Below are 60,948 nucleotides of genomic sequence, written 5' to 3' on the forward strand. Positions count from 1 at the left end.
AGTTAATAGTGAATGTGTTCCCTATTCTAAATATTTTTATACATTGTTATTATGTTAGATTTTCCACATGTAATTATACTCATGACTTATTAATTATGTTACAGCCCACAAACTCTTTTTTTAATTTTATTTAATCTCCAATCAAACAAACCTCAACCTATGTAAAATAAAGCCCAATTTTAGCAACCCAATTTGGAATATTTACCCAAGTAACCATTTTATAAATGCAATATTATATTTTATAATTTATATAAAAAATTATACAACAGATAATCATGTATTATATTAATTTTTATGACTATATTATTCTTTAATAAATATTTTTTTTAAAAACTAACTCTTAAATAAAAACATTTAAACAATGTAAATCTTGTAATACACATATTTTACATTAAGCACTCCATTTTTTACATATAATCATATTAATTTATATGTAATTAAATAATATTAATATAATTTTTCAACAATAGACTAATCATGCATCCTTCTTCTCTCTGGTTATACAATTTGGATATTTTTCAGATTTGTGTTAATAAATTATCAATTCATTTATTTTTGTATTTTTATCTCATGTTATTATTTACTTTTATTATTTATTTATTATATGGCCCCCAAACGTTATAAGATAACTGTTTCTGTTTTTATTCATTAATAATCTTTTTATGATCCTAATTAATAATTAAATATAGCCCCCAAACGTCCTCTCTCACTCTTTGTATTTTTATATTTTTCTTTATTAATTATTTAAGGGAGCGTTAAACTTTCTTAAATGGGGATGTAATATTTTGTCAGCCCCTTACAAAAAGTATTGTGATGGTAATTATGATATAATGATGTATCAGATGGTAATACCGTGGTACCTTTGGTAGAATTTAATATATAATAAATAAATTATATATTATTAATAAATTATGTATAATGTGTGAGTGTCATGGTAATAGGTTATTTTTTTCCATTTGAAGAGCCTGAAAACCCGTAGCGATTCTCATAATAACCAGCAGATGGAAATATTATTAAAGAAATAGTATTAGTACGTGTCCTGTTTTTGTCATGTGCTGCTTGCTGATTATCTAAAAGACCATATTTGTTTTACTGAATATATCTAGGCCCATTTCACTTTTTATATATTTTTTATATATCTGAATAAAAACGTGACTTTTCTAGCTTTCTATTTGCAACAAAATCCTCACAAGCTCAATAGCTTCTTAACTTCACCTCTTTCTTTTCTCCAGACTTCCACATGTCTGACCCTTTCTTTTCCCCTCACCTCCATAAATAACCCTAAATAACTTTGTAAAGCTTATGGAGAGGTGAAGAGTTACTCTTTAAACCGGAGCAATCAGATGATTGTTGACCAGAGCTGTAGTGTCTCATTGTAAGACGTGTACCTTCAAGGCTCTGAACATCTGAAACATTCTTTGGGGATCGTTTTATCTTGTGATGTTTATAGAGCAGAAGGCCAGAGGTCTGATGGTCTCAGGGTCAGTTACCAGACAGTGCTTAAGGGAAGACAACACTGAGCCTTTCATCAGCTTCAGATTTCACTATGGCTCATTATTACATCATAGATTACCTCAAAATAATGACTGCTGACCATAAAATATCTGAGGTTTAAGGGTTCACAGAGACACACACACACTTAGAGAAGGGGAAAATATGGCTTCATTAACGAAAACACAACACAGCAGATCAGATTATTAATGCCTATGACACAAACACACACACACAATCTTTTTTTCTTTTTAAATCCTACCCAAACAAACCTCAAACCTGAGGTCCTGTCAGAAATAGCAACCAAAACTGCCCAGTTTGGCAGATTTACCCAAATAACCATTTTGTAAAATACTGTATATACATTTTTAATACTACATTAATTCATTAATTAATATTTTTAGTATAAATATTCAAAAACAAATGTAATGTCTACATTACTACATCAAAATGTAATTCTTAAAAAGTCTTAAAAAACATTTAAAGAATCTAAATTATTTAACATTAAGCACTCAAATAATAAAATTATTACATTTTGATGTAGTAATGTAGTTTTAAAAATTAATAATGCATAATTATTATATATATATATAAAGGTATGTAACAAATAATCATGTATTATATTAATTTTTAATACTCCATTAATTCTTTAATATTTTGATATTAAATAATTATAGATATATTAATATTATGAATATTTAAAAAATATATAAATATAACTCTCAAGAACATTTAAAGAATCTAAAATATTTTACATTAAGCAATTATTACATTTTGAGAAATAATATTACTTTAATAATTTTAAATAAATAATTATCGTAATATTTTTTGTTAACTGTTTATTGTTTTTTTAATTATTATAGTAATATTACATTATATAGTAATATATGCAATTTTATAATACCAATAGAATTATTTGACAATATTTTTCAGCATTATCTTTATATCAATATCAATACCAAATTAACCATGATAAAACGACAAATACACATTTAAAAAATATGCATACAATAAAAAAAAAATTATTGTACAATATTTATTCACATTATATTCTTCATATAATCAATTTAAATAATTTCTTCCTCATTTCATCTGCTATTAATCAACAAACACATATTTGGTTGTCATGATGAAGACATTTATTACCATTTTCAAGCAGCACAAATAAGACCAAATGTCTGTTCTTACATTGAAAGCACTTCGCTATCAATGTTTATAAAGGACTTTCAGTTTATTTGGGATGAATTATGATAATCTGGGTATTGAATTATGAAAGTGCAATGACTTGAAGCAAAATCTAAATATGTAATCCATTCATACACTGATTTCCCTGAAGAGTATAAACATCCTGAATCTGTTCTGTCAGTTTGAGCCAGTGGAGTCTGTAATACCTGTATTAATATTATTATAAAACAATCCACCACAAGTGAAACATCTACTAGAAGTCAATGAAATATTAACAATATAACACTTAAAACCTAAATCATTCTCTCACTGTTTCTGATTTGGAAACATTCTCTCCGCAGGGTAACAGAGATATGTTTTTCATCATAGATAGAACGGTATAAAGAAACACAAGAGATAGAGAGAGATGGATCGAGTTTTTTTTCTCTGGAAGAAACAGGAAACCGAGATGCCATTTCCTGATATTCCCGTTCATGTCTGGCAGTCTGTGGCACAGTGATCCGACTTCAGCAGAGCTGGAAATATAAACATGTTGAACATGGTTTTGTTCTTTTCTCTTTCCCTTCATTTTGTTCCTTTCCGAAACCCGAAAGGGTTTTTATCTAGAAAACAAGTGAAAGATGATTTCCTGTTGTCGAAGACATGAAGATCTTTGAAGGTTTTGAAAAAATGAAACAAATTCTAAAAGCAAATTCCAAAACGTGCAACATGTGAGTGATATTTCAGATTTGATTTGAGGAAGTTAAAAGTTTAAAAGTCTTGTTTTTGTGCAGAACAGGTCTTGGATTGATACGTAAGGATCAGATCAGATCAGTGTGTGTGTGTGCGCTGAAGTGTGTTTAATCAGTGATTAGCAGCTGAATGTTCATGAATTGTTGCTCAGAGAGGTGAAGCAGAGAGAGCAAGAGCTCAGCTTTAACCCTTTCTCTGTCCCTCTGTCCTCTGACCTCTGCTCTCTTTCATCTGTCCTCCTCTCTTCTGCTGTGGAATCTCAAGATTGTCTCGTCAGGTCATTCATCCTCCACCAGTCAAGCTCTAGTGTTAAAAAACACGAAATGAACACTAAACACTTCATTATGCACACTATTACTGACTACACAAAACAACTGCATTCTTCACTTTACAAAGTCATAGAAATCACAAAATTTGCAACACACTTCACATTAGTAAAAAATACACTAAAAAATACTGTAATAAACAATACTGTCGCACACTTGCCCTAATGTAAACCACTTTACCCATATGGCATAAAATATGATAATATAATAGTAGTTTCTATCTTTTCTTTTTTTTTTTTTTGCAAGCACAAATATAAGTCAATTCAAGTTCAAGTTGAGCTTTATTGTCATTCCGCTACATGTAGGGACATACAGTGGAACGAAATGTCGTGTCTCGCAGGACCACGGTGCTACATAAATACAGACGTCCATGTTTCAGCAGGTAGGGGTTTGCATGGGGTTTCAGAGGGGGGCGGGGTGATTTGAGTTCAGGGCTCTCACAGCCTGGGGGAAAAAGCTGTTGAGCAGTCTGGCGAAGGGGGCTCTGATGCTCCGGTACCGTCTTCCTGATGGTAGGAGCTGGAAGAGACTGTGGGAGGGATGGGTGGAGTCCTTCACGATGCTGTTGGCTTTGCTGGAGCATCGTGTAAGGAAAATGTCCAGGATGGAGGGGAGAGGGGCACCGATGATCTTTGCAGCTGTGTACACTGTCCACTGGAGGGTCTTGCGGTCAGCAGCACTGCAGTTCCCGTACCAGACAGTGATGCAGCTGGTCAGCACACTCTCAATGGTGCCTCTGTAGAATGTGGTGAGGATGGGTGGAGGGAGACTTGCTCTTTTCAGCCGGCGGAGAAAGTGTAGGCGCTGTTGTGCCTTTTTGGAGAGTGACATGGTGTTGGTGGTCCAGGTGAGATCCTCTGTGATGTGTGCTGCTGACTCTCTCCACAGTCGAGCTGTCGATGGTCAGTGGGGGGTGGTCAACGGAGTTTCTTCTGAAGTCCATCACAACCTCCTTTGTCTTCTCCCGTTCATTATGTCATTTGGTTCAAGTGTCAAGTCAAGTCACCTTTATTTATATAGCGCTTTTAACAATGTAAATTGTGTCAAAGCAACTTCACAATATCAAAAAAGGAAAATAGTGTGTCAATAATGTAAAATGAAAAGATTAAAATAAAGATTTTCAGTTAAAGGCATTTCATTATTGAATTCAGTGATGTCATCATCCAGCTCAATTCAGTTTAAATAGTGTCTTTGCAATCAAGTCGACGATATTACTGGAAATGAAGTGTCCCCAACTAAGCAAGCCAAAGGCGACAGCGGCAAGGAACCAAAACTCCATCGGTGACAGAACGGAGAAAAAAAACGTGGGAGAAATCAGTCTCAGTCGGGGGGCCAGTTCTCCTCTGGCCAAACGAACCAGCAGTTCAATTCCAACTCATCTCGGTGTCCTGGTCTCCACTGACCTTCAGGGCTGTAGAGGTCGTCTCTGGGTGCTGATCCACCATCTGATCTGGATACGGACTGGATCTGGTGACTGCAGTGACCATCTGGGCTGGATACGGACCGGATCGGGTGGCTACAACAGTCATGGGCTATCCCCATGACTGAGGATATGTCCCCGGGGCTCATCCAGGTGTCCGGCCTCCACCGATGATCAGGGCCACATACATCATCTCCCGGCGCCGATCCACCATCTGATCCGGACACGGACTGAGAAACAGAATAGAAACAAACAAATATTAGCGTAGATGCCATTCTTCTTTTGATGAAATGAGCACATCATGTGTTATGGGGGTGTTCCCGGTTCCGGTTGATCTAATTAATGAAGCCTAACAATCCTTTAACGGATTTGAATAATAGAAGAGTATCAGTGTGTTATGTGTAAGCCAGGTTAAAGAAATGTGTCTTTAATCTAGATTTAAACTGACCGAGTGTGTCTGCCTCCCGAACAGTATTAGGTAGATTGTTCCAGAGTTTGGGTGCTAAACAGGAAAAGGATCTGCTGCCCGCAGTCGATTTTGATATTCTAGGTATTATCAAACGGCCAGAGTTTTGAGAACGCAGCAGACGTGGAAGACTATAATGTGATAAGAGCTCGCTCAAGTACTGAGGAGCTAAGCCATTCAGGGCTTTATAAGTAATTAACAAGATTTTAAAATCTATACAATGTTTGATGGGGAGCCAATGCAGTGTTGACAGAACCGGGCTAATATGGTCGTACTTCCTGGTTCTAGTAAGGACTCTAGCTGCTGCATTTTGGACCAACTGTAATTTGTTCATCAAGCGTGCAGAACAACCACCCAATAAAGCATTACAATAGTTTAACCTTGAGGTCATAAACGCATGAATTAGTATTTCTGCATTTGACGTTGAGAGCATAGGTCGCAATTTAGATATGTTTTTGAGATGGAAAAAACGCAGTTTTACAGATGCTAGAAACATGGCTTTCAAATGGGGGAAGTCGTGGCCTAATGGTTAGAGAGTCGGACTCGTAATCCAAAGGTTGCGGGTTCGAGTCTCGGGCCGGCAGGGATTGTAGGTGGGGGGAGTGAATGTCCAGCGCCCTCTCCACCCTCAATACCACGACTGAGGTGCCCTTGAGCAAGGCACCGAACCCCCAACTGCTCCCGGGTGCCGCAGCATAAATGGCTGCCCACTGCTCCGGGTGTGTGTTCACGATGTGTGTGTGTTCACTGCTGTGTGTGTGCACGTTGGATGGGTTAAATGCAGAGCACGAATTCCGAGTATGGGTCACCATACTTGGCAGTATGTCACTTCACTTCACTCAAATGAAAAATTGCTATCAAACAGCACACCTAGGTTCCTAACTGATGAAGAAGAATTGACAGACCAGCTGTCAAGTGTTATAGTGTTCTAGGTTAGGTCTGATAATTAACACCTCTGCTTTTTCAGAATTTAGCAGTAAGAAGTTACTCGTCATCCAGTTTTTTATATCGACTATGAATTCTGTTAGTTTCTCAATTTGGTGTGTTTCACTGGGCCGTGAAGAAATATAGAGTATCATCAGCATAACAGTGAAAGCTAACACCATGTCTCCTGATAATATCTCCCAAGGGTAACATGTAAAGCGTGAAAAGTAACGGCCCTAGTACTGAGCCTTGAGGTATTCCATACTGCACTTGTAATCGATATGATACCTCTTCATTCACTGCTACGAACTGATGGCGTTCAGATAAGTACGATTTGAACCATGCTAATGCACTTCCACTAATGCCAACAAAGTGTTCTAGTCTATTTAAAAGAATGTTGTGGTCGATAGTGTCGAACACAGCGCTAAGATCCAGTAGAACTAATAAAGAGATACAACCACGATCAGATGATAGAAGCAGGTCATTTGTAACTCTAATGAGAGCAGTCTCAGTACTATGATACAGTCTAAATCCTGACTGGAATTCCTCACAAATACTATTTTTCTCTAAGAAGGAATATAATTGTGAGGATACTACCTTTTCTAGTACCTTTGACGGAAAAGGGAGATTTGAGATTGGTCTGTAACTAACTAAATCTTTGGAGTCAAGTTGTGGTTTTTTAATGAGAGGCTTAATAACAGCCAATTTGAAGGTTTTGAGGACATATCCTAATGACAGTGATGAATTAATAATAGCCAAAAGAGGATCTATGACTTCTGGAAGCAGCTCTTTTAGTAGTTTAGATGGAATAGGGTCTAACATACATGTTGTTGGTTTAGATGAATTAACAGATTTATACAATTCTTCCTCTCCTATAGTAGAGAATGAGTGGAATTGTTCCTCAGGGGATCTATAGTGCAGATCTATCTGATGCGATATTGTAGATAACGGCTGCATGGTTACAATTTTATCTCTGATAGAATCGATCTTGGAAGTAAAGTAGTTCATAAAGTCATTACTGCTGTGCTTTTGGGAAATGCCAACACCTGTTGATGCTTTATTTTTCGTTTTCGTTTAACATTATTTTTAGTGATCTCCGACTGGCGAAGTCGAACATTATTAGCGCCGACGTGGATAACAATCTTACTGAATTTACGTTTAGCATTAGCCAGCACGTTTAAATTTGCCAAGATGTCAGGCGCTCTGACTCCCGGTAAACATTGGACTATGGTGGCTGGTGTCTCTATTTTCCCGTTCCGTACAATACAATCGCCAATAACTAGAGCACTTTCATCAGGTTTCTCAGTGGGTGCGTCACTGAGTGGGGAGAACCTGTTTGATGTTCTGATCGGAACGGAAGAGTGGTGACCAGAAGACCCGCGACTAGGCCGCCTCACAGTCACCCAGTTGCCCTGCTGCACGGGCTCAACCGGAAAAATGTACAGGACTCCCTGAGCTAATCACATCCAAAGCAGTATCTACAGCCCTCACATTCTTACTGTCCTCAAGTTTGGATGTGTGTCTCTAATTCTGAAACCTTCTCTGTCAGCCTAACTATTTCCCTGCATTTATCACATGTGAATCCCTCATTGCCAACAGAGAGAGATAAACTATACATGTGACATGAAGTGCAAACAACAATAGCAGGAGAAGTCATTACTCACCGTGACTGATGAATGATACCAACTTAACTTACCACTTACCACTGTTGTTTGATGAACTCGTGAAAAACGGAGTGAGAGACAAGTGAAAACGGAGCGAGAAAAAAGAAAACAATAATAGGCGCGAACAGAAACGCGAATGGAACCACGAGTAACAAGCTAACCAGCTGATGCGCTGCTAGGTGTGTCTAGTCATTAGTCCCTTCATTGTCTGTGTATTTAAGGTCTGGTCCATTCAGTTAATGGCTGCATCCAAAAACTGAAAAATGCTGCCTTCAGAGGATGCATTTCGAGGTAGGAAGACATCAAGGCACATCCGAATCCAAAGTTAGCTTCACTTCCTGTCTCAAGAGATACCTTCATCTGATCGATTTTTGAAGGCAGCATAGATGTATCCTTCGCTGCCCTTGATATCCCACAATCCTCTGCGTTCCATTCCGTGACGGTTGAGCTAAAAAATAAAGATTGCGCCTGAAAGATACGTTTGGTGGTTAGTTTGTGTGTAAATGTATATTTCTGATTAACTTTTTGCACTTTTGATGTTATTTCTAGCGAGAAATTAGCATTATAGTAGTTAAATATTTGTTTAGATATCAACAAAACTCATTCTATTTTGTTGTAGATCATTAAACCATTACGCTGCCTCAGAAGCCCGTCCGAAATCAGTTTCGTGAGGTGCCTTCGTGCAAAAACGCTGTCTGCAAAGTCATTGCCTCGTAAGGCAGCGAGGCAGCAAGTCAGCTGCATAAGTTTTCAGATGCAGCCAGTGTTTGTCGGTTCTTAACGTCATACCTTGTGTTCTGTGTCGCCTACGCTCCCTGTGTTCCCCGTTGGATATTAAAGACTCTCGTTGTGTGAAATCTCCTCATCTCCTCGTTCAGTGTTCCTTGTGAATCGTGACAGTATGTTGCAATTTTCTTCCAATAAGGGGAGTAATTAATTTATCTATATAGGTATTTATAGATCATCATATTTATTTAAACACCTAAATTCTAAAAAAAAGAAAAAAGGAAATAAGATAGATAATAGGATAATAATGGATTCACACAGGTTTAAACTTTTTGCATTAAGGAATTAAGATGCTAATCTTTTGATTGCTCCTTGGGGAACAAGATTTTCCTTTGGACTTATCCGCTGCACCTGTCCTCCCTCTCTCACACACACACACACACACACACACACACACACTCGCAGACAGTGATTTATTGGGGGTCGAGTGCTGTGTTTGTAAACAGACTGTGGGTCATGTAACCTCAGAGAGCCTGACTTCTTATCTACACCACACACACACACATGCAGAAGGAGCTAGAGAAACTCAAATGTTTTACCATCTCAAAGTGGAAGAATATTATTAATTCACAACAGAGAAACACATGAATGAGTGTGTCCTTAAGATAAATGAAGCACAGGCGGTCGGAAGTAGACATTCGCTACAGATAAACGTACACCTGTTACACACATGCACAGAAACACACCGACTGTCAAACAACATCATGAAGATCTGCCCTGAAAAAGCAGAGAAACAAAAGGCTAGACAAAATTACTTTTTTAAAAATTGAATTTGAAAAGACCAAAACGTATCCGACTGATTAGAAACAGTGCCTCTCAATTGATTCAGGACACAGATTTGTAGTTCATTTTACAAAAATCAAACATTTAAATCAAATATTGAACGAGACTTTAAGATGGGCTCTTCTGACCAACTGCAACCACATCCAGGGTTCAATTTAAAGGCTGGTCAGCTGACCCGGGGCCAAGGAGAGAGTTTCAGGTCACATGCAACAATTGGATTTCTGTGATGTTCTGAATGTGTTGTTTTGTATATTCTGCTCACTTTGGTTGATTAAAAAAAGTAAGGCCAAAAACAGGTACTATTATCTAGCTGGCTAACAGAGATCTTGTAGAAATTGTGAGAATGAATTGTGATAGAAATGTCTTGAATGTATGCTAGGACACCGGCAAAGAATATAAGTATCGCTTTTTATTTTTATTTTATTTATTTATTTATTTCCCTTTCTATGTTTACTATTGAAATGTTGTTGTATGCATTTGTCAATTTTATTTAATTTCTGTATTTTCTTAAATGGGTGTGTATAGAGTATTTACAGAGTGTTAACTTTTAGTTTTAGTTACTTTTTCTTATTTGTAAGTCGCTTTGGATAAAAGTGTCTGCTAAATGACTAAAAGTAAAGTAAAGTAAAGTAAATATGCATATAATGCCATAAGCTTGTTATTTATTTTATAAATAAAGGTGACTTTGTTTGTTTTTTTGTAAGTATTATTTTATAAAATATAAATATTGTAAAATAATTATATTAATATAGTAATGTAAAATAAATATAATCCAGATCCATTGTTTGTTTTACATTTTGCACTCTTCTCTAGTATCTCTGCGCACAGGAATAATAAATGTGTCTTCAATGGGTTGAAAATGACATTAAAAAAAACAGTAATGTTTTATGTCATAATTGCACTATTTATTATCTTCTTTTAATATAATGCAAACACAATGAAAATGATTTATTAATTAAAAAATTTAATACAATTTAATTATATATATATATGTGTGTGTGTGTGTGTGTGTGTATATACATACATACATACATATATATATATATACACTCATCGGCCACTTTATTAGGTACACCTGTTCAATTGCTTGGTAACACAAATGGCTAATCAGCCAATCACATGACAGCAACTCAATGCATTTAGGCATCTAGATGTGATGAAGACGACTTGCTGAAGTTCAAACCGAGCATCAGAATGGGGAAGAAAGGGGATTTAAGTGACTTTGAATGTGGAATGGTTGTTGGTGCCAGACGGACTGGTCTGAGTATTTCAAAAACTGCTGATCTACTGGGATTTACACACACAACCATCTCTAGGGTTTACAGAGAATGGTCCGAAAAAGAAAAAATATCCAGTGAGCGGCAGTTTTGTGGACGAAAATGCCAGAGAATGGCCAGACTGGTTAGAGATGATAGAAAGGCAACAGTAACTCAACTAACCACTCGTTACAACCAAGATATGCAGAAAACCATCTCTGAATGCACAACACGTCGAACCCTGAAGCAGATGGGCTACAGCAGCAGAAGACCACACCGGGTGCCGCTCCTGTCAGCTAAGAACAGGAAACAGAGGCTACAATTCACACAGGCTCACCAAAATTGGACAATAGAAGATTGGAAAAACGTTGCCTGGTCTGATGAGTCTCAATTTCTGCTGCGACATTCAGATGGTAGGGTCAGAATTTGGCGTAAAGAACATGAAAGCATGGATCCATCCTGCCTTGTCTCAACGGTTCAGGCTGGTGGTGGTGGTGTAATGGTGTGGGGGATATTTTCTTGGCACACTTTGGGCCCCTTAGTACCAATTGAGCATCGTTTAAATGCCACAGCCTACCTGAGTATTGTTGCTGACCATGTATGACTACAGTGTGCCCATCTTCTGATGGCTACTTCCAGCAGGATAATGCACCATGTAGCAAAGCTCAAATCATCTCCGACTGGTTTCTTGAACATGACAAAGAGTTCACTTTACTCAAATGGCCTCCACAGTCACCAGATCTCAATCCAATAGAGCACCTTTGGGATGTGGTGGAACGGGAGATTCGCATCATGGATGTGCAGCCGACAAATCTGCAGCAACTGTGTGATGCTATCATGTCAATATGGACCAAAATCTCTGAGGAATGTTTCCAACACCTTGTTGAATCTATGCCACGAAGAATTCTGGCAGTTCTGAAGGCAAAAGGAGGTTCAAACCGGTACTAGTATATATATATATATATATAGTGGGAAGTCGTGGCCTAATGGTTAGAGAGTTGGACTTGTAATCCAAAGGTTGCGGGTTCGAGTCTCGGGCCGGCAGGGATTGTAGGTGGGGGAGTGAATGTCCAGCGCTCTCTCCACCCTCAATACCACGACTGAGGTGAGACCCTTGAGCAAGGCACCGAACCCCCAACTGCTCCCCGGGCGCCGCAGCATAAATGGCTGCCCAGTGCTCTGGGTGTGTGTTCACGGTGTGTGTGTGTTCACTGCTGTGTATGTGCACGTTGGATGGGTTAAATTGGATGGCACGAATTCCGAGTATGGGTCACCATACTTGGCAGTATGTCACTTCACTTATATACATATTCATAATTATCTGTAAAAGCATTGCAAATGCTGACATGCAACCATTCAGGGCTGATGGGACAATTTTGAAATGATTACAGGAAGGTATCACACTTCCGCTGACAACATCCATTGTTGCCATGGAAAAATAAAATCCATCCGCAAACAAAGTCACCCATAAAACACATCCCAGAATGCAGCGGGGAAATTATGTACTGTGGACAGGATGTAGCGAGGATGTGAGTAAGTGCAGAGAAACTCCCGAGGATAGCCAGAGGAAACTTTAGGGAGTGGGAGAGAAATGCCAACCAATAACTAACATCATCAACAGCCACCAGCTAAATTTACACCTCAGCAGGAAGTGACCTCATGGCCTACATCCTGTCCCGTCTCGCGGCTCTCTTACCCCGGACAGGAAAGAACCACCCAGCGCACATGACCTTTAAGTGACCTTTACGTTCTCTCTCGGTAGACGTCGTGCTCATCCAGGCCTCGTGAGCGCAAGATCTCAGGGTCAGGAGTGTGTGTGTGATTAGTTTTACATCCTGAGGGCCATCAGACAGGATTTCACAGCCCTGTAACTCTTAAGAGTCTCTCTTTCTCGTGATCTCTCTTCTCTGTTGCCTCTTTTCAAAACGATCCGTATGAAAGTCCATGTAGATATTGAATGACAGGCTGATATTAAAAACCTCACTCACAGTTACGTGATTTTGACCCTGCAGGCTTAAAAGCAGAAGATGGATGTGACAACGTGTATAAAGAAACTCCATAAAGCAGCAACAGGAATCTACAGGGTCAGACAGAAAGAATAACGCAACTTTGATGCATTTATATTAATATTGCATTCTGCTAAACATTAAAACACTGATCGTTCCGGTCTAGATCTTTGCTAAGCTGAAGTCACAGGTCAGAGTTTACTAAACTTTAACTTTGTAACGCAATAGAAGATGAAAGTGCATATGAATGGAAAAATCTTCCAGCACAAGTATTGTGCTTGAATTTTGCTTAATAAAATAATGTTTTGATGAAAAGTGTTTCCTTAATGTTTGTATTAATATTACATATTTGTTTAATATTAACAATAATAATGAGTTGTGTAATATACAAATAATATTTATTTGAATAATAATAATTTTCAATAATAATAATTTTTATTATTAACATTTGTAAAATATGTATTAATATGGGTAATATTTTGAATTAATTTTATATAAAATGCATCAATATTTTTTTAAAAAAGCAACGTATTTACACTCAAAGTCAAGCTACAGAGAAACAGAGAATATGGGTATAATGATGCAAAATATAAAATATAAAAATATCTATATAAAAATAAACATAGAATATACTATACACACACACACACACATTTTACATTATATGTATAAAAATTTATTAGTAAAAATTAGTGTAACATACAAATATATTTTAATATTTATTTGTATAATAAATTACAATAAAAAAAAGAAATAATGATATATATAAAATGTACACTATATATATATATATATATATATATATATATGTGTATATTTATTTATTTATTTACTTATTTCTGTTTTGAAGGATATTCATATTTATTTTATATATATAATCTTTACATTTATGGTAGCCTACATATAAAAGTTATATAAATTGAATCTTTCAAAATAAATTCTTTCACAGTACAACATAATAACATAAGTAGATAAATCACTCCACAGTTATTAAAGAGTCACTATATACAGTATGTATATCATGCAGGTGATTTTAAGATGACTAACATTAGTTAAATATTTTCTCAGCCAAACATGATTAGCTAATAAAGCCCATGGATCAGGTTCAGAGGCAGCGAGAGAGTGTGCATCTGTGGGAATATGTCTGTTTTAAGGTCTTTGCCATCTGGGTTCACATGCTGAGAGCAGGAACAAAAGGCCAAGAGAAGGAAGTTACAACCAGAGGCGACCCAAAATAACGAGTGAAAAGAAAAACAGCAGGAGGGAGAGAAAGACAAATAAATAAATCACAGGTGGAGCTGAGACTAGACGCTACGACATACACCTGACAACACAGAGTCACAGAACAACACCAGCACACACTCCTGTAAGTCCAGATCTGTTTCTGTGCTACTGTTAACACAGAGTAAATCAACTCACTCCCACACAAACACAAGCACGCTGGACGGGAACAGAGGTCATTCAACGCACATGTGGCATGTGGGGTGGATGTGATCGTGTACAGCAGCCCCAAAATGATTTGGACATTTAAAGGAGTAGTTCTACCAAAAATTAAAATGTGCTGAAAATTTACTCATCTTCAGGCCATCCAAGATGCAGATGAGTTTGTTTCTTCGTCAGATTTGGAGAAATGTAGCATTACATCACTTGCTCACCAATGGATCCTCTGCAGTCAATGGGTGCTGTCAGAATGGAACTCAGAAATAGTCCAAACAGCTGATAAAAACACCACAATAATCCACAAATAATTCACACCACTCTAGTCCATCAATTAACATCGTGTGAAGAGAAAATCTGCATGTTTGTAAGAAACAAATCCACCATTTAGACGTTTTAGCTTCAAATGAGTCTTCTATCCATAATATTGCTTTCTCCAGTAAAAAAAAATAATAATCTTGTCTGAATCAGGAGAGAAATATGCACAGATCAAACATTGTTTTGAAGCAAAAACAGTCCAAAACAGTTCTAAGATTGATGTGAGAGGACAACAGGGGATGGATGTTTTCACTGGAGTAAACATTATTATGGATTATGGACTCATATTTTGGCCAGAAGTGACAGTTTAACCGATTTGTTTCTTAGAAACATGCAGATTTTCACTTCACAAGATATTAATTGATGGACTAGAGTGGATTATTGTGATGTTTTTATCAGCTGTTTGGACTCTCGTTCTGACGGCACCCATTCACTGCAGAGGATCCACTGATGAGCAAGTGATGTAATGCTACATTTCTCCAAATCTGATGAAGAATCAAATTCATCTACATCTTGGATAGTTTGAGGGTGAGTAAAGTTTCAATGTTTTTGAGGCCAGTGGATGTTTATGCAGTTTAACAGATTACAGTCTCTTTGTGCAATCTCAAATTGAGGATCGAATAATAAAACATCCAATTTGATTCACTTTCTCCATGATGTCACCATCGTTCTGTGTTTTACTGCGGTGTACCACAGCCGTTTGCTGTTTGTGTAAGATTAGTAGCGTGTGTTTTGCCATCCTGAGTGTAATTCTATCCTCTGCACGCTGTCTGCTTAACACGTCTTCAAATAAACTGCCTTCAGCTTCTTCCTCTATGCTGATTTGATCTTTATATTTTATCTACATTTAAATTTTAGTTTAAATGTAAAGTTTTGTTGTGTTTTTTGTCATTTCTATTATGCCTTGTTTGTTTCTAAATATGTCTCATATTTTTTTATTAAGCTTTAGCTTTTAATTTAATTTTATTTAGTTTGAGGTATTTTAGTACTTTATCTTAAACTAAATGGAAATTAGAAAGTTGCCTTAGCAACTAGCGGAAATAAAACAAATGTGTTATATTTTAATTCAGTTAAGAAAGAAAAAGTGACGTGACATGTGGCCAAGTATGGTGACCCACACCCGTGCTCTGCATTTAACATCTGCATCCAAAGTGCACACACACAGCAGTGAACACACACACACCGTGAACACACACCCGGAGCAGTGGGCATCTATTTATGCTGCAGCGCCCGGGGAGCAGTTGGGGGTTCGGTGCCTTGCTCAAGGGCACCTCAGTCGTGGTATTGAGGGTGGAGAGAGCGCTGGACATTCACTCCCCCCACCTACAATCCCTGCCGGCCCGAGACTCGAACCCGCAACCTTTGGATTACGAGTCCGACTCTCTAACCACAAGTAATGATTTTTCTTTTTTTAATGGTTTTAGTTTTAGTTAATGATAATAAACCTGATGCTGACTGCAACAAATTCCATCTATTTAAATCTACAATTCATACAAAAATGCTAATTCACACAGTTGAAGGTAGCCACTGGCTTCCATATGGAAAAACAAATACTATGGAAGTCAATGGCTACCGTCAACTGGTAGGTTAACAACATTCTTCAAAATATCTTCTTTTGTGTTCATCAGAAGAAAGAAGCTCATTCAGGTTTGGAACAAATAATGCAGTAAATGATGACAGAAGTTTCATTTTTGGGTGAACTATCCCTCTAAACTGGAGATGTTGTGAATTAGAAAGTCAATAGCAGCATATCTTTGGTGGGTGTTTCAGGATTCGGTATTGTTGGCCATGCAGGAGGGAAGCAATGCTGAAATCACTTCCTGTCTTTGTTCCTGACATTATTTTCAGGCTTTGGAATGTAATTCCTCAGAGACGTGAATGTAAAGGCCCAGAACAACTAATGTCTAAAAGTCTATCAACATCTTGTTTCATTCTTGTCTGGCTCACTCAATGCATACAGTTGTCATGTAAACATGAAATATGGTGTTTGAGCATGTGTTTGGGTCAACATGACTCTGTGTTTTCAGTATTCATAGTCTGTGTGTGAGAGATGGTTATTTCTCTGTAGGAAACGTCTGTCAGCACTGCAGTAATTTGAGGGTTACTGCACATTTTCCACCCAACAGTAATATCACCGTGTGTGTGTGTGTGTGTGTGTGTGTGTGTGAGAGAGAGAGAGAGAAACATAATTCTCTCTGTTGAACAACCCAACTCAGATCAGCAGAATGTTTTTGTATTGTGCAATTTAACACACATTTAACATTATGTCTATAGGCTATACTTCTGAAAGCCAATTTGTTAAAAATGGCCTTCAATATATAAAACATGACAAAACCCAGATTTTTTTCCACACTATTTGAAATTCACATGTCGGCCAAATTATATTCTGCTTTAAATAAACTAATATGAACAGCTTAGTTTACAGCTTGGGTTTATCAAACATACATCTCTCTTTCATTTTTATTTATCACATTTTTTTAAAAAGGAAAATAAAAAAATCAACACAAAATAATGTAAATATTTCATATAAATATTTGTATGTATTATAAAAAAGGGTAACACTTTACAATAAGGTTCTATTATTTAACGTTAGCCAGTGCATTACCTACATTTTGCAATGCATTTGTTACACAATTAATATTTGTTGACTGAAAATACTGTTCATTGTTAGTTCAAGTCCATTAAACAATATTATCAGATACAACTTTTGATTTTAATAGTGCATTAATAAATGTTGAAAATAATATTAACTAAGATTAATAAATGCTTTAGAAGAATTTTTCATCATGTTAACCAATACTAACAAATTAAACCTTGTAAAGTGTTACTAAAAATGATTTTAAAACACACAAAAACAATAAATCACCAGAAGAATAATTAAAAAATGTAAAATAAATAAATGTACACAGTGTTATTTTAGTATTATTTAATCATAATTTGATTTTAATATATTTTTATTTTCATTTTATTTTTAGTTTAATAATTTTGTGTGTTTTGTCTTTTTTTATTAGTTTTTGCTTTAAAATATGTCTACATAGTTTTATTTTTTTTCTGTTTAGTTATCTTACATCAGGTTAAACTAAATGAAAGTGAGAAATGTTTCCTTGGCAACTACCTGAAGTAGAATAAGTTTGTGTATATTTCATTTTTTTTTTTTTCAACTAATGTTTATTTTATTTCAAATAACAAAAATGCTTTTTATGGTTTTAGTAATAAACCTGGTACATTCTCCCTAACGTGAGCTAAAAAGGTAAAACAGCATGTTATTTGCTTTGTTTTTTTCATATAGTAAAAGTGATATAGTAAACTCAACACGGACAGCTTAAACTGAAAGCACATTGAGACTACTAAAGTCTCTCTAAAACACACTCACACACTGTGCACCTCATGAAGTCACACATCCAGGGCGCGAGGTTCATTAAAAACGTGTCAGAACTGTCGCTATCTGTGACTTTCTGTCAGCAGAACTATTAACTAAAATAACACACATGCACACACACCTGGGGGGAATTATGGTAATGCATAACATACATCATAAATACAAATACACAGATCAGTTGTTTAACTGAATTAAAATGCATGACATTACAAGTCCGGTCAAGCAGATATTTGCATATGAATACTAATGAACCTCTGATTGGTTCCTTATGGAACTCATAACAGGGCAGACAGCCAATCATCTGTGAGAATTAGCATTGAGATGAAAAGCATGACCTCTGATTCGCTGTGTCAGCACCTGAGCTGCAATAACAGGCATGAATGAAAACTGAGCAGCCAAACTCCAAACACATGTCTGGAACAGCACACTAACTATTATATATGAAAGTAGTATGTATGTTCACTACTAGTGAAAAGTGTGCAGTCAGAAGGGTTTATTTATTTATTTGGAAAACAAAAGTCTCCTGTGCTCATCAAGGCTGCATTTATTTGATTAAAAATACAGTAAAACCTTTAAAATTATGAAATATTTTTGCAATTTAAAATAACTGTTTTCTAATATATTTTAAAATGTAATTTTATCCCTGTAATGCAAAGCTGAATTTTCAGCATCAATTACTCCAGTCTTTCAGAAATCATTCTAATACGCTGATCTGAAACATTTCTTCTTATTATTAGTGTTGAAAACCGTTGTACTGCTGCATATTTGGAATGTGTGGAATATGTGGAAACTGTGATACATTTATTTTTCATTTTTCTTGCTGACCAGAATCCTTTGAACGCTTGTGTATATATGCACACAGCATACACATAACCTTATATTTCAAGTGCGATGAATGCACCAAAATTGGTATCTAATATGATTTGTATCTTTTGATTTACTTATTTTACCAGACTGCCAGGAGTAAAGACATTTTCACAAACAATGGTTTAAAATGATCAAATAAAAAGATGAAAACTCAACATAGTGAGATCATGTGACAGCAATTCAGAATAATTTACTGTCTAAACACTTCCATACTGAGTACTTTTATATTTATCAGTAGTCACATTTCTACTATTTTCACACTCTAGGCAATAGAGTGTATTTAGTAGGCACTATGTAGCAGTAAGCATGTTAAATGAGTGAAAGAAACAATGGGAGAGAGAGTTTAAAAAACATACTATCCACTTCACGTGTGTGTGTGTGTTTTTTTTTGAAGGGATTCAGTGTCTAAACACTGTAAAGTCCAGGAGTCAATGTGAGTTCAGGAACAGCAGACACATGCTCTTTCTTTCACTCAGTTTATTTCTCTTTTCTTCTCTCTAACTCTCATTTTCTAATGTTCTCTCCCAGAGGAACATTACTCAGAAGCCACTCTTAGATAATGAATTTCTCGGTTATGATTCATTAAAGTATCAAATTTCTCCTAAAAATCTTTGGAATAATAGCTGACAATGTACAGTACTGTAAGAGTATAGTGCATCTAATTAATAGAGATAGCAAATACCAGGTACAACTTTTATTCTTCTTTTTTGAGTTTGTTGACTTTAGATTCTGTACTTCTCCTCCACTTCACTTTTTACAGTAAAGAGTTGGCACAGATAGCAATGCCAAGGTTGTGGTTTAGATTACCAGGGAATGCATGAATTAATGAAATGTATATCTTGAATGCAATGTGAGTTGCTTTGGATAAAAGCTGCCTGCAAATGCATATTTGAATAAGTGTAGCATTACTTAATAATCTATGAATGCAAATTACCGACAGCATCTGACACTGAGGAAAGTTCTCCACTTCTCTCTGAAAATCAATGCTGACACAGATATTCTGTGAAGCATTATGAGTGTATTGTAGATGTGTGTGTGCTGTTCCACTGCTTCCCTCAGCACTGAGAAATCTGGTTGCTATAACGAATGAGCCAATTTGACATATTTCCACAAACACACTCACACATGTAAAACCATATGTGCTCACACACACACACACACACACCGTCGTCTTTTCCAGTGGTGACGTGTGACAGCAGGTTCCTGTTTGTTTCTGTTTGACAGGATTGTGCAAAACTGCTGAAAGTTAGAATTTTAAAATGTTTATACAGTCAGATAATAATGATTCACCACTGAGACCTAAAATATGAATGCAACACAGGATCTATAAACATCATTTACTGATAGATATACTGCGGTTAAAAAGTTTTTTTTAAAGAAGTCTTTTCTGCTCACCAAGGCTGCATTTATTTGATCAAACATTACAGTAAAACCTCTAAAATCATGAAATATTATTACAATTTAAAATAAAGGTTTTCTATTTGAATATATTTTAAAATGTCATTTATTCCTGTGATGCAAAGCTGGATTTTCAGCATCATTACCCCAGTCAGTGTCACACGATCCTTCAGAAATCATTATAATATGCTGATTTGCTGCTAAAAACATTTCTTACTATTATCAATATTGAAACTCATGCTGCTTAATATTTTTGTGTAAATCATAATTTGTTGAGGTTTCTTTGACGAATAGAAAGTCCAAAAGACAAAATTTATTTGAAATAGAGACCTACGTAAGATTTCTGTCAAAATAGAAATCATAACTAATACATTTTACAAAAATATGAATGTCTTTACTGTCACTTTTGATCAATTTAATGCATCTTTGCTAAAGAAAATTATTTCTATAAAAAAAACAAAGACAGACAGACAGACAGACAGATAGATAGACAGACAGATAGATAGATAGATAGATAGATAGATAGATAGATAGATAGATAGATAGATAGATAGATAGATAGATAGATAGATAGATAGATAGATAGATAGATAGATAGATAGATAGATAGAGACAGACAGACAGACAGACAGACAGACAGACAGACAGACAGACAGATAGAGACAGACAGACAGACAGACAGACAGATAGAGACAGACAGACAGACAGACAGACAGACAGACAGACAGATAGAGACAGACAGACAGACAGACAGACAGACAGATAGAGACAGACAGACAGACAGACAGACAGACAGACAGACAGACAGACAGACAGATAGAGACAGACAGACAGACAGACAGACAGACAGACAGATAGAGACAGACAGACAGACAGACAGACAGACAGACAGACAGACAGATAGACAGACAGACAGACAGACAGACAGACAGACAGACAGATAGAGACAGACAGACAGACAGACAGACAGACAGACAGATAGAGACAGACAGACAGACAGACAGACAGACAGACAGACAGATAGAGACAGACAGACAGACAGACAGACAGACAGATAGAGACAGACAGACAGACAGACAGACAGATAGAGACAGACAGACAGACAGACAGATAGAGACAGACAGACAGACAGACAGACAGACAGACAGACAGACAGATAGACAGACAGACAGACAGACAGACAGACAGATAGAGACAGACAGACAGACAGACAGACAGACAGATAGAGACAGACAGACAGACAGACAGACAGATAGAGACAGACAGACAGACAGACAGACAGACAGACAGACAGACAGACAGACAGACAGACAGACAGATAGAGACAGACAGACAGACAGACAGACAGACAGACAGACAGACAGACAGATAGATAGATAGATAGATAGATAGATAGATAGATAGATAGATAGATAGATAGATAGATAGATAGATAGATAGATAGATAGATACTCTCGGACAAAAGCTGATCAACCTGAGACTTTAAAAACCGGAAATCCTAAATGTCTTAAAGCACAAATAAAAACACAGATTTTCACACAGGATTATGGAAATGAAAAGTTTATTGTCCATAACAATAATGTTTACTTTATATCTTGCCCTCCCCATCTTCCTCTTCTTGAATAAACAATTGAAATATGTTTCATTAGTGATACACTGATTAATCAATCAAATGAATGGCAGAAGCCAAAAAAGTGGCATTATCTAAAAAAGAAAAGACAAAAAGAACATGTTGCTTCTATAATTATAGTAAACGAACAAGTGAAATGAACAGCGTCTGTGGCATGAAATCACTGAACAGATCATTTTGTCTTCTCTCGTTCTCTTCAGCTCTCACTCTCTGAATCCGTCACTTTCCCACCCGGCTCTCACGCTGACGCAGGACTCTTTCCTTTAAGCTCTTACTCTCATTGTTTACTGTGACCCAAAGCACAATCTTCCTCTTTCACACACTTCCTGCTTCCTGATTCACAGGAAACGCTGTGCAGAGCCATTTCCTCCACTTATTTGGACTAATACAATCAGAATCAGACTCTTTCGTTCTCTAACACATTCAATAAATATGTGGATCAAAATCTTTTCAACTCCACCGTGTGTGCATCAGAACACACATCAAAAACTGATTAAACCCTGTAAGCATTACAATGTCAACGTGTCAGAAGTGGAAGCATGAATGCTACGTCCACCAAACCTCTTTTCTGCTCTCAGTGCTCTGATTTAATCTGATGGTTCAAATCACCAACCCATAACCCATAACCCCCACCCTCAGCCATTAACCAGACTTAAAGCGATAGTTCACCCAAAATGGAAATGCTGTCATCATTTACTCACCCTCATGTCCTGCCAGATCGGTATGACTGACTTTCTTCTGTGGAAAACAAAAGGAGAAATATACTGTAGCAGACCACATGGGGAATAATATGGTCAAGCTCCAAAGAAAGACTAAATATAACCATAAAATAATCCAAATGATGTCACATCAAGCTGCACAAACTAAATTTAAGATTTATGTACAGTATTTTAACTGCATAAAAATCCATTTAGACAGATTCATAAACATAAACTGACTAATAAATGTAATGTGTATTTGTCAGTTGTACATAAATGAAAGATTTTTGTTTTAAATACACAATAACCAGATTTATATATCACCAGTAAATCCAATTAGTTTAAATCTTAATATTGCATTATTGCAATTGAATACCACTTGTTTCACAGCTAGCTGCACTGAACCATGTTCATTTTTTTGTAACTAAATAAATTTGTTTTTACAGTGAACAGATTTATACTTATCTGAAGCAATTGGAGTAATATGATTATTTAAACAAAATGAAATAGATCAAATAGTCAAATAAACAATGCCACGATTTTGCATGACTTGTTGTATGTTAAAACTGTGTAATCCAAATGGTTGGAAATTTTATATGCAATTCAAATACATAAATCTAAATTTAGGAATAAATATTTTTTAGCGCATACCAGTTTTTTTTGTTTTTTTGTGATAAATGTTTTTTGGAAAGACTTTTTTACTTTTATTTATCCTTTATTTAACCAGGAGAAGCCCATTGAGATTAAAAATCTCTTTTACAAGGGAGACCTGGCCAAGATAGGCAGCTGAATTACATCACATCATTACATACATACAGAGACACACAAAAAACATGAAAATAAAGACTAATAAATTAATAGAAACAGTTTGAAAGCCAATTATGCACTTACAATGAAATCTCAATTAAAAACATTGACATGTGAGGGAGTCCAACTCAAAACATCTCATTCTTAACTTAAAAACACTCAAAGGAATCAATTTACTAAGTTTTAAGTTGTTCTGCTGCAAATTCCATGTAAAGGGTGCAGAATAAACAAAGTCCCTTTTACCCAGCTCAGTACTGACATGTGGGACAGAAAACAAGACAACAGCCTGAGAACGGAGAGAGTAACGGCCAGCACTTTTTTTCATAAGAAGTGAACATAAATAGGATGGAAGCACACCAAGAATAGCCTAATATATAAATGTATACCAATGACAGAGCCTCCGTGTGGCCAGAGCAGACCAGCCTACACGAGAGTACAGCTCACAGTGGTGGCTGCGAGCTTTACAATTAGTAAAAAATCTCAGCGATGCATGATAGGCTGCGTCAATCATATGAAGGCATTGAACAGATGAATGCGTATATAATATATCACCATAGTCCAGCACAGATAAAAAAGTGGATGCCACTAACCGTTTTTTAACATTAAAAGAAAAGCACAGCTTATTTCGAAAGTAAAAACCCAATTTTAGCCTCAACTTTCTCACTAGACAGTGAACATGAGGCTTAAATGATAGGCAATCATCAATAACAATACCAAGATACTTATAAGTTGTAACAGTCTGTATTTCACGTCCGTCAAGAGTAATCACTGAGGGAACATTCAGTGGTCTATTCCGAGGGTCCGTGAAGAGCATAAGTTTGGTTTTGTCTGCATTGAGCACAAGTTTCAGCTGTAGCAAAGTGTTTTGGACCACAGTGAAAGCATTCTGTAAATGTGCAATGGCTTGTTTAAGAGAGGGTGCACAGCAGTAAATAACTGTGTCATCTGCATAAAAGTGAAAGTTTGCATCAGACACATGCCGATCAAGGTTATTTATATAAATAGTAAATAAAAGAGGGCCTAACACAGAGCCTTGTGGAACCCCTTTAAGGATTGGTAAAATACCAGATTGAACACCATCATGCTTAATGCACTGGGTTCTGTCACTAAGATAGTTTGAGAACCAAGAGACAGTATTCTCTGAAAACCCCGAGTTAAGAAGCCTAATCTTTAAAACATCATGATCACGATTTATGTTATGACTTAAATAATTACTAAAATCTAGTATATTCCACAGATATTGCTGGCTGAGATTTTCTTTTCTATTTATTATTATTAATTATTTTGTTTTACTATATATATATATATATATATATATATATATATATATATATACACACACACACATACATAGTGAAATATTCTTATAATTTTACATTTATTTTAATATATTTTACAGTTGTTTAATAACAATGTTAAAGCCTTTACTGTCACTTTTGATCAATTTAATACATTTGAATAAAAGTATTAATTTATTGCTTTATTTATTTGAAAAGCCCAAGCTGTAGTGCATGACAGTATGGCAATAATTAATCCAGGCTACATCAGCAAGTGTAATTTTAAGGGTCAAATCAGACAGGACTCTCCTGAAGGTGCCACTTGCATTGTCCCACTTCCATATTCTTGTATATTTTCCAAGGATATTCCTGATATTAGCAGTTGAAATCACAGGGCCAAACTGGTGCTGTTTCTGCAGATCATCACAGTGTGTTTGTGGTCCGACAGAGACGTGATTACCCGTAGAGGGACTTGAGGGGCATGAGGGGAGTGTTTGTGCAGCCAGAGGGTTTATCAGCTCCAAACACTTGCAGGATTTCCGGTTTGGGATTGTCCATCAAATTCCTGAGTTCCACAGGAAGCGCGGAATAAAAAGCAGGAGAAAAACGCCCAAAAGCATCTCATTCCTCGCCAGTCGGATCAAGGGGAGCATCGAGATTTTGACCGCACGGTGCTCTTTATCAGAGAAAAGAAGAGTTTATAAGAAATGGTGGCCATGGAGAAGCGCGTCAGAGCGCGCAACAGGTGGATCAAATGGCCTCGAGCTCAGCGCGACATCACGTGATTTTATTAACAGGGTGAGTGTGTGAATGTGTATTTATATCTGCATGGGGATTTTCTTTGATTACACTTTCGGTAAGCCTTTGAACATTATATATGGAGCACTTCATATACAATTCAGTATGAATGATATATGAAATTAAAGTTTCATAACTATTTAAGCGGACGATGTCAAATTAGGCCTATCTGTTTTTGGAAACACTTAAAAAAATGAAATACTTAGCTAAATATAGGCTATTAAAGTTTAAAAACTTTTAATAATTATTAAAATAGTTTTAACGAAAAATAGTTTATAACAGTTTAGAAGATGTGATTTTTGGGGAAGCTTTTTAAATGTTATATATATATATATATATATATATATATATATTATAATTTATAAAATGAAATAGTTTTTATTATACACAAACACAAATATATCAACTTTTTTTAATGATCGGGAAGACATGCGCAGGCATTTTAGGCAAATATTGGTCTACAAACCTAATTTCAAGCATTTAACTATTCATAAATTCAGTCAGATAGTGACTAGTAGTGTTTATAAATATAGGTATTGCTTTATTGATTTATTAATAAAGGAATGACTGCTGCGGGTGACGTCTCCCGTGAGCTCTTGCGTGAGTGTTTCTCCCGGGACGTCCCGGTGAAGGAGGGGCAGTAGTGGTGAGGTTACCCCCCTGCACGCTTTGACAGTTGTGAGAGAACTGAGTGTGCAAAAAACTCCTAAACACGGAGAGCCGAGCCACGGGAGGCGCGCGCAGGAATTGCCAGAGCGAGTTTGGGCACATGTGTGTTTTTGGACTATTTATAAGATTATTCCAGCCCTGGCCTCTGAGTTTGGTGGGAAACTTTGTTTTTGGGACGCGCCGGGGGACCAGTCTTTTTCTTTCCCTTTTTACATCCACGCACGAGCGGTTAATCTCGTGCATACGAGTGATTCAGTGAGTCATTGTACACATATTTGATTTTAAATTGTTTATGTAAATTCATGCATGCATCTGCACTTCATTATTATTTATTTGGGCATGCATCAGCGTAGTACAGGTCATTATGTGTGCGTTTGTGTTACTATAATTATAATTAGATTAGACTGAACTGGATCAACTCTGGAATCTGTGAATAGTCGCATATAATGTTTTAGAGAAACAGCGCCGCCTGCTGGTCGTTTATCGATAAAGCGGCCAAACTACATACTATACTTACAACAAACTCTGTTCAGAATTGCATCCTTCTCTTATTATTTGAATTATGTAGCATGCATACTGTGCATAGTTTGAGTACAATACTCGCATAACCAAACAGCATCCTGTAGTGCGCATTATCTCACAATGCAATGTACTTGACTTGATCTTCTGTTTCCAGTGATGAATTGGTTTTTGCAATTGCTTTTTGAAACTATTATAAATGCATTTGCATGATATATTGCATTTAGTTTCACATACTACTGTTTAAGAAATAGTATGCAGTATATACTGCACACTAAGCAGTATGCTAGTATTTCATTCCAAATATAAGCACACACACTAAACACTGGCCTTCTGGTTAGTCTTAACTGCTTCCGCTTCTAATTAGTGCCATTATTTGTGATTATATGCAGTGATGTGGATCTAAATGCCGGTGTGTGTTGACATACAGAGTTTTTAATTAATTTTGAGGCTTTTTTTTTTTTGTTTGTAGTTTGGCATTTTGTTTAAATGTACACTTTGTTTTTTGGTCTTGTTTACTTTTACAAATATCTGAAAATTCCTAAAACAAGATGCATTTACACAATTAAATATCAAAACTTCAGTGAATTTGTTTAAAAGAAGAAAAATATCTGCAGCTTACAATGTTTGTTCTTGTTTTAAGCATAAATTCACTTAATTTTGATCTTTTTTTTCAGAAAACAAGACATGTCATTTTGCGTCTCAAGTAACTGAATCTTGATTTAAGAATGTATAGATGTTTTTACTGTAAAACAAGACAAAAATGCTGAGTGAGCTTTTTTTTTTTTGCACTGTACACTTGTTGCTCTGTTATTGTGATTTAATGATGTTGATGGAAATGCTGGAAGTTTGCACCATTTTATTTTTTATTCTTATTCAGTTTTATTCTTTATTCTTCCTTAAAGGTTCACCCAGCAATGGAAATGTATCTCATCATCTTCAGGTCATTCAAGATGTCTCTTCATTAGAAAAGATTTGGAGAGATTAGATTACATCACTTGCTCACCATTGGATGCTCTACAGTGAATGGATGCCGTCAGAATGAGAGTCCAAACATCACAATAATCCACAAGTAACCCACACCACTCCAGTCCATCAATTAACATCTTGTGAAGCACAAAGCTGCATGTTTGTAAGAAACAAATCCATTATTAAGACTTTTTTTAAACTTTGCTTCCAGCAAAAATACAAGTCCTCTATCCACAATATTGCTTCTTTCAGTGAAAAAGTCTTCTCATCTGGATCAGGAGTGAAATACACACAGATCAAACAAGTCCAAAACAGTTCTAAACAAACATGTTAGTGGATTTTAATGTGAGAGGACAACGGTGAATGGACTTTTTCACTGGTGGAAGCATTATTAATGATTATGAACTCTTAAAATGCTTTAATATATTTGTTTCTAACAAATATACGCACCTTTTCCCTCCACAAGACTTTAATTGATGGACTGGAGTGGTGTGGATTATTGTGATGTTTTTATCAGCTGTTTGGACTCTCATTCTGACGGCACCCATTCACTGCAGAGGATCCATTGGTGAGCAAGTGATGTAACGCTACATTTATCCAAATCTGATGTAGAAACAAACTCATTTGTATCTTAAATGGCCTGAGGATGAGTGCATTTTCAGCAAATTAATTTTTTTTTGGTGAATTAATCCTTTAACTATTTAATAGCTAATTATCATCCCTCATCTTACTTGAAAGACTCATTTAGTGCAAATCTATTGGTGTTGCCGCATCACAGCACAATTATGAGATGCACAATGTGTTACACACACTGCTTTTCAGAGAGCTTGATTCAGAGATCTGGCAGCATTTACATACGATACGTGGTAAGAGTTTACACATGACGGCGATCAGATTAATTGTGGGAGACGCACACATATACAGCGTCTGTAACTGAAACAGCCTGTAGGTACAGTCCTGTAGAAACCATTAAGCGTTTGGCAGGAGATCTGTATGAAAGTCATCCAGAAGTCCTAAACCACTTTACTGCCTCATTGTGGTGTCGGACGCTCTGCGGTGGGCCGGCCAACTCAATACAGACAAGTCAAAACACTATCTGACCCACAATCCTTTCATTTCAGCTGAAATTCTGTGATGTTAGCATGTTGCTAAGCTAACAACACAATGCTTAAATAAGCATAAAAATACTAATAGGCCTATTGGGTAATCTGGGTTCATTTTTAAATACATTAAGTTTCTATCCATTCATTTTGGTACTGAATGAAACACACAAGTAATTCTCATTCCCTCTGCCATCTTGGGTGTATATATATATACAATTTGAAGTACACTACAAGTACACACATTTTACAATACAGCAACTGTAAGTGCACTTCTTTTCATTAAAGTATGTTTTGGTATTTAATTAATCTTCTTGCAATGCATTCTGGGATTGTTTTGTCTGTGATATTCTGCCTCAGCATTACGTAGTAGGCTATCTTTGATTTTTGCTGCCTTATTTAAAACAACCTTTACATTGAGAGTTGTGATGTTTTACAAAGTTGTCTATAAAACTGTAATTGGGTCTTGTTAGTCACATTTGGAAAGTTTTCTAATGTCTAAAAATAAACGCACCAAGTTTTGCTCGCTAACTCATTCTGTCCCTGAGGTAAATCCAAAAACGTAGTGCAGACTTTACCATCCCACACACAGGACAAAATCATTAAACACAGAACAGGAGTAAGATGGGTCGTTAATCTCCAGAAAATATAAGACGAGAGCTCGTTTAAAGTGCTTTTTACTCAAACACACACACACACAGGTGTGGTAGGTATAATAGCTGCAGCTTTAGGGTTGTTGTCAAAAGCTCTCCGGGGAGTACAGAGATCTGTTTTATACCGCGCTCTAAACCTGAACTCATTCAAGCAGCAATAACCTAATGATTACTGTAAGCTGTTCAAGATGAGAGAACACGTGTGTGTGTGTACATGCTCACGTTCAGATCAACTCATGAAGAGAAATGACTTTTAATATAGTTGGCTTTGTGAAGAAATAAAGTACATGCATGTGTGTGGTAGGACAACGCTGTTTCAGTAATCAAAGCCATGTTTTTATGAAAATAATATTTAATACCTGTATAACCTGAAATAAAAATGACATTTTAGCTGCATTATGAGTTATAACCTGACTGATTTTACTTCTAAATCAACCTTACCGTTATAAATGAAAACGTGTATTTATGTGTGTATTTACACAGATTTCTCAGAATGTTCATGTTCAGTTCAATCCACTGTGATTTGCAATATATGCACTTCTTAATGATGATTAATTGTCTCTGATTCTCTGCCTTTAAAAGTGCATTAACTCTCTCGTTTAAACATGAAACGGGTCATAACTGTGTACTTTTGCAGAATGGTTATAAATGCATGTTTTAATTCTTAATGTCTGTCTGAAGAACAGTTGTGTGTTGTATGTATGATGGGATCCAGCTGTTACTGCATAAATAGCATTTCCTAAATACTAGCTAAATGCTCAGATCTGAGGATAATACTGTGCTCTGATATGCTCATTTCATGTCATAACATGTATTTTATAATTATTATCATATATCATTGTTAGTATTATACATTATTTTAAATGTGTGTGTGTATATATATATATATATACACATACATACACACACACACACACACACACAGTATATGTGTATATATATAATATGTTACCTATATTACTTTGAAAATAATGATCTATCTATCTATCTATCTATCTATCTATCTATCTATCTATCTATCTATCTATCTATCTATCTATCTATCTATCTATCTATCTATCTATCTATCTATCTATCTATCTATCTATCTCAGGTAGCTGTTAGAGTTGGTTGTACCTGAGGTGGCCACACTCACCTGAGCGAGCGACAGATAGACAGACAGAGAGAGAGAGAGAGAGATGTACACAGCAGTGCTGCTCTCCTCCTCTCTGTTTCTCCTGCATGTGACCGGCACGCCTCAGATTCACGGTCACCACGGGTAAATGCACACACTGTAGCGTCTCTAGTGTCAGGAAATGTCAATTCTCATGCTCTAAGGCCTCAGGGGTCAGGGGTCAATATAAGGTTAAAGGTCAACGCCTATAATAGCAGCTAATTACATCAGACTGTCATGTCCGGTTACAACTGATGGACAGCAAAGCTTTTGATGCAAAAACAACATGGACACATCTTCATTCTGTTCAAAAGTTTTCACCCCCCGGCTCTTAACGCATGGCTTTTCCTTTTGGAGCATCAGTGAGCGTTTGAACCTTCTGTAATAGTTGCATATGAGTCCCTCAGTTGTCCTCCGTGTGAAAAGATGGATCTCAAAATCATACAGTCATTGTTGGAAAGGGTTCAAATACACAAAAATGCTGGAAAACCAAAGAATTTGTGGGAGCTGAAGGGTTTTTCTGAAGAACAGCAGGCAGTTTAACTGTTCAGGTCAAACAAGGGACTCATGAACAACTATCACTAAACAAAGAAACACAGCTGTGGATCGTTCAGGTAACAACACAGTATTAAGAATCAAGTGTATGTAAACTTTTGAACAGGGTCATTTTTATAAATTCAGCTATTTTCTCTTTTGGACTATATGTAAACATCTTTTATGTTAAATATCTTATCTTATTTAGGTCAGTACTAAATAATAACATGCATTTTGTATGAAACCTCTTATTTTGGTAAAATAATTAACATTTTGCAGATTCTGCAAGGTGTATGTAAACTTTTGACTTCAACTTTATTTACATACTACTCTTTGGGGTCAGGTTTTTTATTTTTATTCAAGGATGCATTACTTTGATCAAAAGTGACAGTAAATGTATTTATAATGTTATAAAACATTTCTCTTTCAAATAAATGCTTTCTATTCATCAAAAAAGCCTGAAAAAAGTATATCATGGTTTCCACAAAAATATTAAGCAGCATAGCTGATTTCAACATTGATAGAAAGGTTTCTTGAGCAGCATATTATAATGATTTCTGAAGGACCATGTGACACTGAAGACCGGAGTAATGATGCTGAACATTCAGTTTTGCATCGTAGAAATAAATTACATTTTAAAATTTATTGAAAACAGTTATAATATTTCATAATTGTACATGTTTTACTGTATTTTTGGTGAGCATAAGTGGCTTCTTTCAAAAACATCAAAATCTTACCAACCCCAAACTTTCGAACAGTAGTGTGTATATATAAGCAGTATTTGTGTGTTTGTGTATAATTGTGTGTGTGTGTGTGTTTCAGGAGGAGAGTGTGTGTTGGAGATGCCTGGAGTCATCGTGTGTCTTACAGCACAGAGTCGTTTCTTCAGCCCGTACACAAACCCTACATCACCATGTGCCAAAACCACCGCATGTGTAGCACGTACAAGTAAGAACACAAAACACATCAAAATACATATTATACTTAATAATGAATCAGCGTTTCACTGGACTGTGTGTTTTACAGGACAATCTACAGGGTTTCTTACAGGCAGGTGAGCAGAGCAGCTTCTAATGTACACATTTACCCAGAATGCTGTCCGGGATGGCGACGCATGCATTCACACAACTGTAACCAAGGTAAACGGACACCATACTGCATAACCTGAGGCCTAAATGTGTTTTCTCTTGGATTTATAAGTGCATGTGTGTGTATTTTTACATATGTCTCTCTCTCTCTAGCGGTGTGTGAGCAGTCTTGTGCAAACGGAGGCTCGTGTGTAAGGCCTAATCACTGTGCATGTCTAAAAGGATGGACGGGACGATACTGTCAAACAGGTACTTAAAAATACACACAAATGTTCATTTACAGTTATGCTTATGGCACATGCTGTATAAACGGAGTTGCATACACAAAGGATTGATGTCCATGGACAAAACCAACAAATATACATATACAAATAAATAAACACAATTTGAGATTATTTTTGCTTTGTATATTTATTTTAAACTGCTTCTTTTGCTTTTTGGTTTTATATATATATATATATATATATATATATATATATATTAAACATAAAAGAGCAAGAAAAGCCCTGTAAATTATTAAATTATTTATTGTGTAAATATTAATATTTTAAAAAAATATTTTAATATTTTATACTTTTTTAAATATTATATACAACATTTAAAATTATATTTATAAAAACAAAATAGTATTTAATATTAAAACAGGGCTTTTCTTGTTTTTTATTATAAAAAAAAACACATTTAAAATGTAATAAAAATTTTATAAAATGGTAATAAATATCTAAATAATTTTACAATTTTGGTAAATATATAATTATAAAAATGCTTTGAAATGAGACACTTCATTTTGACGTTATAGTGCAAGAAAGCTTTACTATCATTGTAAGTAGGTTTTTGGGGGGGAAATACTGAAGATTTTATGATTAAAAGGCATATTTCAAAAGCTGTCTTTCTCTGTCAGATGTGGATGAGTGTCAGGAAGGTCATCGCTGCTCACAGAAGTGTGTGAATACGGTGGGGAGTTATCGGTGTGTGTGTCAGGACGGATTCAGTCTGGCTGAAGATGAAATAACGTGTTCTAGAATTCCTGCTCCCTCCCTGCCGCCCACCGGGCCTCCAAAAGCAGACGATCGCTCATCCAGAAACCATGCTGGTAAGACATGTAGACATTATCATCAACCGCAGACATACTGATGTAGAGACCCATCATCCACACTGGCTTAACACTCAAACTCCGAGTAATAGATATAAGAACGATGAATCTCCAGACAGAATTTCCAGACATGAATTTCTTTACAAAAAAGTTTTGATATATAATATTTATAACAATATAATATATATTTTTTTATAGTAATGTAATATTTCATTTTTTGCAAAAGAATTCATTTTTAATGAGATTTATTATTTATTTTATTTTTAAATATTTAATTGTAGTTATTAAAACAGTAAAGCATAAATAAAACCCTAACATTTTATTTTTGCTAATTAATTCATTTTAATTAGATTTATTGTTTTATTATTTTGTTATATTTAAATATATATTCATAATCATATATTTAATTTAATTATTTTAATTTAAAGCATTAAAGCATAAGTCCATAGAACAAGTTTGTCCAAATTAACATTTTATTTTTGCAAAACCAATAACTTTTATTCATTATTATGATTTTAATTTATATTTAACTATATTTAAATATATTCATAAATGTTTTATTTAAATATATTCATATTTAAATACATATATTTAATAATTAAATTATTTTAATTTAAACAAGTGTATATGTTGCACCTCAGTTTGCTTATTTCTAATACACACTACAACTATATACTTTGTTTGTGACGATATCAGGACATAAATGACATACTTTTAAGTATGCAAGCATTGGGACACATTATAATACCACAGATCCCTGTTTGCATACATCTGGATGCATTAGCCTATAATTCATCATAAGTTCATACATTTATAAACCGTTTCGGTCCCATATTCCTGACCACTTTTCTGCAACTGAATGTGTGGGAAGAGGACAGTCTCAGATTCCTGCTTTTCCATTGCACAAGGCATTGTGGGCAATATTAACCCAAAAAGCATGCACAGATGCCTACTTCTCAAATCCACTGAAAATCCCAGCACTTTTTACACACTGCTTTCAAAAGAATAGAGACACGCTTATTCTAACCTTGCATACAACTTCAGATGAATAGTACAGAAAAAATGGTCTTGAAAACACAGGTAAAAATTGGATTAATTCATTACAGTGTCAGAAATGTGTGATTGTGGGTAATTGTGGGCTTTTATACCGCCGGTATATGAGTGTGTTTCCCCTCTAGCACCCCCTGCAGGTGAAGCCCTGACCAGCCTCACGGTTCATTATTACTTTTGGTACGCGCTATGCCACTCTCAACTCGTACCGTGAGTAATAGTGCACTGTGACTGGTGACCTCAGCAACAACATACAGACCGACCACAAACCTGGACCACATCCGTCTGAAAACCACCTCAACACTACAATAACAGACCCCTGAACACCCAGCGGCTCATTCAACAGCTGCACACAGTTTCCTTACAAATACAGTCTCTCTCATTGAGCTTCTTTGTTAAGAGCATAATGTCATTTCACAGATTGTGGAGTTGAATTATATTTCTTCAAACAGATCTTGACTATTTTTTTTTTGTCCCTCCAGATTTTTAGCTGTCCTTTTTTATCAAAATATTACACATTTATAATATTTTATTTGTATGTGTTATTTTAATTTATTATAATTATTGTAATAACATTAAACATTGTATTACATAAAACAAATATTTAGTTGAAATAGCATAAAATAAATAATGTAACAATGACAACTACACTTTTGCTTGACATTATATATATATATATATATATATGTGTGTGTGTGTGTGTATACATATATATAATAGTTGTTAGTTTTTATAATATTTATTATTTTAATATTATTAAAAGTTATTAATATTAGTATTATTATTTAATATTATTCATTTTAAGTTTTTATTAAAATTTTTGTTTAATTTTAAGTAATTTTGTTGTGTTTTTGTCTTATTATTATTATTATTATTATTTTAAAGATCACTATTTAGGTTTAATTTATTTTTCTTTCTGTTTTAGTTTGTCTATATGACAACTAAACCTTTGCTTGAAAATTACAGCATGCAGAACAAGTTTTATTTTAATATTATCATAAATGTATGTTATTAATATTAATTAGCTTTAATTTTTATATTTTTGTTTTTCATTTTATTTTTTATTTTAAGTGCATATATAAATTACAATTTACTAATTAGATTTATTTTTATTTCATTTTTAATTTTCATTTTACTTTATTACAGTTAAACTTTTGCTTGAAGATTATTTTAATTATTATTAATATTATTTTAATGATTATTTAATAATTAGTTTAAATAATTATATATATGTATTTGAAATAATCATTAAATAATATTAATAATAAATAGTCAAATAGTTGTAAATTGGAAATAGTCATTCATATTTTGAATTGTTTGATATTAATTAGTGCTGTCAAATGATTAATCGCGATTAATTGCATTCAAAATAAAAGTTTTTGTTTATATAATATATGTGTGTACTGTATATATTTATTATGCATGTATAAATACACACACATGCATGTGTATATATATTTAGGTTATGTTTATATATTAAATATATTTTAAAATAATATAAATTATATGAATATACATATGCATGTAAATACATAATATTTTCAAAATATATACATGCATGTGTGTGTATATATATATATATATATATATATATATATACATAATAAATATACACAGTATACACACATTATGTAAACAAAAATGTTTATTTTGGATGCGATTAATTGTTTGACAGCACTAATTTTAATATTTTTACTTTTCATTTGAAGTTTAGTCTGTCTCTCTTGTTTAGTTTTTCTTTTATATTACTATTTAGGTTTCATTGATTTTTTTTTATTTAAGAGTTAGTTTTAGTTCAGTTTTTATTTATTAGTTAATTTTAGTGCTTTAACTTTCCTAAGATGATGTAAAAGTTTAATTGAGTTTTCATGTAATATTTATATTTTATTTCAGCTTTATTTCAATTAACAAAAATGTTTTAATAGTTTTATATTAAATTTATTTTTAACTATAACAACCCTGTGCAGAACGAATCACGGCTGATGCTTATAATTGTCAGCCTAGGGATGTTTCTTTCAGCTGAGAAGTGTCTAATGTCTTTATGAGAACTGCTGAGCGTTATACTCTGTTCGTCTGTCTCTCTAGTTTGCCAAAACTAGCTTGTGTTGGCAGCGTCTCGCTCCTCTCCTCTCTTTTTTCTTTGTTTCTTCATTTTTCTCTCCCTACACTATTTCAAATCTGTCTGTGATTTAAAAATAACAGCAGGATCAGAATCTCCTCTGGCCCTAGATAGTCTGGTTTCCTAGCGACAGGCTAAAATAATCGCCACTCGTTCTGACTGCTGGCCGGAGCTCAAACACACATTCCTGGAGTTTGAACAAGAGCAGCTCATTTCCACGTCTCAGCAATAATGTCTGGATCCACGCTAGTAGTAAGGTCACCGAAACTGTTTCTTTAGGGAAACGCTTTGTTTTTCATAAGAAAAACATTTCTAAGAAAGCCTCTGAGTGACCCTGAGCACCAGTGTAGTTGAGTTTGACCCGGAGTCACACTCACACATCAGCATCCGTCTGTGGGATGTCCGCTGGGACTCAAGGTGCAAGATCAGATTACACTAAACCTGTCATCAGCCTCACTGACCAGCAACACCAGCCCCCTTTTTTTACCATGGTAATCAAACCATGGTAATTTCACCAAACACTTTATTTGGTACAGTTACTTATTATTAATAATAAGATTCATGTAAATATTTTTTATAATAATAATTTTTATACTGAACAGGAAGAGTAGTTCACTTACAAATATTTACTATGGTAACCATAGTTTACATGAATTATATATATTGAAAATAATAAAAATGTTCATTTAAAATAGCTACATAACAGAATACTTTCAACAAACCTCAAGGTGCAAGCTCATTTTATTCAGTTTACACCAAATATCTTATTTGCTAGTTACTGTTGCTACAGTAAAAATAGAATTAAAGGAATAAAAAATAATTCAGTTTAAATTAATTAAACATTAATTTAATAAAACTATTACTAATTTAATATAAATCAAACTAAAATGTAAAAATACAAATATATATATATATATATATATATGTGTGTAAATATATAAAACATTCAAATAAATATTCTATAAAATCATTATTTAAAAAAATATATTCTAGCTTTAATGAATTGTTTATGGCAGTGTTGGCTAATTAATACCAGATTACTACCGTTTTTCTGTAGTACCAAAAACAAACTATTTTTTATATTATTGAGGTATTTATTAATACATGCTAAAGGTTTAAATGTGTTATGTCATTTAAACATATCTTTCTTGCATTGTCTGTTTTAATTAGCTTTTTTTTTTTTTTTACTGTTCCACTAAACTTGCTGATTTTGCACATTTTCACATTTAAGTGGAATGAGACAGTATTTTTAACTTTGGCTTAAGAATGTCATTCCTTCTCTTTAAGTGAATTGTTGAAATCTAAAGATATGGAGAGAGAACATTGCTCTTTGCCCTTATCTCTAGTTATAATGTCATTCTGAGCACATAAATGAATGTCCAAATGCTCTGTTGAGTTTATGGGGCCCAAATCCCCTGAAACTGGAGTTTATAACTGCATTAGTGTCATCAGATAGAAGGACAGGAAGCTGAATGTTTAGCTGTGTGATGATGGTGATTTTGCAGAGGCTACCACCAGACACAATTTGTAGCTGTTGTTCCTGCTTTCGTTTTGGCTCGATCCATAGCTCGCATTCCAGATCTATCAAACTCAGACTGCTGGGGGTCACTGCTTTCCCTCACACAAATCACACACACAAATCACACACACACACAGCGGCTCTCGCTCGCTCCCACGTCTTCATAACACCACACATCTGGGACAGATTGACTGGGTTTCAGTGTGTGTGTGTGTGTGTGTGTGTGACCCATTGACTAGTTTTTAGAGCTCACAACTCAAAACATTCTGAATAACTGCTAAGGGGTGGGGCTTACTGGGCTGAGCTCTGATATAATTGGGTGTCAATCACTTCTAGTCACAAAACAACCAATCACAGTCATCGGTTATTCTTTTACTAGAGCTTGTGATGAAATTTGACCTGATTTCATGTACAGTGGGGTGCAAAACTCGCATTTTCTCATTTTATCCTGGAAATGAAGAAAGTTGTAGGTTTTTGAATCATTTTAAGCAAAGAAACATGAATTTGATAATGATTTAAATGATTTTGTTCTCGTTCTTGGTCACAAATAGCGAATTAGTGACTATTTGCAAATACAGTCAGATGTTATTTTAGACAATTCAGACCGAAGAATCATATTTTGTTAATGTTACTTTGAGTGCTGCTGTTATTAAAGCAATAATATTTAATAAATAAATGTTTAATAAATAATTTAATAATTAAAAACTAAATAAATAATCTGTTAACAAATAATTAAATCAATCAATGCATCATTTTCAATAAATAAATTTAAAATGAATAAAATATATTAATAAATATTTTTAATACATTTAAGAATTTAAAAAATGCTTTATTTAGTAAAATAATTTAACCAACAAAAGCATTATTTCTTTAATAAATAATTATAAAGCAATAATATTTCATAAATAAATGTTTACTAAATTGTTTAATTAAAATCTAAATACATAAATAAATAATCTGATAACAAATAATTAAATAAATCAATGCATCATTTTCAATAAATAAATAATTTGAAATAATCATATAAATAATATTCATGAATAAACATTTTAATTAAATAATTTAAGAAATTAATCAAATGCATTTACTAAAATAATTTAATCAACAAAAGCATTATTTCTTTAATAATATAAAATAAAATAAAAAATTAAATACAATTTAATAATGTAAAAATTCTAAAAAAATAAAACTAAATAAATAAATTCATATAAATAAATAAAAATGTTTAACTAAAGAAATAAATTCATATACATTTTTAAGTTAAAATATTTATTGAATTTAAATTGTATTTAATTTTTTTTTTTTTTTATCAAAGAAGAAACATTTTCTCTAGTGGTCTCAGACTTTTGGACCCAAGCGCATATCAAAGTATTTGCATCACATTCTTGCCAAACCTCAAGACTATCACCCCCTCCACTCATTCTCTCTCATATTTCTATTTATGTCTGTTTTTGTTATTCCTCTGTGCTCTTTGGTCTGCTCTGGGATCACTATGGATATTAATCACGAATACATGAAAGCAGAGAACATACAGAAATATAACATAAAACAACAGTGTTTTCTGGAAGTCTTACAAAAGCTCCCAGTCAGTTTGTGTGTTTGCATGTTGCTTGCTGAATATAAGCATTATTTATGTTCAAAGCCTGGAGCTTAAAACACTTTTGTGTGTGTGTGTGTGTGTGTGTGTGTGTGTGTGTGTGGTCCGTCTCTAATTTCTGTGTTTCTAATTTCTATTTCTTTTGTTCTTAAAGGTGGAGGTTTGGGATTGGTGGAAAACGTTACAGAAGAAGTTCAGATCCTTAAAAACAGAGTGGAGCTCCTTGAGCAGGTCTCACACACGCGCACACACACACACACACACACACCCTCGGGACACATCCCACTTCAAACGGGAACCTGTAGCACGTTTGCCAAAACAGCTTACTGGTTCAAAGCCTCGCTAATAATATAATTAAAAGCTCACACATCACAGATTCTTACGCATTAAACACAGGCAGATACAGGTGACCGTTAACTGCCTTTGCTGGTCAGAAAAGAGTGTGTTTGGCAGATATTGCTCGTAAATAACAATTACAACACTTGCAGCACACACTCATTACCTCACATTATTGAAATAGAAACAAAACAATACTAGCGTACTGCAGAATATGCATTGTAAAAAAGGCCTAAAGTTTCAATGAAATAACAGTTTGTGACTTATTTTAGCATTACTGATATAATATTGGATTTAAATGACATTTATATTTTATTTTCATTGTAATTTTATCTGTTTAGTATCATTGTGATACTATTATAATTTTTATTAATAGTTAGAATTTTTTATTAATAGTATTTGTTTTCCATTTTCATTTTAGCTACATTATTTGGTAATTTGTTGTGTGTTTATGCCTTTTTTATTCATTTTTATGAATGTTTATTTCAATCCGAGTTTTAGTTATTTTAGTACATTAAGTCAAACTTTAAAGTTAAAATCAAAATTTTAAAAAGTTTCAATTAAAATATATTTTTGTTTTTTAAATGTTTTTTATTTTTATTTAATTTTAGATAATGTTTATTTCAAGCAACAACATTTTCTTTAATGGTTTATTTTAGTTAATTTAATAATCCTGCAGTGCATTTGCGAATTTTGGAGTGTATGTCATCCATGCATACAGAAAATCTGCAAAAAATACACTGTAAAAAGTTATGCTGACTTAACTTAAAAAAATTAAGAAACCCGTTGCCTTAAAATTACTAAGTAAATAATAATTTAAAAAAAAGTTAAGTGAACTTGACAATAACATTCTTTTTTATTATTAATTACTTAATCATTTTAAGGCAACTACATTTTTCTACATTTCTACTACATTCAAGTCAAGTCAACTTATCACTTTTTACAGTGTAAGAAGCCTATTTATGAAATATTGTGTGTCATCAAGCAGCACGCAGACTCAACCAGAGTAAAACAAGCAAAGTTTCACAAAAGTAAAATATTTCATTGTGTTTTTGGGCAAATATCTGCACTCCTCGAATGCTGAATTTGGGGGCTGTAGCTAACTAAAATAATTTGTTAGTCAACTAAAATATTCCAGTTGTCCCTTAAATTAACATTGAGTAACTTAAAATTTCAAGTTGACTAAAATTTTAAGTCAGCGGGGTAACAAATTATTTTAAGTTGAAACAATATTTTTTACAGTATAGCGGTATGCTTAATCTTTTTTACAGAATTGATTAATCTTTGTTAATGTTAGTTAAAGATGATTGTTCATGTTAGTTCACACTCACACTGCATTACCTAATGAACAACTAATGATTTAAAAAATGCATTAGTAAATGTTGAAATTCACATTAATACTATTAATAAATGCCGTAGAAGTATTGTTTAACTATTGTAAGTACTACTGTATAAAACCATATTCTCATATTTGCCATTTGTATAATTATTATTTCAGTGTACTCAAATGTAAAAAAACCTTCCTTTCTGTAGAAACTGGAGATGGTTCTGGCTCCCTTCACCACGCTCTTCCCCTTGGATGGTGTGGGAGACACTAACAGCTTCCTGCCTGAGAGGAACAACTTCCTGTCGCATTCTCTGCAGCAACTAGACCGCATCGACTCGCTCAGTGAGCAGGTCGGATTCCTGGAGGAGCGTATCGGAGCCTGTAAGCATATATTTGTGTGTATGAAACTTATCTGTACAATCCGTTTCAATTGATAAAATAACAAACACATCTTTATTAGGTGCCTGCCAGGAAAACTAGATGATCAAAGATGGGCTGGATCCTCTGACACAAATTAAAACGATATCTGAGAAGTCTAAATGAACAACCGCAGCACTGAACCCCTTAAGCATGTTCAATCCACTCAAAAAGCATGTAGGGAAACAAAATGTCAAACAAAAAAACTCCTGTTTGGCCAAAATGGAGTTTTCTGGCACATGAGCTGGTGCTTGTATATTTCGTCATATTTTTCTATGTATTTCTTTCATTTAATTCTTGGTGTAAGTGCAGCTGTATGGTCTCTCCAAGTTTGAGTCAGGAGAAATGTAAATTTACATATTTATAAGTTCATGTCCTTCCTGAGTATCGCTATTGGGAAAACAATACAAAATTGTCTTTTCTTTTTTGTATCAATTTTATGTTAACATTTTTGTAATAAAATTGCTTTAACTTTGAATGTTTCTAGAGTTTGTGGTTCATTAAGTTCACAATAGTTTCAAAATTAGTATATTTATAAAATATGCAAACAAATTTTAAAACTCAACTTAACCTAATTTACAAATTATGATTTTTTTTGCAAATATCAGTTTATTTTTTGTGAATGTGAATTCAGCATTTGTGAATCATATTTTCTAAATATATTAAGTATGCAAATGTTCAACCAAATTTCCATTTCACAAAACATTTTTCTGCATTTACAAATTGCATTTTGTGAATATAAATTAGGTTAATTTTATGAATTATTGTTTGCAAATATATAAACTTATTTTTGTGAATGTGAATTGAGCATTTGTGAATAATATTTTGTAAATACATTATGTAAATATTCAACAATTCAATTCAAAATATTTTTGTATTTCAAAATATTTCATTATGTGGATATAAATTAGGTCATGAATGTGTGAATTACTGTTTTGCAATAACTAATTATGAATGTGAATTGAGCATTGGTGAATGCTATTTTTTTGTAAATACATTAATAAGAAAAGCATGCAAATGCACAACAAAATGTACAATTAGATGCAGTTTGTGAATTTCTTTTTGGAACTATATCAACTTTTTGTGAATGAATTTGCTTGCACATTTGTTAATCCATACATTTTGACACTATTTTAGCTCCATACTTTAAGTGTGTATTGGAACATTTGCAATTGGATCACAAAATAATATTTTTTTAAAATATAAAAAACCTAGATTATTTGATAAAAAATAAAATAAAAATAGCGCCAACTCAAATAAAATGCACATTTAAAAAAGCTAATATTTCTCTTTTAGGTATTGGGTTTGTCTAGACTCTATAGTAATCACAAGTCTAAGGTAATTTAGATTTAGTAAATGTGTAAGTAAATAGATTGACAGACAGACAAACGTTAAGAACAAATTCTACCATTCCTATTGGAAAAACAGACGATTTTATTGACTCTTTGTCCTTAACAGGTTGCATCCAGATTCTACCACAATCAACATTTTTATATATAATCATCGTCTTATATGACTTTACAGATTTTAAAATGGGCTTTAGCTCATTTGTGTGTCGGGTCACCATACAAACACATTCAGCGCACACAATGGACACACACACACACACTCTCTCTCTCTCATACACACACATACACAAGGCTGCCCGTGAAATGTTTGACAGGTTCATCTATCGGATCTTATAATCAGAGCGTTTACAAGCTTCACCTTCTGTACATCCTTAATAGCTTTGGTGAAAATCACAACACCTTGTACACACTGTTTCGTGAACGCAGCACGGTTTTCAGTCAGCAGGGCAAAAATGACATCGGAAACAAGGGGCTTATAAAATCTGTGAACTAATACACAACATAAAAGGGTTTATATTTGAACTAAATAACAATAACAGGGCCTAATTTGGACATTTAGCAAAAATCAAACTGAACATTCATTCAAAGCAAAATGTCTTTCAGCTCAACGAGCCGTTATGAGAGAAGTACAATTCAGTCCTCTTAAATAATATTGTACATATTAAATTAAGGATCAGATGTTATACACTCTTAACAAAGAATAAGAACTGCAACATCAAGCATTAAATAGAAGATTCATCAATGCAATTAGAAAGTAATAACAAATATTCATCTTCCTTTACTGCCCTAAGCGGTCAATACAGTCTGGTTTAATAAATAGGTGTTAAATAATTGGTCATTTTGAGAGTAAATTGTGAATGTCATTTTCACACATATTTATTTTTAAAAATATGGACTTTCTTGGTTAAACTGTAAGTTGAAGATAAAGTTTAATACCTGATCTATGAGCAGAAATAAGCTCATGACGATTACTAGACGTTGACAATCTGCGAACGTGGCTCATTTCTAGAGTGCAATTTAGCGCCGTTTATGATCGCGTTCGTCAACATCCCCTTAAAAATATTAGAAACCTCAGCATTTTACATTATAATAAATTCTTGGGATAATTTTACAGCAGGTTTTGAAAGAAAAGTCTTGCAAACAAATGTAAAATAGATTTTTAACTATTAATAATAAAGGCTCTTAAACACATTTTAGTTAAATTGGCTGCTTAGATAATGCCATAGTCTATATGTGTTAGATAATACTTCTTTGATTAGTTATTATAATAACAATCCCCTTGCAAATGGTTTTTAGTAAAAAAAAAAAAGGAATGAACAGTGTTAAATACATTTTTAGAAATGAAAATATTATTTGTAGCCTGAAAACAAAGCAAAACAGGAAATGAGCAAAGCACTGAACTAAAGCCACCTGGAACGTATTTTTATCCTAAACGCTAATCAAACAATCCTGATCACAGATCAATATTATAGTGTATATATATAGTGCTTTTCCACAATATTCTACCATTATAAACAGCCGACCGCTGAGACACTTTGGACACATGGCACAGGAAGAAGCTGCACTTTGTAACGGTGACAATGGAGCTATATATAATGACTGAATTAATAAGCAGTTTTCCGAATCATTGGTTGTGACGACACAAAAAGCTTTACTCTGGAGTGTATAGGGCATTTCCAAATTAATCTTTTTGGTCAATTAATCAATAAAGTTATTTAAAACAATAAAGGGGCATGTCTAATAAAAAATACTCTTGCCTACGAAAAAGACAGAGAAGTAAAACGAACAGATGTTTGTCAGCGATTTCCCATAATGCAAGCAGAGAACCTCGAATAAAAGCGATCTACACAAACGAACAGAACGAGTCTTTGTAGATCATTGAAAGGTAGAGAAACATAGAAAAGGCATGCATGTCGAACGCACATCCACGATGTTCTCAGGGTGTCGCTCCAAAACTCAACCTGTCGCCGACAAATGCAGTCTAAGCCGAACCAACATCGAAAATGACGTGGAACAAAGCGCCAGAAAAAAATGCCGTTCCACCGCTTAGCACCCCCTGGAGTCCAATGGGAGATCAAAACTAGGCTAAGATAACATCTGTAGTCAAAGTGAATGTATGTGTGTCTGTCTGTCTGTATGGACATGTGATCCTGCTTCATGAGGACGTCGGAGAGGATACTAAGCGCCTGGCTGTCATGGATCACCACCACGACGTAGTCTCAAGCCATCCTTGTTGTCGGAGCGAATGAAAGGGCGCGACAGCTGCTCAGTGGGTGGATGGCCCGTTGCTCTGCACTGTTTGGCGGGAGATCTCCAGGAAGGCCGAATGCATGACGCCAAACGATTGGTCGGAGAGCGTCGTCACATCATCTACCGTCAATCCCTTTGTCTCGATCTTTGGAAGGATTTTCAGAGTGATGGTTCCTGTTTGAAACAGTACAGAAAACGTCATTACAGCCGTATTAGCCAACATTATCATCAACTTGCTCTTGTTTGTATTAATGAATTAATTGGTAAATTCCTCTGTAAAATAAGTATTTGGTCACCTACAAACAAGCAAGATTTCTGGCTCTCACAGACCTGTAACTTCTTCTTTAAGAGGCTCCTCTGTCCTCCACTCGTTACCTGTATTAATGGCACCTGTTTGAGCTCGTTATCAGTATAAAAGACACCTGTCCACAACCTCAAACAGTCACACTCCAAACTCCACTATGGCCAAGACCAAAGAGCTGTCGAAGGACACCAGAAACAAAATTGTAGACCTGCACCAGGCTGGGAAGACTGAATCTGCAATAGGCAAGCAGCTTGGTGTGAAGAAATCAACTGTGGGAGCAATTATTAGAAAATGGAAGACATACAAGACCACTGATAATCTCCCTCAATCTGGGGCTCCATGCTAGATCTCACACCGTGAAAATCCCAGAACCACACGGGGGGACCTAGTGAATGACCTGCAGAGAGCTGGGACCAAAGTAATAAAGGCTACCATCAGTAACACACTACACTGCCAGGGACTCAAATCCTGCAGTGCCAGACGTGTCCCCCTGCTTAAGCCAGTACATGTCCGGGCCCGTCTGAAGTTTGCTAGAGAGCATTTGGATGATGCAGAAGAGGATTGGGAGAATGTTATATGGTCAGATGAAACCAAAATAGAACTTTTTGGTAAAAACTCAACTCGTCGTGTTTGGAGGAGAAAGAATGCTGAGTTGCATCCAAAGAACAGCATACCTACTGTGAAGCATGGGGGAGGAAACATCATGCTTTGGGGCTGTTTTTCTGCAAAGGGACCAGGACGACTGATCCGTGTAAAGGAAAGAATGAATGGGGCCATGTATCGTGAGATTTTGAGTGAAAACCACCTTCCATCAGCAAGGGCATTGAAGATGAAACGTGGCTGGGTCTTCCAGCATGACAATGATCCCAAACACACCGCCCGGGCAACGAAGGAGTGGCTTCGTAAGAAGCATTTCAAGGTCCTGGAGTGGCCTAGCCAGTTTCCAGATCTCAACCCCATAGAAAATCTTTGGAGGGAGTTGAAAGTCCGTGTTGCCCAGCGACAGCCCAAAACATCACTGCTCTAGAGGAGATCTGCATGGAGGACTGGGCCAAAATACCAGCAACAGTGTGTGAAAACCTTGTGAAGACTTACAGAAAACGTTTGACCTCTGTCATTGCCAACAAAGGGTATATAAAGTATTCAGATGAACTTTTGTTATTGACCAAATACTTATTTTCCACCATAATTAGCAATAAATAAAATACTTTGCAAATAAATTAAAAATCCTACAATGTGATTTCCTGGATTCTTTCCCCCCATTCTGTCTCTCATAGTTGAAGTGTACCTACGATGAAAATTACAGGCCTCTCTCATCTTTTTAAGTGAGAGAACTTGCACAGTTGGTGGCTGACTAAATACTTTTTTGCCCAAATGTAGTTTGCTAGTTTTACTATTTTTTCATAAGCATAGAGGTTTAGAAAACTATGAAGAAGAAGGGTAAATGAAAGATTTTAATTTTTTTTTGGTAAACTATTCACACAAAGACACAAAAGGCCTTTTGTTTTTCCATAACATTTGTTTGTAATGTGCATCACCTGATTTGAACTCTTTCTCTTTTCGTAGGTAGAAGTTACTGTAGGAAGAGAAGACGATGGGTATGATGGGAACCTGAGAGAGAAAGAGAGAGGGATGGTTGGATAGTGTGCAGCGCAGCAGACAGTAAACCAACAGGGATTAGAAATGTTCTCACACACAAAAATATGATCACACACAGACTGAACTATCCTCCCAGACTAATAATAGACCCAGAGAGTCATCGTTTCTCATGACGACACAGCTGGGCAGTGTGTGTCAATGTGCGTCAGTTTAACCCTCATTAATATAAAAAAATGTGACTGAAGGACTAGGAATGCCACAAAAATTAAACAAACAAATAATCTAAATTAAACAAATACTAATTTAAAAATTCTAAACAAATATAAAATAAATGTAAACTGACAAATAAATATTTTAAATGGTTTAATTCATGTTTAAAGACATAGGTAAATATAACACTAAAATGACTATTTAAATTGTATTTTGAAAGGTAATAATTTAGCATATATTTTACATGTAAAATACATGCATATAATAAATAAAAAAATATGAATAATCATTTTAAAAAATCAACTAATTTATTAAAAAATTCTAATTATCAAATAAATATAAATCAACAAATTTAAAATTCATTTTCAATAAGGTAGTTAAAAACAATAAAATTAATTTAAATATTAAACTGCATTTTAAAAGGCTACAAATAATAAATAAATCAACTAATTTGAAAATTCTAAATAAATATAAATTGACAAATAAATGTTTAAAATTATATAATTTAATTTTTAAATGTATTTAATAGAACGATACAATAATAATATTAAATTGCATTCTACATCCATTTTTATTTTACACTTAAATAAATATTTTTCCAAGCTTGTATGTATAAAATTCCTAGGGCGCACGTTATATCTGTACAATGCCAAAATGCAAAACACAACACAGATATAAAAAGATAAGATAACACACAGATTGTTCACATATTTGACCTTAACTAAATCACAACCATCAGGCCTCCATGATCTTGATTAAGTTATGTCTGTCTGCCTTAACTCAACGCTCATCTGGTTTTGATTATGCCGGCCTGCCATTTTTTATATCAATATGCATCATCACACACGATTCATATTACTTTATTCTGAACTTAAAAAGCAGCTACACACAAACTTGAAAAAATATTTCAGTTTTCAGCGCAAATTCCTCATTCGGTCTCCTCATATGAACTTGTGACAAATGATCTACATATACAGTCATTACAGCAATCATCCAAAACATTTTCTTGTGGCCATGGAAATGTAGATGTAGTGTTTTATTTTTAATTGAGAGAGATGTGAAAGCCTGGAGTTTTGTGGTTAGATTAGCTTCAAGCCTAATCAATATGCTAGTGCTCTCCTAAAAGCTGAAAAAATTTAATATTTCAAATTTGCATTGAAATGTACAGTCCCTCCACTGAAGCAAAAATACTGATCATCTTACAAAACCACAAAGTGGTTTAGTCAGCTGTGACGTAAACTATTGTCTATTATAAAATGAAAAAAGGGAAGCATTTTTTATGACCTGCCCTAACATCCTGTTTCAAAAGAACATGTCAAAACAACAAGAAAAACTGCTTTCAAACCATTGTCAGGGGCCTATAACTTAATGGGAATAAAAAAAACAAATGTACAAGTCATAAATTATTTGTTAAATGACACAAATGGCAGTCACCTGTTTTTGGTATCTCATAACTAACTAGCAAGTAACACCCACAAGAAAACATTTAAAGATACGTTTTAAAATATAATACTTATTTTAAATGGTAATATTTACCTATAAAATTTAGTTAAATATAACAATAAAATGATGATCAGTTAAAACATTAATTAGCATTTTTAAAAGGTTAAACATTTTGCATAAATCTTTATATTTACATGTATAAATATATGCCCATAATAAATAAATAGAATAATATTTGTATAATAATTCTAATTAAATATAAACTAACAAATAAATACTGAAGTTTTTTTATTTCTTGTTTAAGATTTTAGTTAAATAAAACAAATTAATAATTAATTTACATATTCAAGAAATCATTTTTCAAAAAGCAGTTTAATATATATATATATATATATATATATATTTCTACATTTTACACACACTCACACATATACATATAAAATAAATAAATAAATAAATAAATATATATATATATAACATATCAACTACCATTTTAAAATTCTAAATAAATTTGATAAATAAATGTTTAAAATAGTTTAACTCATGTTTTCAAATGTAGTTAAATATAACAGAAATATCCATCATTAACATTAAATTGCATTTTGAAATATTTTGCATATATGTAATTAAACAAGAAGCTTAAAAACAGAAACAGGAAGTATTAAAGCCAAAAGACTGCCAAGCGTTTCATTTTTCCAATACAATCAAATTGGCTTAACTCTCAAGTTTATTCACAAGCCACACGAAAGAAAGAAACACTTAAGGAATGTTTCATGTGGAAAAAGAAATGCCAGCTCTCTCTGCTGGTGAAGACAAGACACAACACCACATGAGTAAAGCCAGTCTCCATTACGACCTCCGACACGGGTTTCACGGGTTAATGAGGGACCTTTGAGCTCAAGCTTGTTCAGGTTGTGCAAGGTAAATTACTAAAGCTATGTACTTTGCACTTGCAGGTCAGGTTATATCAGGTCAAGTGTAAGTGAAGGAGTCTAGGAGCAACACTCACCTGTGCTTGAATGGCCAGATGAAACGCTCCCTTTTTAAAGGGCAAAAGCCCGCCGTTCTGATTGCGTGTGCCTTCTGGAAACACCCACAATCGGATCTAGAGAAAGTTCAATGCAATCACAAAATGAGATTGTTTACAGCACCTCTTCCTTACAACATCCGTACTACAGCAATAAAGACTGATAGTATTAGATCACACAATATAGATAAACAGATGGCAATTCCAAATTACAATTTAAAATGCAAATTAAATATGACGTTTGAACGTTTAGCATTGTAAAAAATAATAAGTTAAGTTAATAAGTTAATAGAAAGCAACGGTCCATGTCTTCAGTGGTCTTGGTTGTATTTTCCCATTCATTTTCTCTACAGAAACTTAGTTCTAAGCCATCAACCAAATAAACATCATATACAAATTTTAAGCAAAAAGTATTTGAAAAGCAGGAAAAAGGGTCAAAAGGTCAAAGCAGTGTTATTTTAATATCATTGAGATACTATATCTTAAATTTTATTTTTTATATTTCCTACTCTCATGGTAATTTAAGTTTCTTTTTTTTTGGTCAATATCACACACCCCTAGTACTGACACAAAATGATTTGCAACAGTCGCTTTGTCACGTCCAGTGTAGACAGCCTCAAGCTGTTGGTTGATTTCCCTTTTTTTGGCTAGAAGAAGTTATGAATGGCCGGTAACTTAAAAAATTAGTAGCCAAATTGGCTGGTGAGTGAAAAGGTTAATTTCAATCCCTGTGTATATATATATATATATATATATATATATATATATATAGTTTTTACTTAGGTATAATAACCCTGGGTCAAAGAGAATGAACTACAAGCATTGCAAATAATGTACTAAAAACAATATATTATAAAACTAATGATAATTGTGCATATGATAGCTGATTTTAAGTACAAAACCAAGATATTTTTAATGTACATCAAAGTATTCACATATACATTACAGCTAAAAAAAAAGCTTTGAAAAGACTTTTCTGCTCACCAAGGCTGCATTTATTTTATGAAAAAGACAGTAAAAACAGTAATATTGTGAAAAAATATTACAATTAAAAATACCTGTTTTCTATTTGAATAAATATTAAAATGCTATTTACTCTTGTGATGCGAAACTGAATTTTCTTCATTTTTGTTCCAACCATAATAATTTTTTTTAAAGTTCATTCTTCAAGGAAAGTTCAAAAGAACAGCATTTATTTGAAACCAAAATCTTTTGTAAAATTATAAATGTCTTCACTCTCACTTTTAAACAATTTAATGCATTCTATCTTAATAAAAGCATTACTGTCTTAAAAAAAAAAAAAAAAAAACTTACTGAATGCAAACTTTTGAACAGTGGTGTATATATACACAACTATAGAATACTGTATAAGGACCTTGTCCTGACATGTTTGCAATGATTTTCTCTTCAAGATTGCAGGGAAGTGAAGTTTTTCACCTGGAATTTGGCCATTAAATACAACTTTAATACACTTTAACATCGATTAATGTTAACATCGATTAATAACCTAAAGGCTCATGCGAAGTGATTCAAACTGAATGAGTTGTCGGCTAAACTACCATTTATCAGATGAGAGATCTTGGCAAAGACAGACCTTGTCAGCCAACATGGTTTTAGCGGCGTCACTCATGACGCTCTTGGCGTCGCTGGTCTTTTGGCGATTGATGAAGACGATTCCTCCCAGCCAGCAAATCATGCCCACAGTCCCGGCCCATATCAGCTCCTTCTTAGCAATCATCGTGCAGCGGTCCGGCAGGATCTCCATCATGCCTGCAGAGAAGAGGAGAGAATCAGCACAGAAAGACTGGCTGCACAAATACCATCATGTGACATCTGGGTGTGCACGTAAAAAGAAGTGAGTCCATGCAGGTCTGGTCATGCAGATTTGACCCGGTGGTAATAATAATACTGAACACACTGTGTTGTGCTGATTGGTCGAGTGTTTGTTCACCTAGCACATCGAGTGATGATTGGTGGTTGGAGATGATGACGTATGGTCCATCTGTCTGTAGATGTTCCCAACCGCTGACCTGATAGCGCAGACCCAGGAAGTACTTCACATGGCGAACTATGAACCGGATGACCCTACAGGAAATAAAGACATTACAATCCAGAACGTGGCCAATAGCAATCATTCAAGTAATCCATTTACACAAATATGGCTTCTAGACCGTTTTCAATGCAAGTCTATGGGACTTTTCCACTGTTTATCGGCCACCAGCCACAAATCAAACGTTTTAGAAATGTAACAGCCCATCCATATTGAGCTATTGCTCATGTCTGCAACATAAATCATTGTTGTTCAAATCTCTGGCTCAAATTCTAAGCAGGCGTAGATAGAAGCACTAACAAGACAGATCAACCATTAAAAAGTGCTGCAGGAATGATGCATTTTTGTGGACCAAAATGGAGAAACGAGCATTTTAGCACTTACGGCTCCATTTTCTTGAGGTCAGTGTGTTTTTTTTTGGTTAAAAGCCTTAAATGATGTCTGTTGTGAACGCAAGATCAAAATATTTTACATTTCTTTTTGGTAATTCCCTCTTTAGAGGCTATCATTTATAGTCTATGTTTAGCTTTTGACTTCTGGTGACTGTATAAGGCTTCAAAAAGTTGTGTTCATGATGAACAAAACATGTAAGAATCATAACCTTTGGTTGGTCATAGAGCTTATTTTCTGCAATAATCCAAAAGCCAATGGCAAAATCCTATTTTTTTTTTTAGGGAACCAGGGTGATGCTAACTTACATATTTACTGCAAAAATATGCCATCACTGCAGCTCTCTATGTAATTATACTGATTTCTTCTAGTCTGAAATTATTTGTTTTAATCTCTAAAGAAAGATAACAATCTGTATGTGTGCAAGAGACAGGGTTATTAAGTTAACTAAAAAGAAAAAAATTAAAACTATTAATAACGTTTTTGTCAAAATAAAGCTTAAATAATAAAATAAAATATGAAGAAATAAAATATTGGACGAAAAACTGAACAAAAATATATTTACACTGAAGCACTAAAAATACTAACTGGAAATGAATAAAAATAAATGAACTAAAAACTAACAAGCTATAAGCCTAAGTTAATCATTTTTATGTGTAAAATAAACAAAAAATTTAACTGAAAATATAAAAATTAAAGCTAATTCAAAATATTGATAACTATGATAATGTGTAAAATAACAATATTGTAAAATCTAAATTATTTGATGTTTATCATGGGATGTTGCGCGACAAAGAGATTACAGATATAGTATCTGTGAGACCTTTGAACACATAAGAGGCTCATATCAGTAATGTGAATATGTGGCGCAAACGCAGGCAAAAAACATCTGCGGTTACATAACACCGCGGCTGAGGAGAGTCATCAAAGCTCAGCCGGATTCATTCAAACACTTCAGGATTCTGAAAGATGATTCAGTCTAATCATGAGACGGACTGATGACTGTGGGTTACAATCAATCATGTAGGAATATTTAGTAGGTTATGGGTGAATGTTGTGCTAAACCATTAACCTCAAGTATGAGCAACAGTAAAAGTGATGCTTGACTTGGCAAAGCACTAAACATTTAATGCTAATTTGATTTTACTGAGCTCTGGTTTCCTCAAACAAGTCATCAATGCATTAAAACGCATGTTTGTTTTCTGTGTTTACACTGACAATAATTACAGCAATGCTTTGACATGAATCTGTCCCCATTACACGTCACCTCACTAGTGATTGTTGTGAAATTACCCCGAAGCTTTGAGTTTTGACATGTTTTGAATAGTAAACAACAGCTCATGCATAGCAATCTCGCTTTTAGCAGTCACTGCATGTGCTTTTTGTAATAGAGTGAAACGTCTTTGAGACTAAGCTTGTTCTGCGCTGTTATTAATATCAATCTAGATTGTGTGAATTGCTTAGATTATTTTAGCCTAACAATCTACTTCACCATCATGCATAATTTATTTTTTATTAATATTATTTATTGAATAAAGTACCATTAAAATACTGCGGTATACTTTGCAGTACACTAGTGTTTGCAGTTGATAAGATCTTTTGAAAGGTAAATGTTTTTGAAAGTTGTCTGCTATGTTCATCAAGGCTGCATTTATTTGATACAGTAATATTGTGAAATATTATTACTATTTCAAATAGGTGTTTTCTATTTGAGTACCTATTAAAATGTCATTTATTCCAATGATGTAAAGCTGAATTTTCAGCATCATTACTCCATTATTCAGTGTCACGTGATCCTTCAGAAATCCTTCTAATATCCTGATTTTCTGCTCAAGAAACATTTCTTATTATAAGCAATGTTGAAAACAGTTGTGCTACTTCATATTTTTGTGAAAATGAGGCTTTTTCAGGATTCTTTGATGAACAGAAAGTGAAAAAACAGCATTTATTTGAAATCTTTTGTAACATTATACATGTTTACTGTCACTTGATCAATTTAATGCATCCTCCTTACTGAATAAAAGTATTAACTTCTTTCAAAAAAACCTTACTGACCCCTAACTTTTGAACACATCAGAGATGCAAATGCTGACAACATGCTAAATTTAATGACAATGCATAATGCTTTAAATACAAAAATTTACTCTAACAAAAAAAAAAAATTTTTTTTACATTAATTGGACGTTAATTAACATCAGGGTTTAAAAGTAGCTCAGTATTACCACCAGCTTTGAAAAAAAAAAAAAAAAAAAAAAAAACGCAGTACCATCATTTCATTATTTTTATTTGTTATTACACACGTCCTAAATAAACTCTGTTATCAGAAATGTCAGCCTGTTCTCTGACACGTTACCCTGGTACACCAGGAGGAGGAACACGAGTTTAAAGCCTGACAAGCTCGGCTGCTATTGTATATCTGAAACTTCACGGGTAGTTTATCAACAGGTTCAAGGTTACGACAGTCTATTTGAGATGTTTATTCCAGTGTAATTTAATAACCACCATCATGTCATTTCAAACCTTTTTGGCTTTATTTAGATTATGAAACATAAATGGAGATGTTTTGAATAATGTACAGACCAGGATTATTATATTAAACTCAAACTAAAACCATAAAACCATTTTGTTACTTTAGTTAGTTTTTGTTACATTGTTACTTAAAATAAACGTTAAACTCTGGGATGTTGTATTTTTTGTCGTTCTAAATTATTCTGCTGACAGCGCGGTTTATCTATGCATTTACACAGAACTATACTCAAACTGCGATCGATCGCGGAGATAATAAATAATTTCCATAGAGTTGTATTTATTTAGATGTTTATAAACTAAATAATGGTTATATAGTAAGTGTTAATACAATTTAGGGTGCTTCAAAAAAGTGAATCTTGTTAAAAGGCCGTGCTGGAGCATTTCTTGAGCATCAACCCGCTGAGTAAACTGCAATATGAAAGCGGCTTCACGAGACTAATGATGAGCATAGACAACAGAGAGAGAATTAAATTCAGCGCTTTTATTTCCAACATGCAATCATTCATGGCTGTATAGTTTAATTCAGGCAAAGTTACGTCTTTATTGGGACAGGGCTTGACAGATTATCTTATTTCTTAGAGCCAAGTTGCATAAACTACATATCAGGCATTTATGTAATACATCTAATTTGTGCATTAATGGTTGGTATGTTAAATAAAGTTGACAGTAAATCTACAGTAAATCAAGTACCTGTGCACGCCGTTGTTGTTGTCTCGTCTCCCCTCAGACGCGCTGCAATGGCGATCCTGCGTGCAATTCTCAAAACACCCACAAGATGGCGACGTTTATCGGTGAATCCGATACTACAAAACCGATATCCGATTATGGTAAAAATGCTTAAATATCGGTAAATCGATATATCAGTCGATCTCTAAAAATAACTAATTAATAACAAATAACGTCATTTGTTGTGACATGACTTCAGAAGATACTGAAAAAAGAAAGTTTATATTTAGTATTTGTTTCTTTTTATATAGTAATTCCTAGTAAATTTCACAAATTACGAAAAAATGGCAATTAACATACTAAATTACATGTGAAATTTAATACTCCAATAATCTGTGTTTAATTTACAACTTCGAACAGTTTTTATAGCATAGTTTTACAGTACTTTTGCATCCTTTTGAAAGCTCCAGTTCTTATTGATTGCAAGTGCATTGAAAAGATGAAACAGATTTTGTGTTACAAGGAAGAAAGTAATTCAGATTTGGAACAACATGAGCAACATCCCTTTCATTTCTGGCAGAACTCTCTTGATTAAATCTGACCTCTATATGCTTTGTCATCTCTCTCCTTTTACCCACTAAGTTCATAATCCTTGCTGCATCAGCTCACCGTCTGGCTCAATAACTCTTTCATATCACACTGATGCAACAAGACATCACCCATCGTCCCTATCATCATGTGGTCTGTTGTTTGTTAATATGGGTGTTCGGTCATGCTGTTAAAACGGACTCAACGCCCATGACCAAAACACTTAAGCTCACATAAAGTGGTTTGCACATATTTGGCATGATCGGATTCTAGTATGTACAGTACTTGCACACGTTAACACACGATAGTTGAGCTATAGTAAGCGTACACCAACCCTGACACACGAGCTCATCCTCTCGCGGCGTAATTACCGGGTAACGTCGCACCCCCACGTTCAAACACTGTCCTGAACAGACCTGTGAACTGCAAACCCCACACTGACAGCTTGAAGCACTAAACAGCAGGTATAAAATATCACTGAACTTCAACTTTAGAGAGATTATGTGTTTAACAACTGTAATAAATGGGCGTCTTATTCTGTGGCGCCTAGTTCAGGGATGGGCAACTTCGGTCCTGGAGGGCCGGTGTCCTGCAGTGTTTAGCTCCAACCCTAATCAAACACTGAACCTTCTTCAGGTGTGTTTGATTAGGGTTGGAGCTAAACTCTGCAGGACAAGTTGCCCATCCCAGGCCTAGTGTGTTCATTGTACCATGCGTGTGAATGAACCGACTTGTCGTTTTTTTAGTGAGCATGTGAAATGGTCTCTTTCAAAGTTATGTAAAAGCTGCAGAACATCGGTACAGGCGCTGACGGGAACTTCGTGTGTATGCAGACCTCAGGTCTCCAATTTTCATATCACATGCACTCTATTAGTGAAGGCCACACCACAGGGCTGCTTTTCATAAGAGGTAATGCAGAACACACGAGATCCTGAACCTGGGTGCGTTTAATTATAATTTCTTATTTTATTTTAACTTCAAGATTTAAAATAAAGCTGGAAAATCAATAAGAACTATATTGATACAAATAATAAGACAATAAATTAGGCTACTGAAAGTTTATGAAACTTAACTATAAAATTACTATAATAGTAGTATATCAACTGGTGCAGTTGACATTAAGGTGTGAAATGTCTTACTCTTAACTAAAACAGCATTTTGTTAATTATTTTATAATTGGCACTCAAGCATTTAAAAAAAAAAAAGTCTCACCTAAGCAGGTCTTTCATTTAACCAAAAACAAAAATAAAATGTATTTAATAATGAATTAATGAATCAAATGTAATAATAAACAGTTCAAATAAAACCAGAATTAAATATATTTACATTGCACATGCTGTTTTTTTTTATACATTTTTTGATTATATATTTATGTTTCCACTCCAATCCGCTGTTGAAATATAAACTAAAAAAATATTTTCATGATAACAGATGTATTCAACCATACGTTAAATTCCATTCTGCTCAATGTTTTTGCCTCTCTGAAGCCATTTTTTTTTTCTTTCGGTCCAAATATGTTTGGTTGCCAAAATGTCAGTGCATCAGCTGTTCATACTGATTTTACACAATAGTTTTGCTGTATTTGTCAGGCCAAACTTTTAAATGCTTCATAAAAGGACTAAATGTCCAAGTTCAATGTATAATGCATCATTCTAGCTAAAGCTTACATAAAATAATTCAGATTTGTTCCTCAGTTTGTAACAAAACTGTTGTCAATCAGGTGCAGTCACATTTACAATTGTTTGACGTATTTTCGAGAACAAAATCCAGTTATTTCAACTGGAATCCACACAATTTGGAATTTCGCATGACAACAGACCATTAGTTTCTGTTAAAGGGATAGTTCACCCAAAAATTAAAATTTGATGTTTATCTGCTTCCCCCAGGGCATCCAAGATCTTCGTTTTTTCCGTGGAACACAAATAAGATTATCTCAAATCGTTGCAGTCTGTCAGTCATATAATGGCAGTCAATGGGACTTTGAGAGGGAAAAAAAACAAAAAACATACACAGACAAAACCAAATTAAACCCTGCGGCTCGTGACGATACATTGAGGTCTAAAGACACGAAATGATCAGTCTGTGCAATAAACTGAACAGTGTTTATACTTCTTGCTTTACGGCTGATCGCAGACTTATAAGTGCATTACCGCCAACTATCTCTCAAATGGACCATTGATGCTCCTAATTGAGATTGTAGATAGAGTGTCAATGGTCCATTTGAGAGATAGGTGGTGGTAATGCACTTATAAGTCTGCAATCCGCCGTAAAGCAAGGAGAAGACGATGAGCGTCACACACCAGATGTTGTGAACGCGCTCAAGACATTTGGACAGTGCGGTGGATCAGAAGTAAAAACGATATAAATACTGTTCAGTTTCTTGCACAGACCGATCGTTTCGTGCCTTTGGACCTCAATGTATCGCCACGAGCCGCAGGGTTTAATTTGGTTTTGTCTGTGTATGTTTTTTTTTTTTTTTCCTCTCAAAGTCCCATTGACTGCCATTATATGACTGAGCGACTGCAACAGTTTGAGTTAAAAATCTTTGTTTGTGTTCTACTGAAGAAACAAAGTCACCTACATCTTGGATGCCCTTGAGTTAAGCAGATAACATCAAATTTTCATTTTTGGGTGAACTATCCCTTTAACATTAGTGAAAAACTTGAGAAATTTCGTTAAATTGATAACTCTAAAACTATAGGGAAAAAAATATTAATTTCTGGATCAATTTTTTTTAACAAAACGACTCTGAAAAAAAAAATCACATCACGATTACTTATTTTAATATATGAACAGTCAAAGTTTCTGGCAATCAATGAATGTTGACTGACAGTGAGGGACGTTCCACTGTTCTAGAACCTCCGTTACCATGACAGCAACAAGAGTTACGGAAAGTTTCAAAGTGATTTTCGGCGTGAACATTGATTCTAAACTGAAGGCCTGGAATCCGCAATTGTATCGATCAACTGTCCAAAGTGTGGAACGCGTGTGACCTTTGGTTTTAATCTGGCACCATCGACCAGCGTGAACTCTGCACCAGCGGAGCCATGAGACCAATCCATCACGACCTCATTAATACATACTAGAAAGTCTTGGCTCGGACAAACTAGAGCATGCGTTACTAGCAACTCACATCCGTTGAACGCCTTCCCCAGCATATCATTAGAAAACAAACACACGCTTTGGTCGCCATCTCTGCCTTGCACCAGACGCTAAATAAGCTAACACGCATCTTAAACTCTCACGAGAAGCAAAATGCACGCGCGCTAACCACATATTTACATCTCCTTATGCTGTTAAACCACACAGAGCTTAATTTATTCATGCATCACCCTGATATCGCATTAAATGTGCTATACAGAGGCCTGCGTGTGTTCTCGCGTGAACTGTACTTAGCGAGCTGGCTAAAGATTCACTACCGCGATCCGAACATCTGTCCGGGGTACACAGATGCAATGCATTCCGTTACAATTGCATTCTCTGTTCAGTCATTAGAAGCATATGTGGGTGCATAAAAGAGCATTGTACAGGGTTTTAATGATAAAAGGCGTGACTGTATGTATATGGCAACCTGTTTTAGTCAATTTAATGTATGTTATGATGTGTTTCCAAGCCATATTTGTTACTGTAACACACTATTACCACATAAAATGACAGTTCGGTGTCCTAAAGCAATGCACGAGTGTAGAAACGTTATGTGACTTGCGTTGTTGACAACTCACCTCATATTCTCAATGTCCCTGCCGCCGCTTTTCAGAATGCAAATCGGTATGGCGATAACGGCCAGCAGCATCATGTACGCCACATAGAAGCACTTTTTGAAATAGAAAACGAACGTGCTGCTGGTCCATAACAGGAGCGGGAGCACCAGCAGCACAGGCAGCATCCACACGGCATCCATTCCCGCGACCAGCGCCTCTCTCCCGGCTGTCGAGAAATGATGGAAGGCCAGCGGTGTGAGTGGAGAGGGATCAACTCAGAACCGAGTCTACATCAGACACCGCGTCCAAGTCGCACCTTGAGCAACTTTACCGTTCTCCCTGTTTGTCGAGTACGTAATACCGGGCTAATGATGTGGATGTCAACAAGAAACGGAGGTTTATGGAGAGCCAGGCGAGGGTTATCTACTGAGAGCGCTGCGTGTGTAACCTTTGGCCGTCTGCTGTGTGTGGGCGCTGTTTGATTCGCGAATCGTTCGTTTGAACCGATTCTTTGAATGACTCGCTTACAACTAGAAATTTCCACCAAACTACCACAATTATAGTTACTTATTATCAAACATTGTACAATAAATAAATACATTTAAAAAAAATTATAGTCTATATTGCATTTTTTTTGTAACATTATTGGCTCTTTAATTTATCTTTATTTTTTCTGTCACTGTTCGTGTATGCTTTATCAATATTATATGCAAAAAAATACTACTAATAATAGTAATTTTACTAATAAAAATACTACTAATAAACCTCATGATAAAATACGTTCAGACCACAATGTCAGCGAAAATCTTGTTCATTAATTATTATATTATTATTCATTATTAATATACTTTTATTTCATTTATTTGATCATTTTTCTGTCGCTATTTGTATGTATATTTATGCTTTAGCAGTGTGCGAAGCAATACATAAAATAAATTTAATATAATGAACACACAATACAAATAAATAATAATATGCAATATTACTGCATGTTTTGCATAAAACGATTACAGTATACGTTTAAAAATTATGATAATGAAAAGTTGTTGTT

General features: G+C 34.6%; 2 protein-coding genes across 5 annotated transcripts; one reads left to right on the forward strand and one right to left on the reverse strand.

The window, feature by feature from the left end:
• The first annotated feature begins 25,435 nt into the window (after positions 1–25,435).
• LOC306856228 (epidermal growth factor-like protein 7) lies at positions 25,436–42,267 on the forward strand. 4 transcript variants are annotated; one of them, XM_079395371.1, is made up of 9 exons: positions 25,436–25,648; positions 30,652–30,816; positions 32,068–32,193; positions 32,272–32,384; positions 32,487–32,582; positions 33,235–33,426; positions 39,866–39,942; positions 41,581–41,755; positions 41,835–42,267. In XM_079395371.1, the coding sequence occupies exons 2-9, from the start codon at positions 30,737–30,739 to the stop codon at positions 41,852–41,854; spliced, it is 879 nt and encodes a 292-aa protein (XP_079251497.1). In that variant the 5' UTR covers positions 25,436–25,648; positions 30,652–30,736; the 3' UTR covers positions 41,855–42,267. The 4 variants fall into 4 exon arrangements, with proteins under 4 accessions (XP_079251497.1, XP_079251499.1, XP_079251496.1 ...); XM_079395370.1 differs by lacking the exon at positions 25,436–25,648 and adding an exon at positions 26,264–26,572; XM_079395372.1 differs by lacking the exon at positions 25,436–25,648 and adding an exon at positions 27,742–28,671.
• Positions 42,268–43,184: 917 nt separating this feature from the next.
• On the reverse strand, positions 43,185–60,414 carry LOC306856229 (1-acyl-sn-glycerol-3-phosphate acyltransferase alpha-like). The gene is made up of 6 exons (XM_079395374.1): positions 59,919–60,414; positions 51,925–52,058; positions 51,568–51,743; positions 49,956–50,051; positions 47,233–47,305; positions 43,185–45,564 (listed from the first exon to the last, which is right to left on the reverse strand). The coding sequence occupies exons 1-6, from the start codon at positions 60,095–60,097 to the stop codon at positions 45,407–45,409; spliced, it is 816 nt and encodes a 271-aa protein (XP_079251500.1). The 5' UTR covers positions 60,098–60,414; the 3' UTR covers positions 43,185–45,406.
• Positions 60,415–60,948: the final 534 nt, after the last annotated feature.

This window comes from Barbus barbus (genome assembly GCF_936440315.1).
Source record: "Barbus barbus genome assembly, chromosome: 36".
In the NCBI taxonomy this organism is placed as follows: domain Eukaryota; kingdom Metazoa; phylum Chordata; class Actinopteri; order Cypriniformes; family Cyprinidae; genus Barbus; species Barbus barbus.

Bases quoted from the DNA above. Each gene is read 5' to 3' on its own strand.
- LOC306856229 (XM_079395374.1), bottom strand. From the start codon at position 60,097: ATGGATGCCGTGTGGATGCTGCCTGTGCTGCTGGTGCTCCCGCTCCTG. The intron at 51,744-51,924 runs GTGAACAAACAC...TCTTCTCTGCAG, and splicing joins ATCATCACTCGATGTGCTAG to GCATGATGGAGATCCTGCCG. The intron at 47,306-49,955 runs GTGAGTGTTGCT...TTTCTCTCTCAG, and splicing joins ATCTGGCCATTCAAGCACAG to GTTCCCATCATACCCATCGT.
- LOC306856228 (XM_079395371.1), top strand. From the start codon at position 30,737: ATGTACACAGCAGTGCTGCTCTCCTCCTCTCTGTTTCTCCTGCATGTG. The intron at 30,817-32,067 runs GTAAATGCACAC...TGTGTGTTTCAG, and splicing joins CAGATTCACGGTCACCACGG to GAGGAGAGTGTGTGTTGGAG. The intron at 32,385-32,486 runs GTAAACGGACAC...CTCTCTCTCTAG, and splicing joins TTCACACAACTGTAACCAAG to CGGTGTGTGAGCAGTCTTGT.